Source organism: Magallana gigas, chromosome 5 (assembly GCF_963853765.1).
Source record: "Magallana gigas chromosome 5, xbMagGiga1.1, whole genome shotgun sequence".
Taxonomy (NCBI): domain Eukaryota; kingdom Metazoa; phylum Mollusca; class Bivalvia; order Ostreida; family Ostreidae; genus Magallana; species Magallana gigas.
In genome coordinates this window covers 56,534,806-56,597,453 of record NC_088857.1, presented here as the reverse complement: position 1 = coordinate 56,597,453, position 62,648 = coordinate 56,534,806, and the positions used below count along the sequence as shown (strand labels likewise).

General features: G+C 33.1%; 5 protein-coding genes, 2 long non-coding RNA genes and 1 pseudogene across 17 annotated transcripts in view; 1 reads left to right on the top strand and 7 right to left on the bottom strand.

Moving 5' to 3' along the window:
- LOC117686637 (uncharacterized) overlaps positions 1-1,130 on the bottom strand; it is a 3,755-nt gene extending 2,625 nt beyond the window's left edge. The window contains exon 1 of the long non-coding RNA XR_004599746.2: positions 1,054-1,130. This is a non-coding gene — a long non-coding RNA (uncharacterized lncRNA). The remainder of the gene's footprint in view (positions 1-1,053) is intronic.
- A 5,917-nt stretch (positions 1,131-7,047) lies between these two features.
- Positions 7,048-8,378, bottom strand: LOC105318354 (uncharacterized). The gene is made up of 3 exons (XR_898477.4): positions 8,218-8,378; positions 7,949-8,057; positions 7,048-7,186 (listed from the first exon to the last, which is right to left on the bottom strand). It is a non-coding gene; the product is annotated as an uncharacterized lncRNA (long non-coding RNA).
- An 8,881-nt stretch (positions 8,379-17,259) lies between these two features.
- On the bottom strand, positions 17,260-20,986 carry LOC105318355 (uncharacterized). 2 transcript variants are annotated; one of them, XM_011415412.4, is made up of 10 exons: positions 20,765-20,986; positions 20,593-20,615; positions 20,173-20,193; positions 19,899-20,057; positions 19,376-19,460; positions 19,033-19,152; positions 18,837-18,875; positions 18,107-18,148; positions 17,681-17,779; positions 17,260-17,468 (listed from the first exon to the last, which is right to left on the bottom strand). In XM_011415412.4, the coding sequence occupies exons 1-10, from the start codon at positions 20,838-20,840 to the stop codon at positions 17,398-17,400; spliced, it is 735 nt and encodes a 244-aa protein (XP_011413714.3). In that variant the 5' UTR covers positions 20,841-20,986; the 3' UTR covers positions 17,260-17,397. The 2 variants fall into 2 exon arrangements, with proteins under 2 accessions (XP_011413714.3, XP_065939843.1); XM_066083771.1 differs by lacking the exon at positions 18,107-18,148.
- Positions 20,987-23,710: 2,724 nt separating this feature from the next.
- Positions 23,711-36,227, bottom strand: LOC105322449 (uncharacterized). The gene is made up of 14 exons (XM_066083756.1): positions 35,612-36,227; positions 32,015-32,197; positions 31,786-31,884; positions 31,320-31,670; positions 30,880-31,158; positions 30,424-30,759; positions 29,496-30,302; positions 29,087-29,196; positions 28,736-28,800; positions 28,440-28,639; positions 28,107-28,254; positions 26,951-27,068; positions 24,586-24,747; positions 23,711-24,502 (listed from the first exon to the last, which is right to left on the bottom strand). Exons 1-14 carry the CDS (start codon positions 35,658-35,660, stop codon positions 24,392-24,394), a joined length of 3,018 nt encoding a protein of 1,005 aa, XP_065939828.1. The 5' UTR covers positions 35,661-36,227; the 3' UTR covers positions 23,711-24,391.
- A 125-nt stretch (positions 36,228-36,352) lies between these two features.
- Positions 36,353-39,444, bottom strand: LOC136275268 (uncharacterized). Of its 3 annotated transcripts, none has more exons than XM_066083769.1 (5): positions 39,321-39,444; positions 38,041-38,134; positions 37,834-37,914; positions 37,248-37,382; positions 36,353-36,971 (listed from the first exon to the last, which is right to left on the bottom strand). In XM_066083769.1, the coding sequence occupies exons 2-5, from the start codon at positions 38,063-38,065 to the stop codon at positions 36,553-36,555; spliced, it is 660 nt and encodes a 219-aa protein (XP_065939841.1). In that variant the 5' UTR covers positions 38,066-38,134; positions 39,321-39,444; the 3' UTR covers positions 36,353-36,552. The 3 variants fall into 3 exon arrangements, with proteins under 3 accessions (XP_065939841.1, XP_065939842.1, XP_065939839.1); XM_066083770.1 differs by lacking the exon at positions 39,321-39,444 and adding an exon at positions 38,619-39,068 and having other exon boundaries at positions 38,041-38,131; XM_066083767.1 differs by lacking the exon at positions 39,321-39,444 and adding an exon at positions 38,619-39,067.
- Positions 39,445-40,313: 869 nt separating this feature from the next.
- On the bottom strand, positions 40,314-47,601 carry LOC136275267 (uncharacterized). Of its 8 annotated transcripts, none has more exons than XM_066083760.1 (5): positions 47,011-47,601; positions 46,507-46,555; positions 46,321-46,359; positions 42,209-42,361; positions 40,314-42,031 (listed from the first exon to the last, which is right to left on the bottom strand). In XM_066083760.1, the coding sequence occupies exons 1-5, from the start codon at positions 47,011-47,013 to the stop codon at positions 41,538-41,540; spliced, it is 738 nt and encodes a 245-aa protein (XP_065939832.1). In that variant the 5' UTR covers positions 47,014-47,601; the 3' UTR covers positions 40,314-41,537. The 8 variants fall into 8 exon arrangements, with proteins under 8 accessions (XP_065939832.1, XP_065939831.1, XP_065939830.1 ...); XM_066083759.1 differs by having other exon boundaries at positions 46,507-46,601; positions 47,011-47,600; XM_066083758.1 differs by having other exon boundaries at positions 46,522-46,601; positions 47,018-47,600.
- Positions 47,602-49,471: 1,870 nt separating this feature from the next.
- LOC105318359 (uncharacterized) lies at positions 49,472-53,619 on the bottom strand. The gene is made up of 5 exons (XM_020063319.3): positions 53,473-53,619; positions 53,179-53,275; positions 52,977-53,057; positions 50,933-51,064; positions 49,472-50,647 (listed from the first exon to the last, which is right to left on the bottom strand). The coding sequence occupies exons 2-5, from the start codon at positions 53,231-53,233 to the stop codon at positions 50,199-50,201; spliced, it is 717 nt and encodes a 238-aa protein (XP_019918878.3). The 5' UTR covers positions 53,234-53,275; positions 53,473-53,619; the 3' UTR covers positions 49,472-50,198.
- A 1,175-nt stretch (positions 53,620-54,794) lies between these two features.
- Positions 54,795-58,195, top strand: LOC136275656 (uncharacterized; annotated as a pseudogene).
- The last annotated feature ends 4,453 nt before the right edge of the window (positions 58,196-62,648 follow it).

The window sequence follows — 62,648 nt, the reverse complement described above, 5'->3', positions numbered from 1 at the left end:
TGAAAAATAATACTTCATTACATTCTAAAATTTGCTGTTATCAAGAGATAACATGATTATACCCTATAATATGCTGTTTATTCTATCCCCATTCTGGCGATTACGGCATGCCTTTTTCTGGCTCCATATTAGGCATCTGGCAAATTTTACTAATTGTGCATGCATTGTGCCTTGTACTGTTTTATTTTCTACGCAATGACAGCCGTACATGTAAAGTACTAAAAACGTTATTCGAATGCGTCTCCCTTGAGAGTAAAATCTTATACTGTTACATACATAATAATTTAAATCACGCTTTTCTTTGTCAATGCGTAAGAATATTTAACCAGATAGCCATGCTATGACCTTGATAGTTATGTGGGAGACTCAGAGACTCGGGACACCTGCATCCCATACTCCTTGATTGACAGTTCTGACAGGTTTGTTTCTTTATTTAGAAATAAAATATAACTCATGAATTTTAACAGTAAATGTTCAGTCATAATCATCATAAATGGGCCAAAGTAGTCGGAACTGTCCGGTAAATGTTACATAGTCCTCTGTAAGATGATATTATGGCAGATCTTTAATTTTGGCTGTTTTCAATTAATGTTATGACTTTGACAAACCTATGCGTTCACGCTTTTTAATAATTGCTTGTGAATATAAAAAGTGGTTCCTACGTTTGCACTGCAAAGTGATTAAGAAGACGGACTTCTTACAATATTAATCGGAAATACAATTCGCCTAATAAAAATAAAGTTTATTTATCCCTTCCTGTTTCGGAAATAAACGAAAGAGTGAGACGTATCTTATTTATCGTGTTTATTGTATGTACCTTAATGCTTTTGAATTACATTAACAGCCAATGATAAAACATGCCGATCATGCATTCTTTTAAAAGGAATACTTGTTTTCTTTACGACTATAACACACATTAATACTCAGACGCACACACCAACACGACTGCATATTCGGATTTGCAAGTTTACATTTCTGGATTTTTTATCACAATTATCGTATATAGGTTAAACTTTTTCTACAACTCTATGGTAGCATTGCGTTAGAACATACCTGTCTGCCCAGAGGTAAAAACCAGATAGCATCCAAAGACAAGCAATAAGGCATATAATGTCATCGCCATGTTATTAATTAAATGGCTTTCGATTTTTTTTTCATATTTATAGTGTCTTTGATCTACTAAATGTAATTTATTTTCCTTGGTCTGATAACCATAATATCTAACAACGCATTAAAATTGTTTAATTTGATTGATAGTATGAATCAGAAATTTCTAAGAAATATTTATCAAGGACAAAATATTGTTTACAGAGATGTATATAGAAAATTAAGAAAAACTGTAAGTGAGAAATTTATAAATTTATTGGCGGTAATTGCCACAGCTGTTTGATAGTAAAGAGAATACAGAAACCAAGATGAACCCTGGAACCAGCTGCTCACCCGTAAAAATTATTCCTTATCCATTAATACTTAATAAACATATAATATAAACAAATTTCAACTTGTAAGCTCTAGTGGTAAGCTTAAATATTCGCTGGCACTCAGCAGTTGTCCCTCACATATCAAATATCAAATATCACTTTTAGATATTTGTCAGAACATACTTTGAATAAAGCGATATCGTATTGTTGTAAATATTTTCGTCAATCCCATTGGTTAGAGGACAATTCTCTATCTAAAGGGTCAAACGCTTTATGTAGGCAATATTCTGAATGATATTGTTCAAGAAAAAATGTAACCCAGACACGATCGATCTATGCATTTGAAATCCGTTTTGTTATCTTCTAAAAAGCTCGTTGTCATCTAAGAACGCAGTGAGTCTATTGTTTAGGACGGAACTGTAAACCTTATAGCCACTACACGTGCAGACATATTTCTCTGTAATTAAGTGAATTCTAAGGTCGGAGGATTTGTCGTTTTAGATTGGGAAGATGACTGCACGACACCATATATTAAAATTTCTTTTCGTTTTCATAAGAAATATGTAGTACTAGTATCAGGAGTAGAGATATTGCGTAATTATTTCTGTGTGCTTCGGTTAAGGGTATTTAAGTTCTATCTCGGGGTTTTTAAAGTCATTCGAGTTAGTACTCAGCTATAAATAGCAAGTATGACAAGTTTGGATAATGAGGTGTTGTTTGTTTGAAACGTTTTATAATTATAGTTGTTTGTTTTCTTTTGTAGTTTATATTGATGTCCAGCATATATAGTTCAAAGTTCGTGAAGGTTGATTTAATATCGAAATATTCTGTATATTATAGGTAGTTTTACAGTATCACACTTTGTATATCAAATTTATTTTAATTAATAAATTACAGGAAAAGTTACCAAGCAATTGTATACGTTCAACAGATGAAGGATCACAAATGGTCCGGAATTATTAATAATTATGTAAATTAAAGCTGAGTACACAACTCATATCTAATAATAAACAATCGATTATAGGTTTTGTCTTTGTGTTTTATTATGGATTAGAAAAGAAATATTTTATTTGCGGATGAAAGAAGTGAAGTAGAAAATAATTAGCATTTGTATAACATTTGCTGATTTAAAGACTTCAAAGGCAGTTAGTCAATTCCTGTGAATTTTCCGGCCTTGAATTTGTTTACGACACAACATACTTTACTCATATCTATTTATCTGTTCAGGCTCCGATTTCACACACACACACACATACAAAAACAACTTACAACAAATCTCAGACTAAAGTCTGAGTTTTTCCTCAAATATCTAAGTTTTTTTCTGAAATTTGAGAAAACTCAAATCTGCATTTCACAAAAAAATCTTAGTTGTGCTTTTTACTCAATTTGAGAAAAAACTTAAGTTACCACCATGGCAGACTTAAGTCAAATCTCAAATACGAATATGTCATTTACATCAGTATTATATCATCTGTTATGTTCATTTCTTAGATCTATTCCACTCAATAATCAGCGTAAATGCAATATTTAATGCACGGTTGATCAATATTTTTTTCATTTAAAAATAATAATTTTGGCGGAGTTAACGTTATCTCCCTTGACAAAAATGTAAACAAAGGGAACTAATTCATTTGTTTGTGTTAAATGGAAGAACTGTGCAGTGATTCTACTTTCAAATGAATTTAAGATAATCAAACATGATTTTGTTTGCTATTTGATATATAAGATCATGTAGATATGTAATCTATATATAGCATAACAAAGTATACATTTCATGACTGATTAACATTTTATGACTCTTGTTAATTAAATCCAATTTTCCTCTGTTGAAAATTCGACTTAGCTGAGAAATTACTAAGTTTGATTTGTGAAATGCAATTTGAGAAAAAAATCTCAGCTGAGTAAATTGAGATTAAACTTAGGTAAAAACTGAAGTTTTTTGTGAAATCGGAGCCAGATCAGCTTTTGATTTGCACGATGGGTCTACCATACGGCGTTCTAAGCGATCTTTATGATTTGAGTCTCGAGTTTCAATGTCCTCTTCAAATGATGAACCTTTTGTGGGTTACACAATCGTCTAAAATACGTAGACCACACGTCTTTCTAAGTTTCGGGGTTATTTTGTATTTCTACTATTTTTCAAACATTCGTCCGAAAACACATTTTTTTTTATTCTGGTCCTAAAGTCAACATAGAACCATAAACATAAGCTGAACACCACTAGTAAATAGGCAACGTCACACAGGTACCTGTTATATAAACCCTTTGATTTCCTTACACCCGATTGCACACCTGAAACTCGTGGCCGACGTGTAGTATTCCTTTCGTGGTCTTCGGAATTTGTGCATTTTATACTTATTTTATGAGCAAATTCTGTTTGTAAATTATATATTGACCAGTTTAATTGTTGTTAGTATTCTTCTGGCTTGAAAAAAGTTTGTAAAATTTGATAATGTCATCGCGACCGAGAAACACGCCGAGGCACACGTCCACACAGGCGAGACTTTTACAGCAAAATACTTTAAATTGCTAAGAGGTCTCCAGCCTATATAGGGGTTGTAGGGATAACGGTTATGAGAGAAAATATGGCGGACAGTGCCTATTTACGAGCCATGTTTAGCTTAAATATAGTTCTAAAACGTCTACGGGTAACCGGTCGTGAGTGTGCGCTATATCGAAAGATAATTCGCTTCTATGCTTGTGGTTCTATTGGTTCTATGCTTATAGTTCTATAGGTTCTATGGTAATGGTTCTATCTGTTCTATGTTTATGGTTTATTGGTTCCACGCTTGTGGTTCTATTGATTTTATGCTTATGGTTTTATAGGTTCTATGCTTATGGTTCTATGCGTTCTATGCTTATGATTCCATTGGTTTTAGGCTTATGGTTCTATAGGTTCTAAGCTTGTGGTTCTATTGATTTTATGTTATGGTTGTATAGGTCATACGCTTATAGTTCTATTGGTTCTATGCTTATAGTTCTATTGGTTCCATGCTTATGGTTCTATAGGTTCTATGCTTATGGTTCTATGCTTATGTTTTATAGGTTCTAATGCTTATGGTTTATTGGTTTTATGCTTATGGTTCTATAGGTTCTATGTTTATGGTTCTATGCTTATGGTTTATAGGTTCTATGCTTATGGTTCGATAGGTTTTATGTTTATGGTTCTATGCTTATGTTTTATAGGTTCTAATGCTTATGGTTTATTGGTTCTATGCTTATGGTTCTATAGGTTCTATGTTTATGGTTCTATGCTTATGGTTTATAGGTTCTATGCTTATGGTTCGATAGGTTTTATGTTTATGGTTCTATGCTTATGTTTTATAGGTTCTAATGCTTATGGTTTATTGGTTCTATGCTTATGGTTCTATAGGTTCTATGTTTATGGTTCTATGCTTATGGTTTATATGTTCTATGCTTATGGTTCTATAGGTTCTATGTTTATGGTACTATCATAAATGTATGTCTGATTCTTTTTTCCCAAGTGTGCGGAAATGACGAAGTAAATTACACATTTTTAGAATGTTATATTTCATTTATATGTTTTTGATAAAATCGTATCTTTTTGTCATGATACATATATGATGAAAAAAATTAATGCCCCTGGCCCCATTCCCCCAAATACATGCATGCTTTAAAAAAAAAGTAATTCTTTGATGAGATGTTTAAATTGACTTCATATAAGCGTAATAAAACACACTTATCCAGTGTAATGTAATTTTTGGCATATAATGTAAAATGCATGTGACCACATCATATGCAAATCTTTTTGAAAAGATAAGTAATTAAACATTTATTTATGCGCGGAAAGTTTTAATTTGTTTTTTTTACTTGCATATAATAGAAAAAGTATAATTCTTATAATTTTTATATATTTATGTGCAAAACACTGCGATAAAAGCTTAAATTATCGTACCAACAATCTTATGTAGAATTGTTGATAAGGTCTTCATTTGTTGTCCTAGAGAAAAATTGTGTTAAGTTTCGTTTGTTTTTTCTTTATATCTATTGTTTAAAAAAGTTTTAGTGAAATAATTATCAACAAGATATTATTTTACTTTTACTTAATAACTTACGACGAAACAACGAAATCTACACTCAGAATATCTGTATGTACACTTTGTTTTATTTTTACACTATTTAAACACTCATATGTTTTATAGACTTACGAGTTTTGTGTTTTGTTTTAGTTTTTTGTTTGTTTTTTGTTTGCCAATGTCACGTCTTGTAATCTACATTTTTGTTCTATTTTCAGGTAAAGATTATTTTAGATTTTCTAATAAATTGGTATATGATAAATGTTTTGTCAAATAAGACATATTATTTGTCATGATAGTGGGGAGGTTTTTAGTACTGTAAATATCATGTTTAATTCAATTTCTATCACAGGATGAAGCTCTGCCATTCAGTCAACTGAATGTTAACTGAATGGTCTGGAAAGGTGACTGAATGGCATAGCTTTCAGTTACCTTTCAGTCACCTTTCAGTTGACTGAATGGCAGAGCTTCATCCTGTGTATTGTACTAAAATTCAAAGTGTCGCTAGTTTTTTTTTTTTATGTGAAACACTAAAATGAAACTAATAAAAATAGTTAAAAAAGAAAAAAGTAAAATCTGGTTTTTGTCTTTTGTAAAGAAAATCAAATTACAAAAAATAAAAACAGCTGAGTTATTGTATGACATTTTTGTTCCAGCATACTAATGAATGGATATTAAAAACCAGCAAATGAAATGTACTCTGAACATGAAACTAAATACAATTTAATTGATTGATAATGAATATTCTCGTAAGACGCGCGATCATCTTATATTTAAATACCGGTATGTTATCTTGAAGAGACCGTCATTTGTCATAAATGTATATTACAAGCTAACTTGCATAATTGGACGCGTTTTCCCTATGAAAATGATTGAGTTAAGACCTTTCCAAAAGTCAATTATAGTATTGTTTGATCGATTCGCTTGTACTTTTAAGACTCGTTAATATTTTCTGATTAAGTGATGTTGATTAATGTTTGTTTTCTGCCATTTTTGAAACATGTCATCAACCTTCCAGCTGATATGATCCGGTTTGATTTATTCAATACCAATGGTATATTTGTTTTATTTATACTAACTTTAAAACTCGATTAGAAATTGTATGATAAATTGATATCGGTTACCGTTTGTTTCCTGTTATTTCTTAGTTATGCATTAAGGTACATATAGCCCTTTAAAAGGGTGTTAGGGTGTCGAAGGAGAGGATGGGAAAAGCTTTTTTTACCTTTTATATTTTATAGTTATGTATAAAAGTAATTTATCAATGTATTGTCAAAGAGAACAACTTTTTCAAATTTAAGGGAGTGAATGTAATTATTTTAAACTTCTACGACAATAAGGATAGTTCCCTTCACTACGTAGTCTGGCAAACTTTTGTAAATACATCAATACATTTTTAATGTATGAAAATAGATGCATGAAAATAAAATCTTCTATTTGATTTTAATCATTCACCTGTGTACTTGTTCAGATAATAAGCAAAAGAATTCACTTAATTATTCTTAAAACAATTCACCGTGGCATCAATAAAATCAGCACTGTTTCATTGATATTTCATTACCTCGTTTCGTCATTAAAATACTCAATAAAAAAGTTCAATTATTTATTCTTTGAACAATTATGACATGATATTCTTAATATCTGCGTCTTTCACCAGGCCTACAATCACGTGTGACGTCATGCCACCCAACGTACCAGCGTCTGTAACATCCACCGCAATAATCAGGACTGTAAAGAAAAGAAAGACAACTCTTGATCTTAAGCTGCAGTTACATGACAATGTTCCAATCTATTATTAAATTTATAGGGAAATAAAACAATTATTGGAAAACACATATATCATTTTAGCTTTATCTTATTCTGAAGCGTTTTATTATGATAAGGTACGTCTAAATTTACCAAGACTTAATTTAAAGTATTGTAAACTAAAGCGCGGAAATTTATTGTTAATAGGAATCAGTCATGTGTGCACAAATATTTCTGTAAATAATATTAAAAATCGATCGACTTTTTAAATAGTTCACGTGCGACCTATACTGACAATTAATCGGTATATTTTAACGCAAAATTGATTTGTCAAACAAAAAATGTGGTTAATAAATTCGCTTATTTGAAAAACAAAACAATTGATTTTTTATTTTTGTTCTGAAACTTCAGTAATTGTGAACATAAATTATCCATATCTATCTTGTAGTTTAATAATAGGATATCGCATATACATGTAAATCAATTTCATGATCTGTACAATAATTAAAGGAGTACATTCGAGTAAAAGAATACGGTGTAGAATAATAAACAGTAAATTAAATGTTATAACAAGATTTAAACATGGATATATAATTTCCATGCAAATGATTGATCTCAATTTTAAGATGATATAAAATAGACCCGAAAAAGGGTTAGTTACAAGATAAGAAGTTTTTCTTAAAAGAACATAGAAGAACGCGCATAGTGTTCTACAAAATTTCTGTTTTATTTCTAATCACTTACACGCAGCGAGCATTCGGGATGTTAGCGCAATTCCACTGTTCCCTCCAATCCTCACACGGGTTAACATAACAATGCACCCTTGGTTTTCCGTATGGACATTCTGAATAGGCTAAAGAAAAAAATGTTGATATAACACTTTTCAGCGAACAAGCACTATTACTAAAACGTTTACTCTATAAAGTTTAAGCAAAATGTTTGCAAATGTATCGCAATGGTATTAAACGAGTATTATAATTTTATTTAAGTTTTCAGTTTTTCATACAACATACCTTGCGCGGTAACCATGAAAGTCAGGAATAGCAAAGCTAGTGAGAAAACAAAAGTCCTCATGTTGAAAAACGATAGTCAATGTTCATGTTTATAGAAATAAGCCAACTATATATATCCTCTTGATATGGGTTTTCCACCAACATGTAGTCAGATTTATCATCATAAATAAGTTCGGATGATCGGAATCAAAATTCAAAACACGAAAAAAATTTAAAATCATCTATGGGTTTATCCGAAAAGTTCACAAACATATAGACATGCATGTCACGGCACGACCGTCTTTGTATTTAATCAAATTTGATCAACAGTTTATTGAATCATTTATAAAAATCATCCTACCGATTCATTTTTGAACGACGTCTCTTGGATTAAATTTTCCAAAATAAAAATGTTCATTGTGTCAATCGATATCCGGTAGAAACTTTTGGAATTGGGTTAACAGATTATGTAGATGTTTTTATTTAATAAAACAAAGAAGAAATGTACATGACTTGATTGCAATTGACCTTAAATTGAGGTTTTCCATGGGGTTTTATTGAAAAGAGCAGTGTTTTTTTAAATGATATATAGTGCATTTCAATATGTCAAATGCGTCAATGGTTTAGAATTCAAAATTTCGTATCAGCTTCTTTGATTTCTGGAAGACTGCTGCCACCCTTTTATGTTGAAATCTCTGTTGTTAAAATATCGGACAGTTAATGATTTAGCTTCAACCCTTAAGACAGTTTTAGTGGGGAAGAAAATGGAAGGGGGTATTACTGCACTGGATTCTGTAATAGTGCAAGTGCGCAAGTGATTCACTTCAGCAACGAATTTATTTCAAACAATAGATAAATGGTACTAACATTAATTTTATATTTCTTGCCTGAAACTCAAAATCTAAGTAATTTTGAAAGACACAGATTAACCCACAAATATTTAAGTTAGTCTGTTTGGCAATATTGTTGATATGTTCAATGACTTTAATCTATTTGATTTTTTCAGGAAAGGATCTTGATCAGAATATCTGAAATTTCCATTAATCATGTTTAAGTGAACAAAACTATGAGTCCTGCTTATGAGTACCTATATCTTCTTACAAAGACAAATTGATTAAAAAATCCAAGGAGTAAATTATGCATTAATTGTTTCACATAAGTTTTCCTAAAGTGTTGGCTTCCAATAAAGAACAAAATATCCAGTAAAAAAAAGCCTTCCCTCAACATGAATGTGTGGACATCAAGGTCCCATTCTATTCGGTAAGAACCGCGTCAGGACAAAAGCAGATGTGACAAGACGCGTAACTTTTACTTTTTATTCTTGTGAATTCCCTCAGTAAACGTAGATTGATAAACACAAAACAAAAACGAAAAACAATGGCACACAATTTGCTCACTATTTATTTCAAAATATAGGGACATTAAAAGAAACGAGTTGTCGTTGTCGACTTTCAAAAATTTTCACAAAAAATGACACGTAGTGATAACGAATAGTTAAAATTAAACATCCAAAGGTAAAATACGACACAGGAGCAGATCAAACATGGACCTCTTAAACATAGAGATTAGATCAGGTGCCATGGAGGAGTGAGCATCCTCTGCTGACCGCTCAAACCAGATCTCTTTGTTTTCAGGAAAAAACGTAGAGAATTAGGTAATTATTTAATATGGTCTATGGAATTTTGTATTTGCTGACAAGGTCGTAGTATCGACCATAAAACTTACGAAAAGATGACTTCAGTCGAGACTGTTCACTTGATTATGATAAGTCGACGTAAGTATGGAGTAACAATTGTTAATTGATAATACGTCGTCGATATGCCTGAATGTTGAGGTAAAGGCCACGACGAGTTTTTTTCATTATCTGTTTCGTATGAATACAAAAAAATGGCTGCTAACAATGGGGCAAAATTGGTACCCATGGGAATTCCAACAGATTCTTGGAAGACTTGATTTCCAAAAACTACATAGATGTTGTCTATCAAAAACTCAAGCATCTTTTTAATATCCACTCTTCGGAGTGGGTGTGTTCCGTATTGTTTTTAACAAAATAGTTTTGAAAATGACCGATGGCAAGGTTAGTCAATTTACGTGAACCATTTTATTAAAAATGTTATCATCATTCTTTATTCTTCGATAATAATGATGGTTTCTTTCTAAACTTTGATTCGAAAGCATTTTCAATTTCATCTTAAAAAAATTTGTTATTCATCGAATAAAATATATATATTTCATTTTACCTATTTACCTTTCTACTTATTCGTATAATCAACACAAGAAATCACTGATTTATTCTTTAAACAAATTACCGTGGCGTTAATAATATCAGCGATTTCTTCCAAGATAGCAGACAAGCCCCTAATCATATCATCACTTTTTAATAGACTTTGTTCATTATCCCGTTTCTTCATAAATATACTCAATAAGAAATGTTCAATCATTTATTTTTAAAACAATTATAACATGACATTCTTAATATCTCTGTTTTTCACCAGGCCAACACGGACGTGTGACGTCATGCCACCCAACGTACCAGCGTCTGTAGCACCCACCGCAATAATCAGAACTGCAAAGAAAAGAAAGACAACTCATGATCTTAGGCTGCAGTTACATGACAAATTCCCACTATTAGTATACATGTATAGAGAAAAATATTTTAAGACACATAGATCATTTTAGCTTTATCTTATTTTAAACATTTTATTATGATAAGGAACGTATAAAATTATTCAAGACTTAATTAAAAGTATTGTACACCAAAGCACGGACATTTAATGTTAAAATGAATCAGTCATGTATGTACAAATATTTCTGTAATTAATATTCACAATCGATCGACGTGTTAAATGGTTCGTGTGCGACCCTAAACTTACAATCAATAAACTGGTAAATCGTAACTTTAACGGGAATGAGTTGTCAAACAAGAGTGTGCTAATTTGTTTATTCGAAAAACAAAACGGTGGATGTTGATGTTTAATTTTCGTACTGAAACTTCCGGAAGTTGTGAAAAAATATGACCCGACGTAGTGTCAATGAAAAGATTAAATATTTCTTTTTAAAATTCAATGATAAGATATTGCATATGCAAGTATTCTTTAAAAATCAATTTCACGATGTAATGGTGTGCAGTTGGGTAAAAAAAATAGTGTGTAGAAAAATAAACAGGCTAATAAGATTTAAGATATAATTTCCATACAGATAATTGATCCATCATTTTCAAGGTTGGATGAAATAGAAAAGAAAAAAGTTACACGATAAGAAGTTTCTCTAAGAAGAATATATAATAATGCACATAGTATTCTACAAAGCTTCTGTGTTATTTCTTATCTCTGACACTTACACGCAGCGAGCAGACGGGATATTAGCGCAATTCTGTAGTTGATCGTGAAGATGACACGGGTTTATTAAACAGGCCACCCTTGTTACGCCATACGGACATTCTACAAAGCAAAATAATAGAGTAATAATGGCCGATATCTCCTCAGAGTGCATACACTGTAATAAAAATATTCACTCTATAAATGTCAAAACATAGTAATGGCGTTTTTATCACAATTGTATATTACAACATTCATTATTTTATGTTAAGTTTATTATTTTTCATACACTGACATACTTTGCGCGGCAACCGTGATTGTCAGGAAGACCAAAGCCCTCATGTTGAAAACTATTGTCTGTATTCTTGTCGATCAGAATTTGAAAATTATATAAATCTAAATTATATAAATCTAAATTATATAAATCTAAATTATATAAATCTAAATTATATATATCTAAATTATATGGAATATCCACAAAATTTATTCAGATCTATCGTCAATAATAGGTTTGGAAATCAACATTGAAATTCAAAATTTCATTCCAAAATGCACTTTAAAGGGGCATGGTCACGATTCTGGTCAAATTATATTGTTATGTTTTTATTATTTACAATGCTTTATAAATGCATTTTTAATGATCAAATAAAATTTGAGAGTCATTTGTAGAGTAAAATGCAAAATACAGGGCTCACAAGTCTTTGTCGTGTAAACAAGGCTCGTGCCCTGTTTTTGATTACACATGTTCAATATAGCAGTAAAATATCTTTTGCCGCTTATTTGTCTATCTTTTTATTTATTTTAAGCATAAATAAACAGTTCCTAAAAACATTCGTTTTAGGTTTAAAACTGAAATTTTTACTCCACGTTCAAAATGAAAACAAACGCTTTGTTTACACAGCGAAGAATTTCAAGTCCTGTAACTCGCTTATAGGTCAACAAATGATACTCAAATTTCTGTTGCCTATTAAAAATGCCTTTCTGCAGCATTGTAAATATTAAAATCGGAAAAATAATTTTTGACCAAAATCGTGACCATGCCCCTTTAAGTACAATGGGGAAAAAAATTCCGCGGAAAACTTGTGCCCGCGTTCATAGCGTAAATTAATACAACGCGGACAAAAGTACGTCTACAGTATATCTAAATTATATGGAATTTCCACAAAATTTATTCAGATCTATTCTCAATAATAGGTTTGGAAATCAACATTGAAATTCACAACACGAAATAGATTTAAATGCATCTCTGGGTTTATCCAGTAAGTGCATATAAACAATCATATTTGATCGAAAATTTAATGATTTATTCATAAAATCATCTCATTAATTCATCTTCGACGGAAGCCTCAATGACTTAAGTTTTCAAAATAAAATACTTAATTTAGTTCATCCACCACATTATGATAAATTATTATGTAAATTCTATTATAGATAAAGCGGAATTGTGTGTGACTTGCTTGCAATTAACCTTATAATGAAGTGTATTTTCAGAAAAGGTTTTCCATACCTTTTTATTGACAAGACGTGTTATATTTAAATATTATAAACAATGCATATCAATATGTTAAATGCGTCAATGGTTTAGAATTTGAAATCCCTTTTTTGCTTCTTTTTTTTTTATTTTTGAAAGAGTGTTGCCATACTTTTTATGGTCTGGTCAAATTATATTGTTATGTTTTTATTATTTACAATGCTTTATAAATGCATTTTTAATGATCAAATAAAATTTGAGAGTCATTTGTAGAGTAAAATGCAAAATACAGGGCTCACAAGTCTTTGTCGTGTAAACAAGGCTCGTGCCCTGTTTTTGATTACACATGTTCAATATAGCAGTAAAATATCTTTTGCCGCTTATTTGTCTATCTTTTTATTTATTTTAAGCATAAATAAACAGTTCCTTTAAAACATTCGTTTTAGGTTTAAAACTGAAATTTTTACTCCACGTTCAAAATGAAAACAAACGCTTTGTTTACACAGCGAAGAATTTCAAGTCCTGTAACTCGCTTATAGGTCAACAAATGATACTCAAATTTCTGTTGCCTATTAAAAATGCCTTTCTGCAGCATTGTAAATATTAAAATCGGAAAAATAATTTTTGACCAAAATCGTGACCATGCCCCTTTAAGTACAATGGGGAAAAAAATTCCGCGGAAAACTTGTGCCCGCGTTCATAGCGTAAATTAATACAACGCGGACAAAAGTACGTCTACAGTATACATGTATCTAAATTATATGGAATTTCCACAAAATTTATTCAGATCTATTCTCAATAATAGGTTTGGAAATCAACATTGAAATTCACAACACGAAATAGATTTAAATGCATCTCTGGGTTTATCCAGTAAGTGCATATAAACAATCATATTTGATCGAAAATTTAATGATTTATTCATAAAATCATCTCATTAATTCATCTTCGACGGAAGCCTCAATGACTTAAGTTTTCAAAATAAAATACTTAATTTAGTTCATCCACCACATTATGATAAATTATTATGTAAATTCTATTATAGATAAAGCGGAATTGTGTGTGACTTGCTTGCAATTAACCTTATAATGAAGTGTATTTTCAGAAAAGGTTTTCCATACCTTTTTATTGACAAGACGTGTTATATTTAAATATTATAAACAATGCATATCAATATGTTAAATGCGTCAATGGTTTAGAATTTGAAATCCCTTTTTTGCTTCTTTTTTTTTTATTTTTGAAAGAGTGTTGCCATACTTTTTATGTTGGAATCATTTGTGTTCAAACATCGGCTCACATTATGAAATAGCTAAATTAATAAATATGATCTTAAAGGGGCATGGTCACGAATTGGGTCAATTTTATTTTTCTGTTTTTATTATTTGCAATGCTTTAGGAATGCATTTCTAATGATCAAAGGAAATTTGGGTGTCAGTCGTTGAGTTTTAAGCAAGATACAGGGCTCACAATTCTTCGTCATGTAAACAAGGCTCGTGCCCTGTTTTTATTTACATAGGTTCAATATACCAGTTAAAAATCTTTTAAAGCTGGTTTGTCCATCTTATTATTCATTTTAAGCATAATTAAACAGTTCCTAACGATTAAACAAGTCATTTTAGGTCTAAAAACTGGAGTTTTCACTTCAACATTCAAAATGTAAACAAACGTTTTGTTTACATAGCGAAGCTTTGTAAACTCTGTAACTCGCTTATGACTCATCAAATGAAGCTCAAATTTTGGTTACCTATTAAAAATGCCTTACTGAAGCATTGTTAACATTAAAATCGAAAAAATAAATTTTGACCAAAATCGTGACCATGCCCCTTTAAACTTTAACACATCATTTGTGTAGGCATCTCATACGCAGTGATTCATTATAGTTTCAAACGAACGTCAACTCTTTCAGTTCAATGCCAATTGACTTACACTAAATATAATTTATAAAAAAAATATATGATCATTATTTATCATAACTTAACACGAAATACTGAAGATTTTATATTTTTGCTTGTTTACGATTTTTCTTTTAAAAAGTATCAAAGGTAAAACTTAAAAGTTTTCAGCGATTATAAAGAGAGTCCATATCCGCAGTGCCCTACGCATATCCGTACGTCCGCCGTCACTACCGGTCGTCATTGGATTGAAACAAAAACTTATTTTTTTCATCTTCTTTTTTGTTTTTCCACATTATTTGTTAGTTTTTCAAGGTTGACAAAATGCTTTAATGTATGCTGAATACCTTTTTGTTTTATAAACAATTCACCCTTTTTCTTGATTTTTGGCTTCAAAAAGTTTTGAATCGAAGGCCCTCATAGCTCATTTGTTAGAGTCGTAGTCTTCTGTCAGGCGACCCAGGGTCAATCCTCGAGTGTTGGACATTGTTCTTCTTTGATTGTGTTTCGGTTTATCCTTTATCTGTGAAATAATAGATTTTTCTAATTTCCGATATCTTTTATAAAATTACAATAATAGTGCGTTTAGTTTAATTAAATGACTGTTGAAATCCATATAGAGGGTTAAATTGAATTTGATTGAAAATTTAAAAAAGATATAAAAGAACAACTATCCCGATAGCGTATATTATGGTGCATTTCGACAGAAGATCTCTTGTTGCTCCCAACGAGAACGCGTCTATATAGCTATTTTTTCAGTCGCGTTCTCTCAAAACGCTTCGACTTATTGTATTGAAACTTTCACATCTAACTCATGACAACATTTGTCAAAAATCAGTTGATCGTTTTTTGCCACTTCTGGTTCTGAGATATTTAAGATTTTGGTTTTGCTTGTTCACATTTTTTTCTCCAAAAGTATCAAATATTAAACTTTCACATTTTCAGTGATGGTAGATAGTCTTCAGCCACAATGCCCTTTGCATGTCCCAACGTCCGCCGTCACTTCCAGTCGTCACCTTAAGGAACCGAAATACCTTTATTTTTCACTTTTTTTATTTGAGATATTTGAATAATTGAAATTTTTCGAAAGATACGCTCCTCAAAATACATAATATGAACATAAATTTGTTTTAAAATTGATCCACATAGTCTTGAGATTTTGGGCTTTAAAGTAGTACTACTGAAGCAAGAGTCTGCGTACATGTACCTCAGCCATTATAGTTGTGGACATGCGCAGGCGACCCGGGTTCCATCCATGAGGGCCGACTTTTAGAAAAAAACTATCAGTGTTACGATGAATGATTTTATTTTTAAAATGATAGATTTTACTAATTTCAGAATTTTTTTTTTTTTTTAATCAAAAATCACTATAATAGCGCCTTTTTAAATTGATTAGTTTAATGATATGCCTATTGAATTCTGTACAAAGGTTAAAACAAAATTTGATAAAGTGTTAAGAAATTATAGAAAAGAACAATTATCCCGATAGCCTTGTTAATGGTGTATTAAACGAAGGACCTCTCGTTGCTTGCAATAGCTCAATTCTTTTGGGGAGGGAGGGGGTATAACTCCATTGAATTTTTCGATTAGAGTAAGTGCGAAAGAAATCCCCGGCAACGTATTTAACTCAAATTATAGATAAATGAAAATAATTAATTATTTCTTTCTGTCCTTAAACCTAAAAAAAGTAAAAGTGCCAGACTTAACATAACCTAAGCATGTTTGACAACATCGTAACTTTTTTTTTTTTTTTTTTTTATTTAAACCTCGTAACTTGAATTTGTATATTGACTGACTAATTGATTGATTTTTAACCAGTGATTGTGTGGGATAGGATATTGAACTGAATTTTTGAGTATCCCATTTTAACATAGAAACGCTGGTAATATGAAATTTTCTACATACACACATTTCTTTTATGATGTTTTAGTAAAACAATAATAAAAGACCGCTTTAAAATTTTCACTTTTATCTTCTTTATCAAGACAAATCAAGTCTAAATTTTAGGCGTAAATAATAATATAATTGTTTCACATACGTTTTCCTAATTTTTTTGCTTCAAATAACCAAATAAAATCTAGTAAACAACGATTTTCTCTCAATATCAATCGGGAAAAGAGCAGTTGTGACAAGACTCGTAAATTTGAGCTTTTTCCTCTCATACTTTCTCTCAGTAAGTGTTGATAAAAAACTGCTTAAGCAGAAAAACAACGACAAACAATTTAGATCTGTCTACCGTTTATTTCAAAATATATTGAGTTTAATATTAAACAGAGTTGTCGTTGTTAAAAAATTGAACATTGTACAAAAAGTAGATGAAAATAATATTTGTCTGCCTGTCTGTCTGTTCTCTCTCTCTCTCGCTCTCTCTCTCTCTCTCTCTCTCGCTCTCTCTCTCTCTCTCTCTCTCTCTCTCTCTCTCTCTCTCTCTCTCTCTCTCTCTCACAGAATATATGAGATTCAAGTTCGAATTCAAAAGGAATGCGTATGAAAATAAATGTCCCTTCAATGCCTCTCTTTTAATTTATATGTGCTTTTGATCCAGTAGTTTTTCTAACGCTTGTTCTAATGAAGTTCTTTCTCTCTCCATTTGAGCTGCAATAAAAAAGAAACCAATATGTTTAGTGTCTAAGTAAATAAAGTCGGAACGTAGTACTATTTGATTGAAATTTTGATACGATGTATGCAAACGTTTTTATAATAACCCTGGCCAATAAATATAATTACACATTTTAAAATCATTCAACCATTAAATACATTTTTCATGAAGTTCATTCCATCCGAAGTTTTGGTTCTATTTCTCTTACCTTTTCCTGATAAGTTTTTCAGCACATCATCCAATGAAAATCCTTTCCGCAGCAAAAGATCTGTGTCCTCCAAAAGCCTGTCCACTAGAACATTAAGAACTGGAGAAAAAAGAATTCAAAGGACTCAATCCCTAGAAGATTTAGTTAGACTTTCTATCCTTAATATTTTAGAATGTGCATGCAAATTCAATACGAGCGTATTATTATGTGCAGACATTCTCATTTCATTGTTGAATATATGACCATTAGTTATGTGTTTTGGATATAGTATACCAAACATAGTTCCACATATAGATCAACGGTGTAATCTCTACGCAGTCTTGCCATGGAATGGTTGATTAAAAAGAAACAAATAACACCAAAATCGAGACTGGAAACATTTAGATGATAGATTAGGGAAAATTGGAAAATTACAAAAATACGTACGGTTCTCCCTAAATGTATTCTTATGACCAGCAGCAGGATTATCTAGCAAGTAAAAGTAAATTAGCTGTGTATGCGGGCAATACGACATATTACACATTGTTTTTTAATGTTTTAAAGTAGAAATAGGTATGCTAGCGGCGTAGCTCATTCCAATAAAAAAAAATTACTGAGGATCAAGCGCATAACTTTTTTAAAATACTTTCATTAGGTGTTTTAACATACAATGTAAGTATTCTTAACCCCTTGTCTGAATTGCCTTTTGTTGAAATTGATACCTTCAAATTAGTAAAGTACTAAAATATGTTGCTAATTGTACGCTAAAAGTGATTGATTACTTATTCTGAGTTCGTCCAACGGAGCATTTGAACAGTGGAATTTATTATTGAGCACGTATTCTGCTTTCACAACATATGTGCCGATTTAAATGTTACGGGGTGGGGTGGGGGGGGGGGGGGTTAGGGGGTTGTGGTTGGACCCCTTTTGAAATGCCGGATTGATTGATTATAATATATTTCATAGTTAAGAAAAATAAGACACTGCTACAGCTCCCCGCCCCAACAAGAGAAAGGTTAGACAATCCGCGCCAGCTGTAATTGGTCGTAGTACATGTAGTTTGACTGTTGTGCATGTATGTTGTTGGACATCAAATTAGTTCTACACAGTTTACAAATAATTTCTTGTGATCATAAGCATTATAAATGACACGTGTAAAGAGAGAAAAAAAAATTACCTGTTTCATGGAATTTTCCAAATCCATTACCCTCGATTTCTTAAAAAAAGGTAACAGAACATTATTGCATACCTGAAACATCGTTCAGAAGCTATGCAGTATGTACATGTCATTTACTGAACTAGAATTTCTACTAGGAAATGTTACAAATTGAAGACGGTAAGAGAACTATTTGGTTTTGTGTTTAAGTTGATACCTTCCGGTGTGGACTGAGACCTCTGGGACATAAGGGCCGCCAGCTGCTTCACGCGGCTCGTGTCTGGTACTTCCTGTTCCGGAATTGGTCGGTCAAGGAATGTCCCGACATGCTCCGGTCCTTTATAATAATGAAAAAATAGCATTTAAAATTTTGTTAAGTAAATTGAAGCTAACAAGCTAAAGATCATGTAGATATTTTAAAAACATTACACATGAGGGATTATTTTCAAAGGCAGGGAGACTGGGGGCACTATAGTAAACATTAACCTAAATCTGGGTGTTAAGGTTGGCACATAGAAAACAAATGAATTGTTTACATTATTTCTATAAACTCTTTTTACTTCTCTCGTGTTTGACCGACTCCTGGAAGATCTTCAGACCGTCCTTTTCCTCGGCGGTTTCCTCCTCCAGCGTGTCCTTCAGTTTCTATAGATAAGTAAAGATATTTCTTGAAGATTCAGCGCTATCCCTTTTCTCATTTAAAGGATGTAATAGATTTGAATAAAACTGTTAAGTGACACAACTTTAGTTCTTTTGATTAAAATGTATTCAAAATATTTGTGATTTGCTAATAGGAATGCATGATTTGGTAAATAATTGTTTTTCTTTTGGAAGGTGAGCAAGTCATAAAAACCTTTTTATAATCTTAATTTAAGAATTTTACATTGGTTTCGTAGCTTTTTACTGACGTAATTTCAGGGATAAATAACCTAGATTTTTACCCATAAATCTGCACCTCTAAGCTGCAAACAAACAGGAGATTATTGCGTAATTTTGTTTTATTTATAGCAAAGGTCGGTTTATGGGAGGAAACCCGATATTTAACCTGTTTGTGGACCACCTTTATGGGACTGAGTCAGATACCTTTAGGAGGGTTATTTCCTCGGGTGATAACGCCGAGTCTCCACGTGTGTGTGCTTTCACAGACGAACTAGTGGCTGCCATGTCGCTTTCCTTGGCGCTAGAACCACTCGAGGCATGTTGGGAGGATCCCTTTTCAGTTGCGTTCTTGATTTCATTCACCTAGTGAACAACTTAAAAATTCACCATCGTTCGAGTAGCGAACTTTTACCGAAATAGGCTTTCCGTGTTGATTTAGTCACAATATATAGATATATATACTTATATATATACTTACAAGATCCCGGAGCTGAGATATCTGCAAATACAATTCAAATACAAAAGTTTATATACTTAACAAGTACTAGTATGTTGTAATAAGATCTAGATATAGTTTTTAGAATTTTTGTCTAAATAATCATTCAAGTTGAGTTTAACTATACCAAAGTAGAATATCTACATGTACCTTTGAATCAAGGTTCTTAATCTGCATGCAAAAGAGAACAAATAGTCTTATACAGTTGCTTGTTTGATTTACATCCAAATATTAACATCATCTGTCAGAAAACCTGAGCAGAAATACGCTTTGAATTTGTTTTAAGTAGCAATAGTAAGGTATTTCACATTATTTACAAACATTTTATTATATTTTATGTCTGTAATAACTCCTACTAGTACATGTATGTAATCGTGGTGTATATTTTAGCTTTGTATTTACCTTTGTATCAAGGTCACTGTCATCTGAAGTGAGAAAATGACCACATCGTAAATATCCAGAATGGATCAAAATTAAAACAGAGGGGTGTCTTAAAACAAGTCATTACACAATATATTTGGTGTTTTTTTTTCTAAAATCACTTGATGAATTAACAAGCTTGTTCTGTCTTTACCTTTCTGGTTGGGTAGAACAGCAGCGTAAGAAAATCCAATGAACAAAACGACACAGATGATGAGAGATCTTTCCATGTTTTATCAATTTTGTATTTTTGATTATTTGAGGTGTAATTCTTGTCACAAAACTCTTCAATATTCCAGCAACATGCGCTTTTTATCACACCCAAAAATCGGGTGACGTAAATTGCACACGTAAAACCCCCCGTGTACGCTAGAGAGTGGAGGTTACCGGGGCGCACACACCCACTTCCGAATTCCGTTATCAGTTTATTGCTGGTGGTAAGTGGGCGACATCTTGAACAAAGTTTAATGATAAAAGAGGGATTTCTCTAAAATCAGCTCCCTTTGTCCGATCAATTAGAATGGGATAATTGATACCTTTAGGTGATTAGAGGGGAATTTCGGCCTGCTTACTTATGACCTATAACCCCTATATACGTCCAGAGCGTGAGCCTCGATTTAACAATGATATCAATAGGATATCCTCTTCTAGATTTGACGGGTACAGATTTTAATCATAAAACAATCAGTGTTTACACTCTTACATTGTTTAAGTCCCCTTCTGTTGATTAGGATTGTCATAGAACTCCTTGGAGAGATAATGTCCTATTCGAGTTAGAAGACGCACATTTTTGGATCGCCACAACTGTTCCTATTTTCACTGAGATTCAGTGTTTAACTGGCGTTTACCAATTGTTTGTTTAACAGGTAGAGGTCTCCTCCCTTACAGTAAAGTATGCTTTGAATTTTGATTCAATAGAAACGACAGAAAAACTTTTTTATCAATTTTGTATCTTAAAATGTCAAATAATCCTTTACGTAGTGCATAATATTGTCATAATTTTTATGATATTTGTACAACGCTTTCGCGCAAAATCTTGCAGTTAATTTTTAAAGAAATTTCAATATTTGCGAACATTTAGGACAGCAGGTACAAAAAAATTATATAATTTTTGCTTCAAATTCCTTCTTATATTTCACTTAAGTTGTACTATGTTTATTCTTGGGAACTCAAATTTTCCAATTTATTTTGTTTTTTAAATTTAACAACTAGCTTTAGGCTTCTATTCAGATTGTTAGATTTTAGTAAATATGGATTAATTTAAAAGATATACCAGGTCCTGTTAATAGAATATTAAAATGACTTGTGAATTTGAATGAAAGAACGATGATGCTTATGAAAAAATGACAAAAACAAACTGTCAACCATCTCAAAAATCCATAAAACGAAATACAAATTCAAAGCAGAGCAATACGGACCTATAAAAAGATAGAGGAGTGAGCATCCTCTGCTGACCGGTCACACCGGCCGTGTGCTCTTTTCGTAATCGGCATAAAAACGGAAAACTCCGTAGACAATTAGGTGATTAATTATGGTCTACAAATTAGAATGAAAAACGTCAGTCAGCATGCGACCCAGTGGAAGATTGTATTGCTGACAAGGTCGTTGTATAGACCATGGAACTTATGAAAGATGACTTCAAACGAGACTGTTGATAGTCCTGTTTTATCAACTTGTTTGACAGTAGCTTGTCTCGCCTTAGAAACTGTTCATACGAAGAGCATGCCCTTGTGTATCGAATTAACTGAGAGACAAACACACCATATCCAGGTGATGAAGGTATATTGCTACATAAGTAAGGAAAGTTTATTATAGAAAAATTGAAGTCATCGCGTTTATCATAAAGTTTTGTTGTTAGGTTACCATCAATGTCCATTTCCAGTAAAATATCCAAATATGAAACACCTGACACAGACTCAGTGGTATCTTTCTTTAAACTATAAGAACATCATTTGAACTATTTGGATTACTTCATTCTTATAAATTATGATCTCGTGGTCATTACATAACAGATAAACGAATCGTATCTTCTTTGTTGTTTGATAAATTCTTTTCATAAATTAGTTTTTTGTCTGACTTGAAGGATTAAACAGTTCTAACAATTGGCTAATGGGCTGCGCCGCTCACCTAAACAACAGTTCTCATATCATTCTATTTCGAAATTTTTAAATATGATCTCTTAAAAAGTATTGTAAAACTCTCATATATTCCAAAATTTGACAATACAATAAACAATACATAAAAAGAAGCCTACTTTTTTTAAACATCCGATACTAAGATCTAAGATACAGTAACTGACCAGTCTTGATATCCTAGGCCTCGACGTATTAAAGATAACAAAAAATGTAAAATGAACTATTTATAATTGTAAAAAGAGACCATGATGTGAGGAGATGAAGATAAAGAGATTCTATAACATAGTAAAATAACTAAACATTTCATGAGAAGAATATTTTTAAATATATTTCCTAATATATACCTTTATGTTGAACTCTACACCTTATTTTCTGACCCAGTATTGGTCCGCGGGTCACGGCTTTAACAATTTAGAATTGACACTGTCAATATCACAAATTGTAGCATTGTATTTCTCAAGAAAATTTTAAAACATTTCCCCCAATAATTTCTATCTTTAACTTTGAACCCCTCTTGGGTTCTCAATATAAGTCCGGGGGTCACGCTTTTAGCAATTTAGAATCTGCACTATCTGCGGATGCTTGCATAGTTATCTAAGAAAGTGTAGCTTTGTAGTTCTTGAGGAGCAAGTTTAAAAACTTTTTCCTATTTATTTTATGTAAAATTTCGAACTCTCCTGGGGCCCCAGTATTAGTCTGGGGGCACAGTATTACTCTAGGGGTCACGGTATTAGTCTGGGGGTCACGGTTTTAACATTTTATAACGTTCACTATGTGGACAAATTTTCGTGAAATTATTGGCATTTATGGTGCAGTGGTTTTTGAGAAGATGATTTTTAAGAAACACGCCCTATTTTTACAGTTTAGCAGATATCCCCTTATTTTAAAAAAAGTTTCGTCCTTTATTTTAACAATTTAGAATCCCCTTTCTATAAGAATACTTTGTTCCAAGTTTGATTAATTTTGGCTTTGTAGTTCTAGGTAAGAAGTCTAAAAAAATGAAAAGTTTACAGACAGACGGACGGACATACAGACTGACAACAAGTGATCAGAAAAGCTTACTTGTACCTTAGATTCAGGTGAGATAACATAATAACGACACATCTTTAGCAATATTTTCCATATGTCTTTTATTTTGTGTATTTAATTAATAACCAATGTTGTAAAAATACCATATTGACTCAAAAGAGGTAGAGATAACGTAGTTCTGCCTTAATGTTAACAAACTGTTAATTTTTCTCACTGTTCAAAGTGACGGACTGTTGCTTTTGTAAGATGTTCACGTGCAATTTGTCTGTATCGTTATTCAAACGCGGTTGCTCCGGTGTGTTCACAAGCTGTAATGCGGGCGAGATTCCAGAGGTTGCATGTTGCTCTGGAATGTTTTAACTTAATAAATGATATGTTTATGAGTTGTTGCCCTGGCAAGATGTTCAGAGGCTCTTAATCCCGGTAAGATATTCATTTCAGAGAGATGTATTCGACAGTTTCTGTCAATGTTTGATGGCTGTTGTTTCCACGAGATGATACCTTGTTGCTACATGTACTGTCTCCATGCTAGCAGGGTTTTGCCCCGTCTCTATGCTTATGTTGGTTGTTCCGTCCAGTTGCCGACAAACTGTTGAAATGTCTCCATGTCTCTACGTTCACAGAGAGTTACTACGTCGTGAACGGTACTTGATCCGGAGTCTCTGTTTTAATGTTTTCTTGTCTTCAATGAAATCCAACTGCTGCAATTTTTCTACCAGTAATCCATTCTACAACATGATTTAGGTAAAAAATCACATCTCAGTTTCATTTATGATATCTATAATTCTGTAGATTTTATCAATCATCTTACCATATACGGGGACTTGATTGATTTCGTCGGAAGTGACACGCTTATGGCCTTTTTCCGCTTCCTGTTGGTTTTCAGATCTCTGGACGAGAAAGCCGTGAACTGTACGTTCTTGTCGCCGATGTACCGACTCTGTAGCAGAATGTCATTGAACGGCCGATGTTGCTGCAGTGACAAAACAGTGAACTCTTCTTTCATCTATCATTAATAAGTCAACTCTATTTTCCTTTCATTGTAAATAATTATTTTATAGTCAGCTTTAATCTGAACGACAAGCAACAGACACTTATTGTGGACGGTTTCTTTATATGTGAACTTTTTATTGAAATAAATCATCTACAGACCCTGAAACGTACTACTACACCACACGCTCGCTGCACGCTCGTTACACGCTCGCTAAACGGTTCACACGAAACGCTGAACGGTTTACACGAAACGCTGCACGCTTTGCCCGAAACGCTAAACGATTTACACGAAACGCTGAACGGTTTACACGAAACGATTCTCGCACGAAACGATTTGCTCGCTTTTCACACGCTTTGGACACGCTTTTATCCTGATCGATTCGGGTCCTCTCGGATTTTTACCCTGACTCTGTTAGTAAGAATTAATTTTAAGAAAACACGAAATAATAGAAATACTGATATTAGAAACATATATGTACATAAGTATTGAATTGATTGATTAAATTAATTTAGTACTTATATTTAAAGCAAAAAATTATTTATTCACCGAATTAGCCAAAAATATTACTTCTATAAATATATTTATTGCTCAAAAGAAATATCCATGATTCGTATTGGTACCGTAAATAATAAATATTTCAGAGAAAAAAGTTACCGTAACACAATATTCAATACCAAAAAAAAAATCCGTATGATTACAAACTGATATCGCTTTTTTCAGTATTCAACGGGATTTGTTTTTTCTTCTCACATTAATATTTTTATTTGTTTCAGAGAATACGATGTAAAAATACTAACTGTAAATAAACCTGTGATTATTTACATTGATAATTTGGTTTTTCAGTATTCGGCGGGATTTGTTTTTTCTTCTCACATTAATATTTTTATTGGTTTCAGAGAATACGATGTAAAAATACTTACTGTAAATAAACCTGTAATTATTTACATTGATAATTTTGAAAGCTATGTAAAATCTAATTAGTCACATAAGTTAGAAAAATGCTATAAAACAACCGACTAATTTTTTTTATGTCGAAACATTCGCGTAAATAAATGTTCCGTAAATAATATCACAGGGAAAAATCAATAGATTAAACAATAAAGAAAGTTGTCATTTCTATTTCGGATTTCGAAAAGAACAAAAAATAAAAAATAATTTAGATTTTTGTCTTAATATTCGTATACATAACCGGCACCCCGCATAACGGCGTAGAATATATCTATCATAATCTATTTGAATTAAGTACCATGCATACAGATTCCCATAATAATTAATTGCATGTGTACATTTTAGGAAAATTTCAGTGTGTTAATTACTTGTTGTTTTCCGTTATCAGTGTTTAAATAATTAAAATAATAACTTGTAGAACTATTTTTAATCGGGATTCAAAAGAATTTACTTCCCGCATTTCATAGAAATGAACGGTATATTTTCTTTCTATGTTTTCATTCAATTTTGTTCAAATTAATGTTACATGTAAATAATCGATCGTTGAAATTGTGTGCATCAACAAATACTGATTCCGACTATCTTGAAGTCATTAAATTTCTATTGGCTATTGACAAAAAAAGAGACGCGTGACCATCCAATGAAAACGAATACACAAAGTTTGATTGACAGGTTCAGCCAGGTGCAGGTCTTACCCGATGTCCGAGGTTATGTGTACTGGTTGTACACAGCCGAATAGTAACTAGTCTTCTTTAAATACGCGTACTTATCTTTTGTTTGTTAGAAATTATTTCAATTTTGTAAAAAGATAAGTATATAATTTCTTATAGATTTTTTTCACGAGAATATCTCAAAGGAGTTTTGCCAATCAGTTTAAAGTAATGTTTAACACGAGCGCTATTTTAAAACAATTAAATTTTCAGAGAGTTCCGAATGAAATCTGATGAACGTTTCACACGGTTCTCGCACGCTTTGCCCGAAACGATTTACACGCTTTGCCCGAAACGCTGCACGCTTTGCCCGAAACGCTAAACGGTTTACACGAAACGCTTCACGATTCACACGAAACGCTAAACGGTTTACACGAAACGCTAAACGGTTTACACGAAACGTTTCTCGCACGAAAGTCGCACGTTTTTTTGGTGTAGTAGTACGTTTCAGGGTCTGTAAATCTTTTTCATTGGATCACTTTGATAATGATTGCTATCATAGAATCGATAGGTCATCTGCTCACAGTAACAGGGAGAGATCGTCTGGGACACCCACGACAGATGATGAGGACGGCGATCAGAATGAGGAGAACAACAGCTGAGGCAGAGCCTCCAACTATCACCGGGGTCAGGCCATCTGCCCTGGGGGAAAATCATATAAATATATTGACGTTATCCAGGGTGTTTGTAATGTCATTACGCATCGATTTTGTAATGTTTAGTTCAATACAGTTACATGTAATCAATGGTTGTTTATATATTTAACCATACAATTGCTAAAAATTATATAAATAATATAAATATATGTATTAGTATTTAAGAATTATTCATTAATTATTACGAGGAGATAAATTACGTACGGTCGGATCTGATCAAAGTATCATAAAGCCCTAGGGACTTTATTGGAATTGATCAACCCCGACCGTATTTGATCTCGCTAGAATACTCAAAGAATGTTTATTTTTGGGAGTTGATTTTAATCAACTCTCCTATGCAGTTACTCAGACAAACCAAAAGTGAAACAGTGTTTGGACCTCAGCACAAATCATTGCTGCTGACAAGACTTAGTTCTTGAAAATAATTGATAAATTCGATGTAATGTATATGCTAAAGCATTGTTTTTCAAGTAAACTTATTTCTAAATACCTTAAAAATAGTCAGATTTTAAATGGTACGACCAATTTAAATATTTTTTGTAGTCATATGCATTTCAATATAGTCTCGTTCAACTTGACGCTCGGCTGTGTCCGTAAATCCTTGTCGGAGATTTACGGTGTCAGCCGAGCGTTTGGTTGAACGAAACTAGAGTTCAATATTGCTTGGATCCATACAATTTTCGAGAAATATTTCTATCACTGATACATAGTTTGATTGAATAAATGTTATCTTTAAATATTATTTAACATTAATTATATGGTGGTTTCTCGACATTCTTGTCGAAAAAGTCCAAAAATTCATATTATAAAAATGTGCGTAATTCAAATTAGAAAATACATGTACTTGTCATGCAAAATAACATATCATTGATTTTAAAATAAAAAAACATCGACAAAATCAACCCCCGTCAGTTCTTCAGTACTTTGATTTGTATCTTATGAATACCTTTTCTTAGGAGATTGCGAAGATTAACTCAAGTCAATTTTTAAGGAGAAATATTGTGTTGTGATATAAATCACTCACCTTCCTGTTGACTGCACTGAGGCTGTGCCGGTGGAGTTTGATTTGACACACGTAATGCCAAATTTCGTGGTTGTATCTGTGGCACAAGAAGAATTTTTGCCGCAAACTCCGACAACTAGCGTACAAGGGGAGGTAATTTCTTGAGCATCTAAAATTAATAATGATTTAATTCAAGACGTTGTTGTTCAGTAACAAAGCTCTATAACATAGCTGCTTTTAAACAGGTTTTGTTCATTTTTCGGTTAGAAATAGATTTTCGAGTAAAAAAACAACCCAAATAAAATTTTCAATATTGCTGTATTGCTAATAATGTGGTTTTTCTGAATGACTTACAAAACGCTTTCATAGTTCGAAATTGGGATAATTTATTGCAATTCAGTGTCCATTCACCAAAAGTTAGAGTGTCTTTCGACAGTTCATTGATGGCGGTGTCGTTGATAAATTTGATGAGTCGAAAATCGTCGTCGGTTTTCATTTGTATCAACAGCTTCGGTACACTGTATATCAGAACGAGTGACACAAACAGCGGGTCCCTGTTAATATTGAATAGTACATGTAAGCTGGTCTACTAGAAGAAACTAAACTATAGACCGGTAGTTGTTATTGGTATAATAGTGAACAATACATACGCTTCTATGATTCGTAGTGCTAAATCCTGAAGTATACCCGAGGGATGTTTGAAGACAGTATACAACTGAAAATATATGGTCTCAGTTGTCATTGCGTTATTTGTAAATTATTGTGATTTCATTGCAAGAATAGTTTAATAACATGAATTGACGTTTCTTTATTACAATGCTTAACACATTTTGAACAGGGATCCGGAATAATTCCTTTATGATGTTCTGTAAATAAGCTTCATATAGTTACGTTAAACTTGACTAATAGACAATAGAAAATATTTCTAAATGTTAAGATAATGATCTAATGTAGATAATTGTAATAAGTGAACACGAGTTGCGTTCCTTAACAAACCTCACCTTGTCGTGTAGTGTTGATAGAATGTTGATATTATTCGATATCGATTTCTTGCGATATCGCCTTCTTCTTATAAACTCAAGATGAATAGAAACATTATGCACAGCGTGTTCTAAAGCAAAAACAGAAAAAATAACATTAAAAATATATACAATCTGTAAAGCTCTTTTGATGTACACGTGTAGCAAACAGCGTGGCGAGATCTTCTGAAATAACAAAAAATGCCCAATATATTTACATAATAATAATTTTGTTCTAGCAAAATCTTACTCTTTTACATATTTCAAACAATTTTTTTTTTTTTTTTTTTTTTTTTTTTTACAATTTTCTGTTTTAAATATCAACCAATCGCAATCAACAATTTTTTTTGCCGTTTTGATTCAAATTATTCCGGATGTTGGATGAGCTTACCTATACTACTTCCAATAATCTCAGGATAAGACAGTGACCAGGGCGCCTCTGTTGTTGGCACTGGTTGAGTTTGTTCAAAAGAATAAATAGATGACAGTGAGGATGATGTTGATGACAATGAGGAGGACGTTAATGAAGATATTGATGACAAAACAATAGAAGAATTTAAAGTAGCAGATAACGCTGTTGAAAGTTGTGTATGTGTGTTGGACGGGGTTCTTGATGTGTGTGATAATTGCCCTGAAATGGTTGATTTTGACAGTGATAGTGATGATGATGATGATGTTGATGTTGTTGACAAGGACGACAGTGATAATGATAAAGGCAGTGATTTTGCTACAGTTGCTTTAGGAATGTATGATGCAGATGATTTCCTAAATTGTTCTAATGTTGTTGAGGTTGATGACAAAACTGAAACGTGAGCTTGAGAGGGCAAAGATTGTGAATAAATATTTGAGCTGCTGCCTTTTAATGGGGTATGATTTTGTGACTGCTGAGAAAATGTGGTCGTCATCTCGGAAGCATCTAATGAATGTAAGGGTTCACCGGGAATCTGAGTAGATTGTATTGTAGTGGCCACTGATGGACGAGATTCAGTCGTAGAAGCATGTATAAACGATTGAACATTGTCAGTCGTCGGTCGCTTATTGGTTTCAGTCGTCAGTCGCTCATTGGCTGTCGTTTTAATCGTGAGTCGGTCAGTTCCAGAAGATACACTCTTTGTGTCTGTACCGCCAAGGGGAGCCGCTGAGGTGACGCCCGTCCACTGCGTTAGATCAGTCTGTGGCGATGAAGTTCTCTCTTCACCTATTACAACCGATGAATAAGTTAAGCCCGAACGAATTGATTGGGACTTGTTTCAAAAATATGGTAGTTTCCATCAAAATATATTCAACAAAACAAAAGTTGGTTTAATACATGAACTTACCTGCCGTTTTTACTTCAATCAAAAATCCATTTCCCTGATTTTTATAATCCGAGAGAAACGAAATTTTCACAGATTTTTCTACAGTTGTTAAACTTATGGGTCTCAGTATTTTCCCACATCTTCTGGAACTCCCTCCGATGGATATAGATAAATAGTCACTACTACAGGACAAACTGCTTTCTATATCCATGTGTACCACTGTAACTGTCAGGTTGTCCTGTTGGGGGTTGTCCACTACCCAGGTACAGCTTATCCCGGGGGTGTAGGGACGTGGGTATCCAGGAGAACTTATCTGTAGCTCTCTCGACCCAGGTAAACGTAAATGTTCACCACATGCTTTAAAAAGAAACGAAATTGCAATTATATCCAAAGACTTGAAAAACCAACACGGCTGCCAATATTGTTATTTGTACTACGTATGGGCTATATATAGAACATAGTAGGATATATACTCACGAGCTCTGAAGTATTGTTCTTTGCTCTCTTGCCCCTTTGTATCACTGATATTTCCGTAAATATTAAAAACCAGAAGCTGTCCTTTGAAATTTAGAGTATTAATGCTGAACCAAGGAGTGCGAGGAGAGAGCACAATTTCCCTTTCGTAGTTTGACAATCTATAACGTAGAGTATAGGAGGTCAAAGGTTCGTAATGTCCAATCGGAGGGGACCACGTCATTGATATACTAGTTCTAGTTGACGTCATTTTGATATCCGTTGGTGGGCCAGGAGGTTTCACTGAAACAAGACAAATGTCGCCTTAGCATTGAATGGACCAGATTTGGACAGAATTTAGTTTTGCAGCATGAAATATATCTTAAAATACAAGTTACACCGACATTAAAAACACTTTAATTTAATCAATTCTATTTCAGGAATTTTATGATAAATCATCTTACCTTTTGCTGTAATCATTACTTTGAATTTTTTAATTCTGCTTCGGATTCCACTGGAGAATGAAAACTTGTCGACAGGACCCCGTTGGATATCTTGCTCCGATCTGTTCCCGCAGATTTTGACGGTCGGTCTTTGATCGTCTGACAGAGAAAGGAAGGTGTCGTCACACGACTGTCCTCCTGTCTGGGAGTCCCCCGTGAAGTCAATGAGGACAAAGCGGTACTGAATGAGATAGGTGTCGGTTGTGTTGAGAACCCACTGACAGATGACCCCTCTGTCGACTTGGTCCGGGTAGCCGGGCGAGGTCAACGTTATCGTCGATCCAGGTGTAACGGTGAGTGCCTCCCCACACGCTGAAAAAGGCAGAGAGAGAAACTTACAATATCTCCAAAAATTACTTCTTACCAGAAATATGACCGCACGATGTTGTTCGTATAAATAATTTCGCATATAGGTGGTTGTCATTACGTGACCGGATGTAGAATGGCCGTGACGGCTTGCTGAGGCCGTCTTTATTTTCAGCGGAAACAGTGAGATAGAACATCTTCCCTATTTCGGATCCTGCATCTAAATTAATATAAAAAATACCAATTAGATCCATATGTCGATATTAGATAAAATGAAAGGCAGATTTTATATTATTTCAGTGTATATGTTTAAATTATTTAAAAGAAAATATGGTAGGGGAACCACATACCAAGGACGAGCAGGGGTATCTGTGACCTGTACACCGTTTGGTTAACCTCGGGGAGGATGGTGACCGGAACCACGTAATTAGTTACCGTCCCGTACGTCCGGCGGGGCACGTCCCACGTCACAATGAAGGAGGCTTCCCTGTACACCACGCGGACACCACCAGGGGCTGATGGAGGGGAGCCCGCTGTTGGAGGGATAATGAAGGTGTAACACACAAGATTAAATCTCAGTCAGCGAAAATAGTGTCTACGTGACTGAATTTTCAGTACAATATATCTTATTTTTGGTAAAAGATGTGTAAGAGGGCAAAGTATATTTAACATCGGGTTCGAGATTCACATTTACATTTTCTATAAAAGTTAAAATTTGGAAATGAAAAAGTATTTTTATGTTTATATCCTAAATGAATAACTGTTATAATATCAGTATTCGGTTGTAAGTAATTTTTATTATTAATTTTTTACACTTGTGAATCTGTCCATTGATTGGACAATTTACGGTATAGGCAGAAGGCCATCTTTTGGCGGCATTTTCATCGTATATGTTGACGGGGAAAGACCTTAAGTTTTTGTTTAATAGATGTGAGTAATGATATTTTTGTCTTACATTCATATTAGATCAGATACTTATGTTACAAGTTATTGATTATTCTATTTATAACTATATTTTGTGGAATAATAAGTTCTGTGTAATTAACCGAACGAAAGTTGTTTATTTCTAGTCAGAGAATTGATGTAATGTTGACATCTAGTCAGTTGTGTATAAGTATGTGTATAGGTTAAAATAATAGATGACCCGATGTTATAAATGATTGTTTGATACGAAACGTTTTTATTACAATAGTGGTTCCTTATCAAATATGTTTAGTTTTTATTAATTGAGAAGTAAAACCTGATATTTTTATATTGAACAGTCCTCATATGCTGACGTCACAGTCACACTGACCGAAAGCCCTAATACAGCATTCCTTACTTAGGTTTGAAAACGGTGTACATTATTATTACATTATTTATACTTCATATTATTTCTTACTTAGATGTTATGTTGTATGATAAAGTGAACAGGGCGACATTTAAGTCCGGACATGACAAGGTCCGGGCTTTTAGCTACCATTTCTGTTGGACATAGCTTACTTTTGTTTATATATCTTGGTGGGACATTTTACTTTGATCCTATCATGTCAGCATGAATGTACACATTGCTCTAGTTTTCTAATAATTGTCTCTCAAATATCAAAATCCCATGGGATTTTGGTGGGATTTTTCATCCCATCTCAAACCCCACCAAAATCCCATGGGAGAAAAAGTACTGTGGGATAAATTGTCCCATGTGGGAGAAAAAATCCCATAATTGTTAAAAGATGGGATTAATTCTCCCATATAGGACAAAAAATCCCACAAAATAAAGAAAATGGGATATATCCCATGATTTTTCACATAGGATAAATGTTCCCATATATCACAGATATTTTTTCATGATTTCTCATAATAAATTATTTTCTTTTGTTATTTCACCTTAATTTGCACATAACATTAAACTCTGTCTCATAGTAATTGATTGGATCAACAACTGTACAAACATTTCATGTTTTCATCTGATATTAATCTTTTAAAGGCATGTGAGAATGTATTGTGTTGATTTTCCAAAATACTGTAGGTGCATGTTTGCTATAAAATGCAGATTCTAATCCTCAATTAATAGTTATTATTTGGTTCTTCATTTCTAATCCATCTAATTAGACTTTCTTGTTATCTATCTCTTAGGAACTTATAATTTCATTACATATTATATAGCTCTTTCTGGTAATTACCATAGGCGCTTCCCACCTAAAATCAGTGTATAAAAAATCCATCCCGAAAAGAGATGAATATTTGGCACAATGATGTATAGATGGTGAGCGTCTAACAGGTGCAGTTCTTTACCTCAGCAGATAAGAATGACCTTTGTTGCTGTGCAGTACTCGTGCAACGCTTAAAAAATACCTTATGCAGATTGTAAGCAACCAAATGTTTACCCAATGATGACGTTTTTTCATATCTAATGCTCATAAACTTCATGTAGTCATTTCTCAACTCTGATCAGACTGATGTTCCCAGTGATGTTCCTAGTTTCCATCTTGGAGTGTAATAATTATGCTGAATTACGAACCCGATTGTTTGGTAAAAGATGTGTAAGAGGGCAAAGTATATTTAACATCGGGTTCGAGATTCACATTTACATTTTCTATAAAAGTTAAAATTTGGAAATGAAAAAGTATTTTTATGTTTATATCCTAAATGAATAACTGTTATAATATCAGTATTCGGTTGTAAGTAATTTTTATTATTAATTTTTTACACTTGTGAATCTGTCCATTGATTGGACAATTTACGGTATAGGCAGTAGGCCATCTTTTGGCGGCATTTTCATCGTAGATGTTGACGGGGAAAGACCTTAAGTTTTTGTTTAATAGATGTGAGTAATGATAGTTTTGTCTTACATTCATATTAGATCAGATGCTTATGTTACAAGTTATTGATTATTCTATTTATAACTATATTTTGTGGAATAATAAGTTCCGTGTAATTAACCGAACGAAAGTTGTTTATTTCTAGTCAGAGAATTGGTGTAATGTTGACATCTAGTCAGTTGTGTATAAGTATGTGTATAGGTTAAAATAATAGATGACCCGATGTTATAAATGATTGTTTGATACGAAACGTTTTTATTACAATAGTGGTTCCTTATCAGATATGTTTAGTTTTTATTAATTGAGAAGTAAAACCTGATATTTTTATATTGAACAGTCCTCATATGCTGACGTCACAGTCACACTGACCGGAAGCCCTAATACAGCATTCCTTACTTAGGTTTGAAAACGGTGTACATTATTATTACATTATTCATACTTCATATTATTTCTTACTTAGATGTTATGTTGTATGATAAAGTCATAGCAAGAGGACATAAACATTTTTTATGAAATCATGTCAGGTGATGTATGACTATCATTTTCAATTATTTATATTGTTTATTTTAGGACCACTGTCAATATTACCAAATAATAAACTATCAAGAATAAAAGAACTGCAACATATAAGGACTGTGTATTCTTATGTGTTACAGATGATTGACTTTTCATTACTAGATGACTAAATATTTGCTATAATGCGACTGAATTACACATGAAACATTTTTTCTTCGATTAAGATTTGTATTTTTGGTATCAAACACATAAATACAGTAACTATAAGAAATAAGTTATCATATCAAAAATTACAATCTGTTTGTTGGCAAATTTATTACCACTATTGGTTATGAGGCTTGATATTCTAATTAAACAAACAAAAAAGATCATCATTCGTATCGTAATTAATATGAATTTTAAATAAATTTATAGTATTGTACTGTATATAAGCTTAATAGTAACACATTCTTTTAAAAAAAATAAATGAAATGAAGACACGATTAAGACCCCACATAATTAAAACAATTTGCAAGTTTCGATGAATTCTCGGCATTAGATTTTTTGTTGCATATAGATCTTTTAAAAAATGAATCAACGTAGTAATAATGTTTACACGATAACTTCTCGTTCTATCATTGAGGTAAAACCTACCTGAATATTGAAGGCAATTGATAACACATATCAAAGTAATCCATTTCATTTTCGATTTTAATTGTCATTCTCGATTGTTATATTCCCGAAAATTCATTCTGAAAGCACCGAGTGGTGAAGCATCCCCATGTTATTTTCATTTAGTCTTTCCTTACTCACACACCATTCACATTAATATGGCATCAAACGAAAACCTTCAGCAGGTGCGCGTTATCCGGAAGTGATAAGTGTATGATAGAATCAGGTTGCATTCGTCCATCTTGAGGGAGAGAAACAACCATTCAAAGACTTGTTATCATCAGTAAACAAACGTCCAGCTGACGGACACCCACAGTGGCCAGATTTGCCCACAGGTATCAGCTGTATGCCCATATATAGAAATAAACACTTCATATACAGAGGCGTGTGGTTTCTACCATACTTTTATTCTCACACTCTTGACTTCAACATAAAAGTAGTTATAGAATTGTTAAACCACTGGAAAATATAAATAAGTATACTGGTAAGCAGTATCAAAACTAATATGAATAAAAATTGCCACTTCGTCCCTTTGATTTTATCTTGTAGATTGAGTCTGGTTTTTAATTATGTTGCTGTTTTTTTTTCTTTGGTTTTTTGGGTTTTGACCTTTTTTTTTATTTGTTTGTTGGTTTGTTTCTTTGTTTATTTTTTGTTTTTGGTTAGGTGTCATGTTGTAAATTTTGAATTTACTGGGTGGGTGTAAATACAAAATTTACAACATAGGGATGTTATGTTTGTTTCACTAATATCATGACTTATTTGCTGTAGAAAAGAAAAGCAAAATATAAATGGTTAATGGCAGAATGTATGTGGATATGATTAAATTCCCATTTCTTATCTCCTTGAATAATAATTATACAAATCAATTTAAAGGTACATAAGTCATGAATTATATAACTGCAACGATAACCAATTGGATGTTATAACCCACTAATTTCTGTCCCGTTGGTTTGTGACATGCACGCGCTGGTCAACTCTTCATTCTGCACGTGTGCACACTCCGTGTTCTCTGTCCTACTACTGTGCGGACTGATTGTCCACTCTGAAACCACAGTAACCGGTCTATTTCTATCAGCACTAGTGGACTCGCGACTCATTTGTTCGCTGCTATCATTCCTTAAAACATCCAAATGGTCACTAGAAATGGAGAAATCCACGGACACACGGCTGGCGCACTCTGTCATGCTCTCCCCCTCCCGGGCCTCTTGTCGCCGCCGTTCCATCGCGACAGCTGATTCGTAAGAAGGGAGGTAATCAGAGACGGCCTCGGGGTTTTTCCCGGGGTAAGGAGGGGGCGGATCCCTGAGTTGGTAGGAACACGTCGACACGGACCGCTCCGCTAGAGAATAAAGAAAAAACCCTGATATCAATCAACATCAGTCAACCTCTGGGGAGAGCTTGCTTTTACCGGCTGTTCTTTTTTTTGTGTGTGTTCGTTACCGGTGCGTGAAGTTATGTCAGTGATGGTAACATGTTATATGGAAAGGACAGTTTTTGTTGTCCCAACAAAACAATATACTAAATTTTGTAATAAGAAACATGGATTAATGCTTCTTACCGAACTTTTGACGTAGTAAAGTAATCGAACAGATATACATTCATGAGCAAGACTTACGTGTATTCTGTCGGCGAGCAAGGATTTTGTTGACGATCGTCCTTAAAATGGTGGCCACAATGATGACAGCTATTACCCCGAGGATGGCTAGAACCACTGGGTCTTCCATCACGTACCCTCGGTACCAATGGGAGTCTGCTCAAATAAAACGTTTCACACACATTTAGTTAGTCTATGCTTGTATTAAGATCATTAAGTTTGTTGGGTTTTTTCAAAGTAAAATTCCGAATATTTTCCCCTAATAACATTCTAAAATCTGAATTTGAATGTAACTCGGGTCCTGTTTGAGATTTGTTTGTTAGATTAAGATTATTAATAAGCAAAACACCTGACTGACTGTACTGTCCATTGTTCTCGTTTTCGTCACCTTTGACAATTTTTAGATTCAATAGTTATACACATCAATAAAGTACTTTCGATGTAATGAAAAAAAAAAGATTTCCTAATAGACTTGTCATTTCTTCAGATCCGGAGAAATCGATGTTTTTGCGGTTGAGTAGATCTGCGATATTTTTTTATGATTTTGATTTTTTGTAAAAACATCCCAAACAATTTTAAGATAAAACTTGAGTACTTCCATACTTACTGGTCACGGGTCGCTGTTTTCTTTCTCGGCTAGTGTCATTAGCGTGAATGACCTCGGAATGAAAGTGTGACAGAAGATGATCTGAAAACATAAACAGAGACACAGGCATCACTTCTCCAGCCTCCAGGAGTAGATGACCAAAATATCTATACCGATAATAATCCAATGGCTTTAAAACTTGTCATTTGATAATCAAAATCATCATACCTACGTCTGAAATGTTGTTCACCATTGTGTATTATTCAACGAACGGACGCATAATTAAGGCATCATCAATATGCTTTTGTCAGGATCCGCACTGCTGCAATTATAAGTGGCCCCATTTGCATTTTTTTGTTAATTATGCAAATGCATAAATACTTTTTTGCATCAACTTCTTTTATTAACATAGGTTAAAAATTCACTAGTCGCAAAAATGTGTTTAAGTATCTAACTTATAATTTGATTTTTATTATACTCTAATCATCTTTGCCATTGCCCTTTTATGGAAAATGTCGAAATTCTCGTAATGTTTCGTTCGTGTTTTGTGATTGTACCAATGTTGTCTTTCCTGTTGTTGTTGTTTTCTTTTATTGGTTTTCCTTATTATTGTTGCTATCTCCGCTTTTAATGTTGTTGGAATGCGTTGTTGTTGTCTTTGAAGTCATTTGAATTTCCTTGGGAATTTTTCATATAAATATGTCCCAAAATAGAAATCGAAACTAACTTACCTGACAGTGTATACAAATGATTTAAATGAATCATCACCAACATAAAAAACCAAAATTTTACGAAATGGTCGCTACCTGAAAAGTCCATAGGTCCACAGAGGAATAATTTCTAAGGATATCACCCGTGTTTAACACCTGGTTTCACTCGCTGTTTGAAGTTGTTGACGTCGTTCCGCACCGATGACCGAACTAGCTAAAACTATGCAAATAACCTACTAAATGCACGACAGATAAGGCAATTCACGCCTTATCTGAGATAGTGTAGACGTAAAAAAATAAATGCCAAAAAAAATTGGTAAATATTTTCTTTCCCTGACTACACAGAATAAATGTTCTGAACAATTCACGATGACATATATTAAACACAGTGTAACGTGTTTTGGGTTCGGTGATTAAGACCAGTCTGGGGAAAGTGTCTATTTAATAATCATACATGAATACCGCATGAAATTATCACAAAAATTACGAGTCAATATATACAGATATAGTTGCAATGATGGCCTATCCTTAAGCATGCAAAACAAATAATTCACAAATTATTAAAAAAGGATGGGGCTTGATGATCAGTGGGTTATAACCCGGAGCTCTATCCGAGGCACAGGTCTCAGCCTCGAGACCTGATAAAGCTCTATGCCCTTATCATATGTACAGGGCTGTATCCCTGCAGCCGACACAAGCTGCAGCCAGGTACACTCAGTCAATAAAATATGATGAAATATTATCGCTTTATTTAAAGATTAAACCCAATACGAACACTGTGCAGTCGTATTAACGTACCTACTCCATTGACAGCCGAACACAGAATCAGCTCTTCTCTCGAGTGTGGTCTCATATATACTAGTACATCCGGACGATCCTCGCATATTACCATTAGCATCAAAGATAACACCCGTATGATATAAAAATTATCTGAACCCAAAACCCGACCATTTGTTACATAAGTAATAACTGTAAGTGCTGCGACATTATCAGATCAGACGCTTCTGTGTTAAGCCAACCGTGTACTTTTCAAACAAACAAACAAACCTATAATCAAACAAATTCAGAAGCACTCATGCGGATTTTTATATGTAGACTATGTATTTTCTGCATTGTTGGCTACCACCATGCCAGCATGAATAAGCAAATAAAACAATTTTTTTTTCAAAATCATGTTAAACACGATTGTACAAATGTAGTTAATCATATAAAATAACTAACGGTTGCAAACCTTGTAGAAATACACGCAATATATAACTGCAGATATTTTAATTCTCCTCAAATAACGTGAAATATGCCTGAATAGTAACACCCCTGCGAATGTTATTGTCATTTAAATTTAAGACCACTTGGTTTTAATTGACCCTTTCAGTTTCGCAGTAAAAATCGTGCCTCGTGTTTATAGTCTATTTCATAGAATCTAGATACTTGTAGTCAAATTTAAAAATCTAGAGGTTTCTTGATTTTAAACTTTATCTTCATTAATTGATGGATAAAATGTGTTCTAGAATTAAATGTGACAATACAAAAAATAGTTTTTGTCTGTTGTTGCAACAATTAACATGCTATGTAGAGATCCCCCTGAGAATTAGTTTTCGATCCGCGTCTGAACTAGTAATATCATCAATAGTGAAACAGACTATACTATTTTATGCAGTATGTTCCTTGAAAATGGCTTGATATACTAAGATTTTATGCAAAACAGACACCCATTATTTTTTTAAAAACTAATATTGCACACCACAAGTATCAAACATGGCTATGATTTTATTAAGCAACCCAATGCTTATATTTTAACCAATATACACGTGGTTTAACACGAACGATAACTCTGTTCTGAATATCATCGTTTGATATAAATAACCGCTAGATGGTGAGATAAGACATACATCTTAAAAGATTTTCATGTTTTAACATAAATCAAAGTAGGATAGGATGTGAAAAACGACCAGTACTTACGTATTTTAAGAATATTATTCGAACACTTATACTTCCGCTCGAAATTTCACAGGACAATTCTCGGGGAAGTCTCGTGAACTTTCATTCGATCACCACTGGATTTATTACATACTTAGCAACGATAAAGAAAACTTTCCGAACACATTCGCAGGGGTGAGTAAGTAACTTGTACATCGACAGAACAGAACAGAACAGAACAGTACAGCGTGATAACACATAAAAGTATTCAAAAGTAAATGTGTTCAAGTATTGTACATAAAAAATGTAATGCAGCAATGTCCAGAAATTAACTTATAGTATAATATATTTGAATCATGCATACATAAAAAAAACAATTTTATAAATGAACTTATAGCTCCAAGGTGTCGGCTGAAAATGATAACTTTTCGATATATATTTTAATAACAAAATTGACGATTAAAATATATTTTAAAGAATAATTCTAAGTTTTTGATCTGATTCAAAACAGTTATTCAATCGCAGAATTTTGAATATAACAGTCATCAATCACCTACTTACTTAATACTTTAAAGTTACTAACACCTGTTTGGCATAAAATAAACTTGATATTTAAGAAACTGAAACCGGCTCCATGCATCAATTTATTACGGTTTTAGAAAAAACCCACAATAATCTGTGTGGCAACAAGGTTTAACGTGTCTTTGAGATATGAAGCTGTTTGTTTACGGAGTATTCTGTCAATAAGTAATGTACATATATAAAATAAAAATGTCAATTTTGTTACTAAAATACATGTTCATGCATTTTATTTGTAACAATTTGATGATACATATAAACAGTATACTCAACATGACTGAGGATGTTTATTTAATGTCAGCAACGTTAAACATTTTCAGTTTGTCAACAAAAAGCTTTTGGTTATCGTCTTTCTGATTCCTCATTCAATCTTAATATTTCAAACCAGAACAACATAAACTCCACTGATGTAGTTACATGATGAAATTCTCAAAACAAAGAATTTTTTCTAATGAAATCACGACTTTTTATCGACCAGAGATCAATATTAAAATACCAATTAAATAAATTAAGACATAATTATCCACTGTTTTCTATATTTACAGAAGAAGCCACATTTAAGGTATCACCCCTCGTGTCTCCCTCAGCATCTAATTGCTGACAGACATTTGTAACTGCTTCTTCTCTAGAATCGTTAACATTTGTTGCTGAATAGTCCAGCTCATCATCGAGAGAGGTATCGAAGTGTTCCGAGCTTCTGTTTCCTCTTACATTCCCGGGGTCTAACGACACAGGGACAAACTGGTCCATGTTGCACAACTCCCCGTCTCCTCTGATTTCATGGTCACTGATATTCCCACTATTGTCCTCTGTGTTTTCATGCAGCACGGGAAAATTTATAGACTGATTCATCTCATCAATATTGCACATGAGCAACTCGGGTGCCATTTTTATGGCCGAGTCATAGGAGGGGAGGTAATTGATGTTGGTTTTAGAATATTTCCCGGGGTAGGGTGGGGGATCGTCTATAAATGAGGTCCTGGAGGGGACATTTCGGGAGATTCTTTGCGGATCTATAAAACACAGAGACAAAGGTGCGTATTAGTTATTATCACAATAATATTATTACTTATAGTATAGTATGTATACATGAAGTGTCATAAATGTAAATTTGTGTAAATGTATTCGTGTTGAATTTACTTATTTTCTTCTACATAAAAAAACTTAACCGTGGCCATTTGTTGATTTACCTGGACTTCTGTGACGGTGGTGTCGAGACCGTCGGTTTTTGATTTGATTAACAACCGTTCTCAGAAGAAAGATAATCCCAAAGCAGAGAATCACACCTGTGATGGCCAAAAAGACTGGGTCCTCCATCAGCGCCGAGCTGGGTCTGGTGGTCACTGGGAGACAAATAAGGGTGGTTAAAAAAATTATAATTCTTGTGTTTTGAGATATTTTGCATAATTCAAATTACATTTTGCAAAGTACAAAATCGACATATCCAGGGGATTTTACAATGTTATTGTCACGAAGCTGAAAACTGGTAAAGTAGATCGTAAAAACTCGGCAAATTCGGACGTGATAAAAAAACCAAAAACAAGATGTTTTGAGTTCTAAATAATGATATAATTTAACAGATGGATAAATAAGGAGTTCACCATTTAAACTATGTCAAGTTCTATTCAAAAATATCAAGAAACTAGACTCTTGTTGCTATAGCAACAAAAAGGTCTTCCGTTCCTCATGTCTTAATCGGTACAAAAAATTCAATTTCTCTTTTAAAAGAAAATGGATACAATATATACTCTAAAGGAATACCCAATAAATTTTTTCTAAGTTAAACAAAACAAAAAAGACTGAATGTCAATTTTTGAGTACTTTCTTTGACGACCGGAAGTTACGACGAATCATTTAGAACATAGCAAACGATATATTCATACATTGTTTTGTCTTTCCTCAAAGTTTGGATGTTTACGTTTTTCTTAGTTTTAATATCCTAACATTAACCTACGGTACGTGACTGTTCATCACACTGACTAAAATGTTATTTTAAAAAAATCTAAAGTTAAAAAAGAAATTCTATTGCTTGAACGCTTCGATTGAGAAACGGAAGTGACGTATGGCCATATGAAACCCGTTAAACACATGTTCAATCAAATGTCCATCATCCATATAAGTTTTATGGCTTGATCTCTCACAGTTTCTGAGATCTTGCAAGTACTTTGTTTTTTATAAAAGGCTACCTAAGGTATTTGAAATGTCTCACCGGAAGTAAAACTTTTTTGTTTTTTTTACCATGTGTAAATGACATTTTATATTTCTATTGCTAAATAATTATTTCCATGCTAAATAACCAAAATATTTGTAAAATATGAAAATTCGGTTTACTTCCTGTGACGACCGGAAGTTACGTCGGATAAAACAAAATAGTGTTAACACATGTACATACATAGGTCTATTATCTCACAAAGTTTGATTGTTCAAATCTTTACCGTTTTTGAGATATCGTTGGATTAAAGTTGTTTGTCTCGGGACAGGAAACGGACAAACGGAAGTGCTAAATGTAAATTGTATTCAATATTTCTTGTATAGTTGCCTTTTGTACACTATTGTTCATCGCTGTAACTACAAATATCAAAGAAAAACAGTGAAGCTGATCAACAGCTCGATTTGTTTGAACTCTTCCTGTGTGGACCGGAAGTGACGGAAAACAAAATGAAACTGGTTAAATACATCTTCAATTAAATGTCTATCATCCATGAAAGTTTCGTGCTTTGATCGCTTATAGTTTTTGAGATCTCGCTGTTACAATATTTGTTTTAAAAAGACTACCTGAGATATTGGAGATATCTCACCGGAAGTAGTTTTTTGTTTATTAATCATCGGATAGATGATTCTGTGTAGATGACCTTTTGTAATTCTAATGATTAAATGTTACTTCCATGCTAAATAAGCAAATTATTATTAAAAAATCAAAATAAAGTGTACTTCCTGTGACGACCAGAAGTTACGCCGGACATAACAATATAGTGTTAACACATGTACATACATAGGTGTATCATTCTACAAAGTTTGGTTGTTCAAGTCGTTACCGTTTTTGAGATCTCGTCGAAATAAGGTTTTTGTCTCGGGACAGGAAACGGACAAACGGAAGTGCTCAATGTAAATTGTATTCAATATATCTTGTATACTTGCCTTTTGTAAATTATTGTTCATCGAGCACACTACAAATATCAAAGGAATAAAGTTAAACTGATAAACAGCTCGATTTGTTCGAACTCTTCCTGTGTGGACCGGAAGTGACGGAAGATTAAATGAAACCGGTTAAACACATCTTCAATCAAATGTCTATCATCCCTGAAAGTTTCGTGCTTATATCACTTATAGTCTCTGAGACCTCTTGGGAACAAAATGTGTTTTAAAAAAAATACCTGAGATAATTGAGATATCTCACTGGAAGTAAAATTATTTTGTTGATATAACATCGCATGGATAATCTATGTATAGATTTATACTTATATATTTATTATTTGGAAAAGGAATTTAATGCGTAAAAATAATTATTTTTGAAGTGCTTCCGGTGACGACCGGAAGTTACGACGAACAAAACAAAATAGTTTAAACACATCTACAACTATAGGTATATCATTCCACAAAGTTTAGATGTTCAAGTGTTTGCCGATTCTGAGATCTCGAGGGAACAAGGTTTTTTGACGCGGGACAGGAAACGGACGACCGGAAATGAATTTTGAAAAAATGAAAAAAACGCCTCGAGATATTATCATTTGCAATCATCCCTAAAAATTTGAAGAAAATCTATCAAGACATCTCTGAGAAATTCTGCCGACAAAAAAGGAGAAAAAAAAATAATAAGAAAGAAAGAAAGAAAGAAAAAACACTACACTCACTATAAGGTCTTCCGTTGGAAACGGAAGACCTTAATAAGGAATTACGAAAAGAAAACGTCAAACTTTAGCCGATAACTGGTACATTACCAGTATCCATTGGCAACGGTTACAACACCGGTACTTGTAAAACCAAAGTTGATAAGTATTTTTCTCTTTCACTTTGTCAAGTTTGTTCACCTTTCCGCGAGGGTTCAGAGCACAAACATTTTTCTTGTAATAAACGGTAAGCGGTATATTATTTTAAAATGAGGAAAATATGTAACGTCAGGTGTCTTTGGTTGAGAGGTGCACGATACAGTCATTACTTTGCTCTTTATGCGGTAAATCGAATGGAGATATGTCCAAAGTTTATATCTATTTAAGAATCTCCTTTAGTCACTTATTTCATTGCTATGATAAAGGGTATCATTCTTATATAGAATAAATACTCTTCTTACAATCCTTATGCCATAACTATATCAGAACCTTGAATGTTATAACATTCATTTTTAAAAGTATTTGATGAAACAGTGTTACATATATTTACGAACAAATTTTGAAAGTAACTGTTACATGTGACTTTCTCGGTAACCGTCGTCCGATCGGTATTTTTATAGAAACTTTATCAAATGAAATAGGCATCTATTTATTCGATTTTCATACTGAAAAAAAATAAGAAGCTGGTGGAAGAGCATCCATCGTAGTTAGTTGCAGTTTCTTTGTCTAAATTCTATTTTCAACATATTAATCAAATATAGGATAACAATTCTTCTATGTCATCATGCTACTCAAAAGATAACCAGAGGGGAATACGGACATTTTCGTATTGTTCTGTTTAAATTGACCCACACCCATATTTAGAATGGGTTATCTCGCTAAAAGACTGATATATACAGATGGCAGCCCTGGACATCTTATCTCATCTTATCTCATCAATAGTACACTACAGTACTCAACAAACTTAGTGAACTGTTCAACTGTACGTCCACTTAAAGTGTTTACTTTAAAACAGGCCCAGAGCATCGCTTTACAAAGTGCAGGGACCAACAAAATTGGGAAGACAGTAAGATTATATGTTAACTATAGTAAATATACTTTCTTACTAAATGGAGCATATTCTTAAAGAGTGGAGGATCTGGGCCACTGTCCTCCCGTCTGTTGCTACGTGCCTGAGGACAGGTTTTGTATGCACAATAATGGATCTTTATCACATACATGCATCAAAACTCTGCAACTGTTGTAAAGCTATCATGCTATTGTAGGTAAAGGTGCGAACTTTTTAAAACTCTATCTATATACCTGTACATGCATGTACATTGCGTTTTACATCAAGGTGTTTAGATGACATATTCTTCCTTTTCTTTAATCGTTTGCTTTAGGTATTTTGCGTTCTTGTCCGGTTGATATTGTTATTAATTAAGATATTTTGCTTTTCTTAACAAAAATTGAATTAAATGATTTTAAACATTTACCTTTTTCGCTTGTAGGTGAGGGTAAATGGATTTCTTCATCTGCATAAATAAAACGAACTTTGATGAACTCTCCATCAGTTCTGTATGACATGTGTGACAGAGATTTCTCATTAAATTTTCATATGTTTTTAATGAGAGCATAAACATGTAAAACACAATTATAGTATGAAGGTTTACCTTCCTGACCTAGATTTACCTTACCTGTAGTGTTAGTGGCCATCTGTGGGTACACCACCTGTAAAAACATAAAACTGTTTATGGTTGGGAACTTGTCGACATTGCTGTAAATAAAGTAGATGTTGTCAATGTTCATTGTCGCACACACGATCGTATATATGTATGTGTGTGTGCATAACTGTCCATATTAGATAAGTCAGAAACACCTTGTTGATTCTAGTGCATTTGGAATATATATATTTCTGACAATGCATAATGCACATCAAACCATGGATGAATCTTGCCCTAAATTACATTACGTATTCATGAATCGATGAATGGTTTATTGGTGAACATGATCCCTTAGAACATGGAATGTCTTGCAGATCCAAAATCTCCTGTCTTATTGTTAAGAGACAATGACAACTATACATTAAGTTTATATTTTAATATGCTCACCATACACTTAGAAACTATCGATTAATATAAGTTAATAAAACTTAAAATCACTTGGTTTTTCAGCAAGAAACTTACCATTCACCTATAGGTGCAGTTTATTGACATTCCTCCCGCGTAAACCTCAGGTAAATCACTTCTCCAGTCAATTGTCCATTTCTAAATCAATCTCTGCACAGAGAAACGTTGGTAATGGCGTTCTTTGTTATCGTTATCTGTCTAATTCGGCCGTTCCACTTCGATTGTTTGTCCCAAACACATACTTGTTATATACTTGTTTTACTCTGTTAACTGTCAGCTCATGGTGTGTGTAAGGTCATTGTATCCAAAAAATGAACTTAATAGTAAACTTCCGTGTTTGTTACATAACATAACAAAGTTGTTTTTTAAATAATAAAAGTGGTTCACACTGAATAGACAGTAGCTCAGTGTGTTTCTGGTGTTTCGTTGTATATTTTTTTTTTCATACATTATGTAAACTATGATATAGCTCAAAGCTGTTTAAGGGATATTCCCACTATTTATACGTCTACTTCTAAATATTTTACCGTATTTCAATACATGCACTTTAAATTTAAATTTTGATGTAAGATGGTGGTTTTAACTGATCATAAGGTGTTTTTTTTTCTCTAAATCAAGCGATTAAAACCACTAGTAAGGCAATCTTTTTCTCTCTATACTATCACGGATCAAAATTTCATTGTGAATAATTTTGTGTAGTTAATGTATAAGGAGACGATACAAAATGGTATATATTGTATATTTGTATAAATGGTATATATTGTATATTTGTATAAAATGGTATATATTGTATATTTGTATAAAATGGTATATATGGTATATTTGTATAAAATGGTATATATTGTATATTTGTATAAAATGGTATATATTGTATATTTGTATAAAATGGTATATATGGTATATTTGTATAAAATGGTATATATTGTATATTTGTATAAAATGGTATATATGGTATATTTGTATAAAATGGTATATATTGTATATTTGTATAAAATGGTATATATTGTATATTTGTATAAAATGGTATATATTGTATATAATAACCACCATGTTCAAAAGTTCATCGGGATGTGAACTTGGTCATTCACGTGATCAAATATCGATAAGCCGGATGTTTTTTTCAGATTATTTGATCACGTACGTACCAACCTAATTTTATATCCTGGTGAACTTTTTAACATTGCTGGTTTTTAAATATATTTTCCGTTGAGAAAGGCAAATCGTACAGAATTATTGACACAACCGTGTTTTTAAGGTTAACAACAATATCAATACAACCGCCAAGCGATATTTTGTGAATGGTTACCATCGAGGTTCTAACAATAGTGTAATTCAGTACGGATTTCTGTCCTCTCGGACCAAAACAGGTCAAAAGGAGGTTGTAAGTCGCCGGAAACTATAGAGAGAATCCGTACTTATACCCTCAAAACAAGACATATATATATTTTTTAAATTGTTAATGTTAACGATGCTTCCCTTACGAATTTCATATGTTCAGCAAAAATTTAAGGCCAGTTGTCAAGTAATGAAGCTAGAGTCATGTTTTTGTAGACACACATGTACTCTTTGTTTTCGTCAGATTCTTTTTTATATCTGGAAGCCTTTTATGAACATAATTTTAGTTTCTAGAGCTGTCACTTAATTTGTTTAATACACGTTTTTCTATTCACCAACCTAGATGTAAACAAAAACCTCAAAACGGCTCTTGATTACGTAACAAAAATTCTTAGCTTTATTTTTTGCTTTTGACTTGATAAATATAGTTAATCGTTTGGATGACCAATAGAATTATAAGTTAATTAAGCATGAATATATTGCAAATGGAAAAATTGAAAATCATAAAAGCAACGAAGGCCATAATTCTGGTCAAATTAATTTTATGTTGCATGCATTTAATATGAATTTAATTATATAAGTAGAGCATATTTTTGTAAGAATTATTTTCAATTTTCTTCGCTTATTTTATATAAATGTTAAACAGTCGCTTTAATTGTTTTAGTGTTTGGGGAAAAAAACCTAACCGCTCAACCCTCATTGGGGCCTCATCATATCCCTGGGGATCAAGATTTGAACAAACTTGAATCTACACTAATACTACAAGTTTCAGTCTTTCTGTCCTTATTTGAAGAGATTATCAACACTCCGTTTGGTTTTCACCCTTCCTCTTGAGATCATGGTTTAACCAAACTTAAATTAAAACTACCTGAGGATGCTTCCACATAAATTTCAGTTCTTTGGTATGAGACTTATTTCTCTATTTCTATCATGATTTTAAAATATTTAATAATTCTTCATCATCTCACATTAAAAGAGGGCATGACCCTTTATTTAAAAAAAAAATGAATCTATTTCACCTAACGATGTTAGGTGCTAAGTTTGATTAATATTGGTCCATTGGTTTGAAAGTCAAAAGTGTGAAAAGCTTGCAACGGCAACGATTTTGTCGACGACGATGACCGACAACGTAAACATTTTGTAAAAACTTTCTTGAACTTCTGGCCCAGGTAAGAAAAAAATACTATTCAAACCATAAACCACATTCTGCCAAGAAAGAAAGTTCCGTTGTTTGTGTATGTAAAAGAATTTAGAAAGAGGTTAATGCTGCAACTAAGTGACCAATCGAGGTCTTCCAAACAAACATCTCTCACGTTTTGAATAAGAAATAAATCCAAACATGGTGTATTGAAAATTGTAATCAATGATTAGCTTCATATTAGAGTCCTTGCACAAAACAGAAGCTATATTTACACCATATAGATCATCAATTGTACCAACAAATTGTACAATAACAAAACATAACAAGGATTCGATAGCAACAAGAGGTATGATATACAAACACTATCTCATAATGGACAACCTCTTCATTAGCATGTATTCTGTGGCGTCAGAAAGAAGGTCATAAAAAACAATTACCCACTGGCTTAATCACTTTGGATAATTTATGTAAAAACATATGTAAAAACTAAGATAAATGAATACATACACAAATACATACGCAGATAAATACATAGTGTTCGGAATCGAATGTATGGCACCTGGAGTGTGAAAATAGGTGCAAAAACATTGTAAGGTACGTATGTGACGTCACAATATCAACACACCATCATTCGGCGTCAGTTTTTATAACCTGCATACATTCATGACAATCACTACCTTTGTGCACGCAACCGAAACAATCGTACCAATAAGATTCTTTTCTAATTGTATCACAGTTGTGTTAAATGTTCCTACAACTACTTTTTGTCTCAATCCAAAGTCACACGGCTGTCAACTGCTGGAGTAATATCCATGGCGGTGGGTGCTCGTAACCTGTTCTCCTCTAACTGTACGTCTCCCTCGTCTCTTTGGTTCGCTATCAAGACCTCGTTGATAACATTTTCAACAGTTGTGCTGGTTTCGTTCACTCTACTCTGACTAAATGTTTGAGAATCTGAATTTCTGGAATCTTTCAGACAGACGACGCCATCTTCTGGAGCAGTAAACATTATGACGCTACTCTCACTGCTCACTTCCGGTAAATCACGCGCCGGCTGACTCATTGTCGCCGTTTCCTGCCGTTGTCGTTCCTGTTCCATCTCGATCGCGGACAGATACGAGGGGAGGTAATTCACGTTAGTCCGGGAATATTTACCGGGATATGGCGGGGGTTCGTCTCTTAACCACTGGAGAAACGAAGAGCTAGGTCGGGTGTTATCTGATACCAAAGAAAACAATATAATTCATTCAATAAATTATTCCTAATTAATAAAGCTAGGTGTATGCTATTCACAAATTACAAGGTTTGTTACTATAACTAAAATCCAATTATTTAAAAATAGCCTTTATATGCAGTCCCTTTGAGTCGAACTTTATTTTTGTTCTGTCACCGAAGCAAATATTAAAATACCTCTTTGAATATTTCTACTAGTAAATGTATGCTACTTTATTCAGCACAATGGATCTTGTGTATACGGGCTACTACTTGAATTGTATGCCATACCACGCAGGTCCCCTTCTCTTCTGTTGAGTCTGTTGAGGAAACCGACGATAGACTTGATGGCGAGCACTAGCCCCACGAATACCACAACACTGGAGATGACAGCCACGAGATGTAGCACCCCCTCGTCATATTCTGAAACATACAAAACAAAATACTATGTAACACACTCTGTACATGTAAAAACTGCCAGTCTGAAATACAAATACATGTACAGTGCTAAACAAAATACTATGTCACACACTCTGTAAATGTAAAAACTGCCAGTCTGAAATACAAATACAGTGCTAAACAAAATACTATGTCACACACTCTGTACATGTAAGAACTGCCAGTCTGAAATACAAATACAGTGCTAAACAAAATACTATGTCACACACTCTGTACATGTAAAAACTGCCAGTCTGAAATACAAATACAGTGCTAAACAAAATACTATGTCACACACTCTGTACATGTAAAAAAACTGCCAGTCTGAAATACAAATACAGTGCTAAACAAAATACTATGTCACACACTCTGTACATGTAAGAACTGCCAGTCTGAAATGCAAATACAGTGTTTAACAAAATGCCATCAGAAACATACATATACAATGCCTAACAAACTACTGTGTCACACCTAGATAATGAATGTAATATTGTCTGAAACATGGATTGAAACACTGTGTATCCATGAAACCTTCTTTCAACAGTTTAGTTTTCAAGAATAAATATACATCTTATGGGTCAAAGTGCTACGCTATAACATTTAAATCCGCATAGTCCGAATTTTTTGTCTATTACATTATCAAATAACTTTCCATACAAACCAATTCTCTAAGAGAGTTATAAACATTTGCACATTTACACCAGCAGAATTGGTCTCGATTCAAAGTTGTAAGTATCAAAAGTGAATAAAAAAATTACTTTGTATTGGCATACAAAGAAAAAAACAACAAAATTTTAAAAAAAAAAGGAAATGTTTAGGAAAGGACACCGTTTGGTTTTGTCCCCCAAATGATTGAGTGCATTCAACCCGCATTTTATGCATCGATTGTACAGAAAACAAACTTCAAATTCATAGTGAACAAAAAGTACACACTGTTAGGTTTATTTTTAATTTGCCAGAGCATCACTCATATTTAGACCTACTAAAAACGATGAAGAAGTCATAATATAATCATTCCTGCCTCGACATCAGGTGCGGTTTTTAATATGATGCGAAATAACACACTACAATTTTTATGTCGTTTGTTTTGCAAAAAAAAAATTGTACATCGTTTTTTCATTAAAATTTGGCTAAATTGACCGGGAAAACTACTGCAATGTTTATTATTATACACATACTTAGCATAATCATCGTTTAAAGTTTCATAAAAATTTGATATAAAATCGGATTAAGCAGTTTAAAACCCTTTCGCAATCGAGTAGCATGCATGTTAAATTGTATAAATGGGTACACATACTGAATTCGATGCACGGAGATTTCGTATGCTTAGACGAGCTTTTTTTTTTGCTGTGCTAGCTTTTATTACAATATATATCTACATCATTAGCTGACTGTTATCTATCATTCGCAGAGTTGAACTTCAGGTAATAAAATGTTTATTAAAAAAATTTTTAATTGAGGTGGTTTTTGAATTTAAGATACTAGGTATTTTGTGAAAAATTTAGTATTTATAAAGCTTATTTTAAATTTGCATTAAGTTGTCTACATGTATTTATTTTTTACTGCTAAAACTTTGAATAAGGAACCAGTAAAACGCCGAGTGAAGTTATGGAGCATGCGTGGCAAAAGAAACTGATTAATAAGACTTAGTAGATTCTGTCATGTAATATATTTTTGCTATATAAGCATGAGAGACAATAGCATTAAAACCAGGCTAATAATAAAAAGACCTTGCATGCTTAAAGAGAGAGGCCGACAGACAGAGGCAGACAGATTGAAAAACAGACAGAAGGAGACAGACAGACAGACGGACTGAAAGAGACAGGCAGACAGACTGACAAACAGACAGAAGGAGACAGACTGTTGTTACATGTAAGACTTGCATACTAAACCTTACTCTGCCCCATGTTGTACATTGTTGTTGTAAACGTCGTCACCGTTGTTGTTGTTGTTGTTGTAAACAAAGTGGTTACTTCTCCTGAAATACCGCAATGTTATAAAAAAAATAAGAGTATTATAGATTTATTTCTTCATATTGTACTCAAAATCAAGAGATAGCATCAGCTGTAATTTTCACATAGTCTATTCATAGAAGTTACCGGTGAGACCGAGGGTGCCCTGATACATAGGCGCGTCCGTGGCATTCTTTTGCATTCTTCTGCATTCATGGTTGAAACAGCATACTATGGTATGCACCTTCAAATAAACACAGTATACGCTTCAGTAAACATTTACCTAAAATTTCTAGCTTTTTCGAGACACTTCTTTACGTTAAGAATTCTGCAGGTTCTACCAAAATCTAGAAACATCGCGGTTTTTTCCTCCTAATTTCTATTTTCCTTTCTCTTATACAATCTTATCGTAAAGATAAGGAAGTGAAAGTTAATACTTACCTCTGTATATATACCCCGCCATTATAATAGGGGTTTCCACTCCGTCATCATGTAAACAAACCGCGTACTATCAATAAAACGGAATCTATTCAAGGTCAAGGTCACGCTTTGGTTTGCCGTGTGTGTAAATATGAGAGAGAGAGAGAGAGAGAGAGAGAGAGAGAGAGAGAGAGAGAGAGTGTGTGTGTGTGTGTGTGTGTGTGTGTGTGTGTGTGTGTGTGTGTGTGTGTGTGTGTAAAGCTTGGACACACATCAACCGCCCAGACATACGATAAACAAAACCATTATATCATTAATATATATTCTGTTAAAATTAAATTCTGTTAAAAAAAATTAAGAAACAATATTTCAATGTGACTGAATTTTTATGTACATCATAATTTAGTACACGTAGCTTCATTCAGACTAATAAACATTTATAACGTCGGCATTAAAATCCCACATAAACTGATTATAAAAAATAACGGGATTTCTGGTTTAGTTTTTATCAAAACAAATATTTAATTAATCAATATGAATGATTAATATAAAAGTAAATAACGTAGTACGATCTCAAGAATTGATCCTAACTTCCCAATGTAAAACATTTGTAGTAAAAGACTTACATTGAAAGTTTGACATTAAACTAAATTAAATGTATTTTAATTAAAATAGATATAGCTAGGTAACAATTTCATTTCTAAACTTTTCATGGGAATTTTAAAACAGAAATGTTTAAAATTTGACATATAAGGGGTTATCTGGAACCACACTGATATTTGAAAAATTCTCTAGAGACAGGAGATTCAAGGTGCAAATATCTCTGTAAGTTCTGAATTGAAAAAATTCAAGGGTGAAAGCGAAATATCTTGGAAGTCTAAAGGGAACAAAATTCATTAAAGGTTTCAACGCAGAGGTTCAGGAGACGTTAAGTTCTATTAAATGGGCAATAGACAACGGAAAACTAGATTACGCTAAAGAATTAATACAGGAGGCAAGTGTAAAAATAAAGGACATAAACATATAAGAATAGCAGATTCGTCCTCCGGAGGGTGGGAGACTGTAAATCAATATGTTTCAAACCCTATCGCAAGTGATTCGGACGACGAAAGTAAAATCTACAAAGCTAAAAATCGTGCAATTAAGAAGAGGAAGATGTCCACTAAAACAAGGGACAAGCGGGAACAGGGGAAAAAGCAAGCCTTCCTCTACCGCACCAAATCCGTTCTCGGATTATGCTAATTCAGTTCCACGTACGGCTTATTCTACTCGTATTGTGCCACAGCAACCTTTTCTGCAGAAACAACAGTTTGAGACCACGCCCTTTCGTGTCAGTGGGTGTTATGTGTGCGGGGACTTCACCCACTTCCAAAGAGAGTTGCCAGCTTATTGTCCGGAGCAGATCAAGTGGGGCACAACAAGACAAAAAGCAGAACACAGCCCGAGGCATCAGAGTTTGTGAAAGATGAGTATTTACTTGAACAGTTTAAATAATATGAAAATAAAAATCAAAATTCTTGTTCTGTTAAAATTAAAGGTAGATTAAGAGCACATTTACAGTTTTGGAAATATATATATGTGCATATAATAACATTTTAGAAATTATTAAGAATGGATACAAAATACCTCTTTACAGTGTGCCTCAAAGATGTTATCAGAAAAATAATAATTCAGCATTACTTCATAGTGAATTTGTTGAAATGGCAATTTTAGAGTTGTTAGAAGACGGGCTAATTGAGGAATGTGTAGATATACCATTTATTGTAAATCCTCTCACAGTCTCTGTTCAAACTTTAAAAAGAGACTTATCTTAGATCTCAGATGAGTTAAGTTGCATATTTTGAAGCAAAGTGTCAAGTATGAGGATATTAGAACGGCTTTAGTTTACGTTAAAACTGATTCATTCATGTTTAGTTTTGACTTGCATGCTGCGTACCATCATGTCGAAATGTTTTATCCTCACAAGTTCTTGGGTTTTTCATGGGTTGTGAATGGTAAACAGAAGTTTTTTAAATTTTTAGTTCTGCCGTTAGGGTTAAAATCGGCTCCTTATATATTGACTAAAATTACAAGACCTTTGCTAAAGAAGTGGAGAGGAGAGGAGAAATGTATTGTTTTGTACTTGGATGATGGTATAGGTTTGGGTAGGATTTTGAACCAGCAAGATCCATTTCTGAGAGTGTTCGAGCAGATTTAGGGTCGAGTGGTTTTGTTATCAATGAAAGCAAATCATTGTGGAAGCCCATTCAGAGTCTAGACTGGCTAGGTTATTCAATTGATGCGGTTAAGTTTGTTTTGACAATACCTGCGAGGAGGTTTAAGAAAGTTAGGGAAACTGGTTTAGATATCATATCAATCATTAATAAACATAAAACAGTTCCTGTTAGAAAGGTAGCTAGTTTTGTAGGTCAAGTTATATTAATGTCTACAGTTATAGGGTCATTTTGTCAACTTATGACAACATGTATATTAGTATAGATATACTGAATGCTTACTCCTGTAATGCATATATTCGATTGTCGGATGAGAGTATCAAACAAATTCAATTTTGAATTGATAACATTAATTGTATTAATGTTAGAAATTTATTTATGCAGCCTTCTTGTGATAAATTAGTTTATTCAGACGCTAGCGGACATGGATTTGGAGGATATTGTGTTGAAAGCAAACATGGTGTAGCTCACGGAGCGTGGAATTCAGAAGAGTCTTGTAGAAGTTCAACTTGGAAAAAGTTAGTTGCAGTATTGAGAGTTTTGTTGTCGTTAAGTCATGAACTTGCGGGGAATAGAGTAAAGTGGTTTACGGATAATGAAAAGGTTGTTAGCATTTTAAATAAAGGAAGTAGGAAGGAGGATTTACAAAACATAGCATTGGATGTTTATAAGTTTTGTCTGATTAATGGTATTTTGTTAGATATAGAATGGATACCAAGATCTCAAAATGAGAAGGCAGATTTTATTAGTAATTTAAATGATGCAAATGATTGGAGAGTGTCTTATTTTTGAGTATATGAACAGTTTGTGGGGACCCTTTGAAGTTGATTGGTTTGCTAGTGACAGTAATCATAAATTAAAGCTGTTCTATCTAAGATACTGGAATGTAAAATGTTTTGGAATCGATGCTTTTTCGGGAATTTGGTCCAATAAAAACGGGTGGCTTTGCCCTCCAATATATTTAGTAGCTAGAGTGCTGGCTAAAATTAAGAAAGATAAAACGTTTGGGTGTTTAATTATTCCAATGTGGAAATCGGCTAATTTTTGGCCGATTCTTTGTCTAAATGGAGATAAGTTTTGTGATTGTGTTAAGAATGTTGTTTATTTACCCAGTGATAAACAATTTTCATGAGTGGAAGAAGTGTTGGGACAATGTTTGGAAATAATGATTTAAATTTTCCCTTGCTGGGATTGTACATTGATTGTAGATGATGATATATGTTTTAATATTGCATGTGTTATAAGTAGACAATATTATATAAATCATTTTGTTGATACAAATATTTTTGCAGGCATATGATGAAGATATATCCATCCTTCCAGAAATTTTGCGGGAAAAAAATCATGATATACCGGAATTATTGTCCGAAAGTAGAGAAAGTTCTACAGTGAAAGGTTTTTATAGAAGTTACAAGAAATGGGACGATTGGTTGAAGAAGAATGTTGTAGTGATTGAGCAAGGATCTTCAAGAGAACCATTAATTGTTAGTATTTATCTTGCAAGTTTAATTCAAGAAGGGGTTTCTGTAAGTGTGTTAACGTCGGCTGTTAATGGCATTCGTTGGGCGTATTCATTGGATTACATCCTCCAACTGATTCGGAGTTAGTGAAAAATGTGTTTGAATCGGGAAAAAGAAAACTGTGTATACCAAGGACGAAAAAGAACCAATTACTGCAGATTTATTACAGAAAATGTTTAACAAATATTTTCAGAGTGAAAATATTTAAAATCAGAGATCTATATGCGCTTGTTCAATTGCATATGCTGGTTTTTTAAAAAAGGAATGAGCTTTTGAACATAAGATGTTCAGATGTGATATTTGAGGAAAGTCTTATAACAATTTTTATTGAGAGAAGTAAAACTGATATTTACAGAGACGGGCAATGGAAGGTGATTGCAAGAACTGAGAGTGAAATGTGTTCTGTAAAATATTTAGAAATGTTTTTCAAATGGTGTGGATTTTCATCAAATGGTTCCGATTTCATTTTTCGTAACATGAGTAAGACTAAATAAGGATATAAAGTTCGGAATGGAAATAAAGCTTTGACATATACGAGAATGAGAGAACTGTTTATAGAAGCGTTTGAATGTATGTTTTGTGACCGATATTTCAAAATATGGTTTATATAGTCTATGGGCAGGGGGTGCTACTGTGTGTGCTAATTCGGTATACCCGATATATTGCTCAAAAGACATGGAGGGTGGGCATCTGAAACTGCGAAGGATGGGTATATCAAAGACAAATTAGAATCAAGATTGTTGGTTTCTTTAAATTTTGGATTGTAAACATTGCGTATAATTATCTTTCTTTCGTTCTGTATCGGACGTCAATGCACAAAATAATAAAATATTATAGAAAAATTGGGTGCTAATGTTATGTTTTATTCGAGATGGAAGTACATAAGAAATATATTTTCTTTCGTTTAAACGTAGTGATTTAGATTGAAAATATTTTCTTTTGTGGTAATGATGAATATTCATGAGGTAGGCGGGGTTCGAAAAGGTGATTACGGGTAGAGTATGTTCGAGTAGTATTCATTCTGACGATTCCGGACGGAACAAGAAAGTCGATTTTTTTTAAAGAATTAAATGTTCAATCTAAAGATTTTGAGTATGTTATAAGTTGCGAAGATGCATATATGATGTACAATTTCTAGTGTTACTGACAAGGTGCTTGTCAGGTAGCAAAACTTCGTGAAGTTTTGCGAATGGTTTGGTTTGGATTGATGAAAATGTGTGTTGGTATTTTGAAATTGAAGGATTTTTTTAATTAGCGACTACTTGTATCGGACGTCAATGCACAAAATAATAAATATTATAGACAAGCGAAAAGCTGTCAATGTGACAGCAAACCGGGTTTTCTTTTATGTGAACTGTAGACATAATCCATGTCAACCCGTATCCAGTGAAATGGAGTACACTATATGCAACATTTTGCCAAAAAATGACTAAGTTCAAAGGCTGGTATTTTTTGATTAATTATTAGAAATCAAAATCCTGGCAATATGCACACCTCTGATATATGTACAATTGAGAACAATTTCCTATCTTGAGAACTGTAGGAGGAGTTATCCGTACAATGAGGGTACCTTTTGCCACCCGCCCGCCCGCCATTTTCACCATTTTAATAACCGGATTTTTCCGTTGGAAAACCCGGTTAAAAATGGGGTGTTAATGTTATGTTTTATTCGAGATGGAAGTACATAAGAAGCAGAGATACCGTCTACTTGTCGGGGTTTACGGATACAGCCGAGCGTCTGCTTGATTGAGTCTAATATAAATATAGTCTCGTATTCCTAATTCATAAGACTACAAAATTATCTGAATTGTTCGTGACATTCAAAATTTTCAAGGTATTTATAAATAATATTCCCTGAAAAACAATACTTCGGAATACCTTTCATTGAACTTATCGATTATTTTCAAGTACTTACTAGTCTTGTCAGCAGTTATGATTTGTGCTTCGGTCCAAACACTGTTTCACTTCCGGTTTGCCAGAGAAACTACATATTGGAGAGTTAATTAAAATCAACTCCCAAAAATCGAAAGTGTGTTACATGATTGACAATTTACTTTCATATTACATGCCATTTTATTTTTATTAATCACAATTGATATGTGATATAATTGTATTTATAAAATAAAGTTTTTATTTTTTTTAAATAGAAGCCTATAATTATTTGATGTTTCCAACATACATGTACATCGAAATTCAAAATTACTATTCAATTTTTGCCACAATCTTTGTACAGATAGACAATCTAATCTGCTTAATGTCTTCCTTTTCAAGGACATAATTCACTTTTTGCATCAGACCTTGATTTACATTTGTATTGAAAGAAATTAAATTCAAAATATTATTCAAAAACTTATAATTAAATTCACTAAGTCTTTTGTCATACATGTTTTTTACCCTGTTTTCATAGATATATTTCCAATTTTCTCTGCCAATATTAAATAACATGTTTGATGAAGATTGTTAATACGGTGGATTGAAGGTTTTCCGAAGCAAGTTTACATGGTAAAATTTACATTCCTTATAGACTATATCGAATGCTCCCTTATTAAAATTAAGATATTTTTTTTTAGCCTTTTTTGTATAAAAACAACACTTCATATCAAAACGCTTACTTTTTATCTTGATTATTTTCTTTAAAATATTGTATTCACACACCCAATTATTTTCCTCTTTAGACCATTTGAAGTTCTTGCAGTGTTTTGAATTCACTATTTTTGTAAAATAAATCTTTGACATACACAATTTTACTAACTACCAAGTATTGGAAAAAAATGAATTTCCCTTATGTTTGAACAGAGTATTATTCCACAATGGTTGTTGTGCATATGTTACATTTGAAAGTTCATAACAATATATTTATAATAGTTAACCTTTTACATTCATTTAAATAACATAGCATTTGATTTATACAAAGTAGGTAGATTTAAAACACACATTGAATTTTTCAATTTTCTTTCAGACATTGATAGTAAATATTCAACATCTAATTCTGTGTTTTTAGTATATCCTTTAAATATATCATTGACCATACAGGATTTATCTACAAGTTTTATTTCCGATGGTGCTTTATAGCCTTAAGTTTCAGTACTATATCAACCAGACCAACATCTCCGTTCCTAATTTTGCCAATTATTGTATCTCGTTTTATTCTATCTCTTTTATCCCAAATAAAATTTTAAATGCTGCATTTGATTTTTCCAAAACATCTTAATTAGGGAAAGAAAGAATCGACCCTACATATATCAGTTATGAAATAGCTAAAGATTTTAATATACAAGTTTTCAAAATATACTAGTAGTAAGCCTTTTTCGAGGATTTTTTTTTTTACATATCATCGTAATTTTTTTCTCAATTCAAATCAAAACAGTGTTCTTCATCATAACTCCTAGACAGGTTACAGCATCGTTTGTGACAATAATTTCATAGGTGCTCGAGGACAGGGCCGACCCTCCCCCTCCCCCCCAATATCATAAAGACCCCGGGACTTTACTCTTTTTTAAAATTAAATTATCCTTTTATGACATATTTCTAATCTAATTTATTCATTCATTGCCCAAAATTACCTAAAAGGAACATTTTTAAAAATCAGACCCTTTGTATACGTTACATGACTAGTGGACATTATTCTAACTTTTCATTTCTGTGAACTGTTCTGTGTGATAGATATTATGTTATTTCCTTCTGTGCAATTTATAATTCCGCTGAATCGCCCGAGATTTGTAATGCATCATGAAATGGAAAATGGAATAATGTACTCGTTGGACATATAGATGTTAATTTGTCGGAAAAGTGTTACGTCTTACGTATGAAAACCATCTATCATTCTATATTTGATAATTTAGAAGTGAAAAAAGAAAGAAATAGATTACACCATCAGTTTGTACCCGCTGACAGAGCAGGGACCAACATTGTCTTTGTTTATTCTTTATACTCATACCACTTTTTTCCAGTGAGGAGATTCTGTAACATCATCTGCCAGTTTTGAATATTTTCAATATTCCAAACAACTAAAATCGGTTTGAACTACCTTACCTACATTGGATACCTAAACTTCATAAAAATTATTGCAAACAAAAATACACATGTATGTAGCAAGTTCCAGTAAATGTTTTATGAAACCTCTTTCTTTTCTACTTACAAAAATATTAACAACAGTAAAGAAGAAACTTCAAGAGTACCGTGCACCAGTATATTCATGAAGCGGTGTAAATCAGACGTGGATACTAGAAATTTAAGAAATATTGAATTCTCAAAATTTTACCTAAATCAATAGCATCAATACTTACAACTTTTCTACACTTAATTCAACAATTCGTCACGATAAATTAAACTCCAGGTTTTTTGACACAATTCATAGCTGCCTTTTCAATAAAAATATATTATTATTCTCAATAATGTAAATTTTTGTAAAGGACACAACATCAATAAAGTTTTGGGAAATCAGATCTTCCAACAATCTGTTGGAATTCCCATGGGTACGAATTGCACTCTTTTGTTAGCAGACCTAATTTTGTATTCATATGTAGCAAAATTTATTAAAAAAAACGTGTACGTGAAGAAAATAAATCACTCGCTGTGGCCTTTAACTCAACATTTAGGTCTATCGACGACGTATTATTGAATAACGATTGTTACCTCTATACTTACGTCGACTCAAGATATCCCAGTGAACTTGAAAAGAAAAAACTACTGAATCTGCGTCATCTGTTTCATATTTGGGTATTTTACTAACAATAGAACTATATGATAAATAGTCAACTTTTTTACGTATGAAGCAACATACCTTCATCACCTGCATAATTATGAAGACACGGCGGGTGTGACTGATCAGCAAACGATTCTCACTCGTTCATGGCAACTGACCCTACTTTCATTTTTTTAGAGGTCCGTGTTTGCTCTGCTCCTGTTTTGTATTTTTCCTTTGGACTTTTGATTTTGAACACTGTTCGTTGCAACCACATGTCATTATAGTGCATCGTACATGTAGCCTAGATATTCAGTTTGATTCGGATACATCAACATACTTTAAGGATGAGCTTAAGATTGGAAATCAAAACGACATAGAATTTAGTGACGGGTGGGGAGTTTTACTTGAAAACTGAATGCCTGCTATCGTCCTATAACCATCTGTGGTGATAGGAATTCATGAGGCTGTCTAATCCGCAATGAATTATATTTTCTATTATGACATGTTTCAACAATATGCTTATTTAAAGTACACACAGTATAATGAAATTGAAATGTCTTTTTCATGTGTAAACTGTATCATGAGATGTTTCGGGGATATCACATGAATTTCGGACATATCAGAAAATACTTCTATACATACAGTGGACCATGCTATGAGAGATGATACATCTACAGAAATTTCAGTAGAGGGAGACGGAAATTGTTTTTATAGATGCATTGCGTACAATCTTTATGATAATCAGGATCTCCATGCAAATGTAAGAAACACCATTGT

What these genes read in the sequence shown, in the direction of transcription:
- LOC136275267 (XM_066083758.1), bottom strand. Translation starts at nt 47,040, where the DNA reads ATGTCAATAAACTGCACCTATAG. An exon ending in GATGGCCACTAACACTACAG is followed by an intron (nt 46,360 to 46,521) that starts GTAAGGTAAATC and finishes TTATTTATGCAG; the next exon opens with ATGAAGAAATCCATTTACCC. An exon ending in CCACCGTCACAGAAGTCCAG is followed by an intron (nt 42,032 to 42,208) that starts GTAAATCAACAA and finishes TGTGTTTTATAG; the next exon opens with ATCCGCAAAGAATCTCCCGA.
- LOC105318359 (XM_020063319.3), bottom strand. Translation starts at nt 53,233, where the DNA reads ATGCAAAAGAATGCCACGGACGCGCCTATGTATCAGGGCACCCTCGGT. An exon ending in AATGTACAACATGGGGCAGA is followed by an intron (nt 51,065 to 52,976) that starts GTAAGGTTTAGT and finishes TGTATGTTTCAG; the next exon opens with AATATGACGAGGGGGTGCTA. An exon ending in AAGAGAAGGGGACCTGCGTG is followed by an intron (nt 50,648 to 50,932) that starts GTATGGCATACA and finishes CTTTGGTATCAG; the next exon opens with ATAACACCCGACCTAGCTCT.
- LOC105322449 (XM_066083756.1), bottom strand. Translation starts at nt 35,660, where the DNA reads ATGAAATGGATTACTTTGATATGTGTTATCAATTGCCTTCAATATTCA. An exon ending in GATTGAAGTAAAAACGGCAG is followed by an intron (nt 30,303 to 30,423) that starts GTAAGTTCATGT and finishes CGGTTGTAATAG; the next exon opens with GTGAAGAGAGAACTTCATCG. An exon ending in GACGATCTCTCCCTGTTACT is followed by an intron (nt 24,748 to 26,950) that starts GTGAGCAGATGA and finishes TTGTCACTGCAG; the next exon opens with CAACATCGGCCGTTCAATGA.
- LOC136275268 (XM_066083769.1), bottom strand. Translation starts at nt 38,065, where the DNA reads ATGGTGAACAACATTTCAGACGTAG. An exon ending in AAAACAGCGACCCGTGACCA is followed by an intron (nt 37,383 to 37,833) that starts GTAAGTATGGAA and finishes TTATTTGAGCAG; the next exon opens with ACTCCCATTGGTACCGAGGG. An exon ending in TGCTCGCCGACAGAATACAC is followed by an intron (nt 36,972 to 37,247) that starts GTAAGTCTTGCT and finishes TTTATTCTCTAG; the next exon opens with CGGAGCGGTCCGTGTCGACG.
- LOC105318355 (XM_011415412.4), bottom strand. Translation starts at nt 20,840, where the DNA reads ATGGAAAGATCTCTCATCATCTGTGTCGTTTTGTTCATTGGATTTTCT. An exon ending in TGGAAAATTCCATGAAACAG is followed by an intron (nt 18,149 to 18,836) that starts GTAATTTTTTTT and finishes TTTACTTGCTAG; the next exon opens with ATAATCCTGCTGCTGGTCAT. An exon ending in GAAAAACTTATCAGGAAAAG is followed by an intron (nt 17,469 to 17,680) that starts GTAAGAGAAATA and finishes TTTTTATTGCAG; the next exon opens with CTCAAATGGAGAGAGAAAGA.